The sequence below is a fragment of the Eretmochelys imbricata genome, chromosome 10 (assembly GCF_965152235.1).
Source record: "Eretmochelys imbricata isolate rEreImb1 chromosome 10, rEreImb1.hap1, whole genome shotgun sequence".
Lineage (NCBI taxonomy): Eukaryota > Metazoa > Chordata > Testudines > Cheloniidae > Eretmochelys > Eretmochelys imbricata.
In genome coordinates, this window is record NC_135581.1 from 66,691,056 (window position 1) to 66,757,797 (window position 66,742).

A 66,742-nucleotide genomic window follows, 5' to 3' on the forward strand; every position below is an offset into this window, starting at 1 on the left:
AAACAGATTACATAGTTTCTGCTGAAAGGCCTACTACTTGTGTCACAGGGAAAGATGGTAGTATACTAGAGAGGAAGACAGTCAGGTGACAATTCGAGAAGAAACTGAGGCAGTGGGTGAGCCCAGAACCAGAGATGGCTGTGTTTCAACTATGGGCAAACTAATTCTAAGATGCTGTGAAAGTGGAAGTGACTATGTATTTCATGATTCTTGATTGAGCATAATTTCTCAATGTTACATTAACGTAATTCTCTATGACACACTCGTTCACAATGCATAGCATGAAAATCTCTCTGTTTCCTAAACTGAGTATCGTTTGTGCTATCTGTGCTATATGTTTGTGCTATAGTGACTGTACCATGGAACTGCAGGTGCTTGCATTATCTTTAGGGTGGCCAAATGTCCCATTTTTAAAGGGACAGCCCTGTATTTAAGCACTCCTGCAAGTGTCCCAACTTTTTCTTAAAATCAGGCAAATTGTCCCATATTTTCTCTGTACCTCCTCACCCCCCCAATCAGTACTGGCAGGTCCTGCTGCTGGCCGGATCCCTGCTTGCCAGTTGCCCGCCCAACAGTGGTGAGTGGGGGGTCCAGTGGCTGACAATGGGGGTGGGTGTGCAAGGCTGGTGGCAGGGCAAAGCTGCAGCACGTGGGACCAGCTGCTCCCCCTGCTGGTCCACCAGCGCAGCCCCCACTGTGTGCCGGCTCTCAGCCAGCAGGGTCCCGCCCAGTGGTGAGCTGGAGCCGGTTCGCTGGAACAAGTTCGCTGGAACCGGTTGTTAAATTTAGAAGCCCTTTCAGAACCGGTTGTTCCTTGAGGGACAACTGGTTCTAAAAGGGCTTCTAAATTTAACTGGCCAAAAGTGGCGCCTTAGGCGCCAACTCCATGGGTGCTCCAGGAAAATTTGGGAAATTTTGGTGGGTGCAGAGCACCCACCGGCAGCTCCCCGGCCCCAGCTCACCTCCACTCCGCCTCCTCCCCTGAACGCGCCACCCCGCTCTGCTTCTCCACCCCCTCAGGCTTCCTGCGAATCAGCTGTTCGCGCGGGAAGCCAGGACAGGCTGAGAAGCAAGCGGCAGCTTCGCACTCAGGCCCAGGGAGGCGGAGGTGAGATGAGGCAGGGGGCGCGAGGAGGGCCGCCCACGCCGCAGCAGGTAACCCGGGGGGGGCGGGGACCGCGCAGGAGAATCGCTCCCCACCCCAGCTCACCTCATGGAGTCGGCGCCTAAGGCGCCACTTTTAATGTGATCAGTGAGGGGAGCGTCTGCTCCCCCGCTAGCTACGCTCTCCCACCCCTAGGAGCCAGAGGGACCTGCCGGATGCTTCCTGGGAGCTGCCCCAGGTAAGCACCGCCGGGACTCCCCACCTCGCCCCCCAGCAGGTCCCTCTGGCTCTTAGGGTTGGGGTGGGCACCCACTACGGTGGTCCATGAGCCCCTCCTGCCCTGTTCTGGGGCCAGTCAGGGGACAGGGGAGGGGGGTGGATGGGGCTGGGGTCCAGGGGGGGCATCAAGGAATGCGGGGAGTTGGATGGGGCAGAAGTCTGGGGACGGGGGTGGGCAACGACCCCCTTGTGGGGTGAGGAGGGAACCGGTTGTTAAGATTTTGGCATCTCATCACTGGCACCGCCCCCATCCCGTTTCTGGCCAGCACTGGCTGCTGCCCACCCATCGACCCTTTATGTGCTCCCTCTCTAGCTGTCCTCTCCCGGCTTTGCCCCTTTGTCCCCCCGCCCCCATCCCTGCTGTTCCTCTATATCGCCCCCTCCCCCTCCCCGGCATGGTGCATCCTGCTCCCAGCGCTCATCAACAGGCTGGCCGGCAGGCTCCTTCCTTCCCTCATTGCCTCTGGCTGGGCTGGCACCCTGGGAAAGCCCAAGACCCTCTGTCCCGAGGCACTGGCCAGGAGGAGCCAAGTCCAGCATGTGCCAAAGTCCCGCACAGTGCTGGGATGGGGAAGCCTCTCCAGCCCTCAGCTAAGCTCTGGAGTGTCAGGGGAGGGGGGGATTTCCAGCCTGTTCACACCCCACACCTGCAAGCTCCACAGCAGTCCCCCCAGGCAGGGGCTTATTACCCTGTTCCCCCACCCCCCCCCGCCCACTCCCTGGGTCCTGCCCCCAGGGAGCCCGGGGCTGCTCCATCCCCTAGGCACCATCCCCTGCTGAGCCACCCCTCTGGCCAGGTTTGCTGAAGCCCCTGCAGTCAGGTTCCTTGGGCCTTGGTGCACAATGCATTCTTAGGGCTTAACCCCTTCCTGCCCATGCTGTAGCCAGGGGACAGGAGGTGGCTGGGTTGTGTCAGTGGCCAGCAGCAGCCTGGAGGTGTTAGCTACCTTTCCACACTGTGTGGGCAGGAAGAGACAAGCTGCTTCCAGTCACAAGGGTTGGGGAGAGAAGAGATGAGCTCTGCAAAGACATGGGCGAGGTCATCCCTTCCCTCCATCTCCCCTGCAGCCTGGAAGCAGCTCCTGTCCCTTCCCTCCTGCATAGTGCCGAAAGGCTGCTGCTGGCCACATTCTGGTGTGAACCCTGGCAGAAATCTGGGTGGGGGCATGTGACCCTATGTGCCCACACACACACGTTGCCCTGAGAAGACGTGGCGCCAGGTACCAGCAGAGGCAGGTCTAGGGTGACCAGATGTCCCAATTTTGTAGGGACAGTCCCAATATTTGGGACTTTTTCTTAGAGAGGCTCCTATTACCCCCCCACCCCCTGTACCGATTTTTCACACTTGCTATGTGGTCAGCCTAAGCAGGTCTGTCCCAGGGGCCCAGCCAGGTATGGAGAACGGAGAGCGCCAGGCAGGGAGGGTCGAGTTGGTCTGTCACTCCCCCTGCGTGAGGGAGGAGTACGGGAGTGTTTGCGTGTAACCGCTCCCTGTGTGTGTGAGGTGTACAGGTGTGTGTGTGTCACCCCTCCTCTTTTGAACCCTAAAGCCTTACAGATAAGAAGGTAAATAAAAAGAATCCAATTACACAGTATTTCTTTTTGGCAGGGGCTCAGTCAACTTGATGTTAATTTGAACGTTTCTACTGCATAGTTCTGATTGATTCCCATTGAACTCACTTGAATACCAGTAATTTTACCTGGTGTCCCACATTTAGCATAGGGAAATATGGTCACCCTAATTATTCATATCAACTGCAATTTTGATTCTGGTTTAAATCAGGGAATGTGAACTACATTTAAGAGGGAGGAGTGTGTGCAGGCCTGCGTGTTTATTTTTTTTTTTCAAGTGGGACCAATTATCCCAGCCTCGCAGCCCCTCCTTTTAAAGGGCACAGGCTGACTACGCCTCCCAGGAGCATCTCCTTTTTCAATGGGCTCCACTTCCTAGGGCAACTCTTTGGCTCCTCCCCCAGGCCAAGAAACCAATCAAAAGCAGCGGCTCCGGTGACGTCTATCCCTCCCGCATACTTCTCCCCCCTCCCCGCGCTGCCCTTTAAGAAATGTCACTTTCTGTTTCGCTCCGGGTGATACAAAGTAGCGGGGGGCGGAACGTTGGGGCCCGCTGGCGGGGGCAGCGAGAGGAGCCCGCGGGCGGCGGTTCTGGCAGCCTGGCCGGGCTCTGAGCCGCCTGCCCCGGGCTGGGCCATGGCGGCCGAGCCGCAGCCCGACAGCCTGGAGGGCTGGGTGGCCATCCGGGAGAACGCGTTCGCCGAGCCCGAGCCGCACAAGCTGCGCTTCCTCGTGGGCTGGAACGAGGTCGAGAGCAAGTTTGCGGTGACCTGCCACAACCGCACCCTGCAGGAGCAGCAGCGCGGGGCGGCCGGCCGGGCAGCCGGGGAAGGGGGCGAGGAGACGCCGGCTCGCGAGCAGCAGCAGAGCTGGGCCGGCCTGTTCTCGGCGCAGGCCCTGCTGGGCGTGCACCAGCAGCTGGCGGCGCTGAGCGAGCGGCTGGAGCCCTGCTTCCCCCAGCTGCCCCCAGTGCTGCCCGGCCAGAGCAGCGGCAGCCTGTGGACGCTGCTCTTCCCCAGCGGGCCGGAGCTGGAGGAGGCCGAGCTGGAGGCGCTGTGCCGCGGGCTGGAGCGCTACCTGGGGTGGGCGCTGGAGCTGTGCGGCCGCAGGGTGGTGCTGGACTCGCTCTTCGCCCAGGACCAGCAGCAGGAGGCCGAGTACTTCGAGAACCTGCACGAGTTCCGCAGGAAGGCCCTGAAGGGGCACCTGCTTGGGGCCAAGGAGGCCCTGCGGAGGGTACAGGCTCCTGGGCTGGGTGTGTGGGGGTGGGGGTGATGGGACCCTGAGTGGCTGGCACTGGGACCCCCAGGGTGGGTGCCCAAGCAGGCCTGGGGATTTCTCAATGCCATTGGTATGGCACGTGCCTTCGGGGCTGTGGCACTTTCCCAGCTCCGAAGTTACCATTGGTAACCTGGTCACAGGCGCGTGGGTGAAGCCTGAACACATGGGCAACCCAGACTCTCCAGCAGGCCCCCCATGGTACGGCCTTTGGGCTGGAGGGACTAGGGGCCACACCACACGTGGTGGTTTTGGTAGGGTTAGTACAAGCCACTTGCACTCAGGGCTAGATGGACCTTTGGTCTGACGTTCATTTTCGTTTGGATTTCAGGCTAAAACTGACCAATAGCCAGAACTGCCATTTTGGTTGGTTTTTGGGTGGGGAACATGTGAAATTCAATGGCTTTTGCTTGGTCACTATCCGAAGCCATGAAACACAACCATGTGGCCTGAAAGGGACTGAGTGACTTCAGCAGTGCCTGGCGGGCTTAGCCTGATTTTGAACATAATTTTACACCTCTCTAGACCAATATCCTAATGCACTACATGGCTCTGAGCTCTACTTCTTTTTACATAGCACTTTTCAGCCCCAAAGTGCCTTTACAAGTTGATATACAGACTATACAGATGGGTCACTTATACCTCATGTCATGGTGGTTTCACTGGAGACTAAAATGCAGTAGCTGTCTGCATGAGGCAAGGATCAGTAATACCACTGGTGGAACCTGTTCATGTGCCCTTTTGGGCTCCTAAGAGAATGTTATATGTCTGCTTGAATGTGTGATGTCACTATAAGAGCAGCCACTGAAGGAGATTCATGTATTTTTGATTAGTTAGTTAACATGTCCATGAAAGACCCACACTGTTCAGTTCTTTTGGGGTGCTTCAGTTGGATCCCAACCCTTCAAATTTGGACATAGTGTAAATTTACTCCTATCCCGTAGCACTATTGATTCAATCACACCCTCCTGAAGATGCCATTTTCCTAGGCTGTGCTTCGTCAGTCAATATATATGTTGTTTTAGTAGATCTTTTCAATTATGATGACTTCCTCATTGAATCAGTAATGCATCCTCTTCCATACTGTCATCTAGTCTGATGCTAGAACGAAGTTTTAGAGTATGCAAATATGTGGATGTGACAGTGTGGAATATTGGACCAGCGTTAAGCTTTGAGTTTACATGAGTAAACACTTCTATATCCAGAAATAGCTAAGCCACCAAGCTCAGGTATTCTGAATATTTGTCAGTCATTCCAAAGGCCATATCTATAAGAATATGGAATGAAAATGAGTTTCAAGTGTCCTATAATAAGTATTGTGCAAGATGCTCAAAGTTTTATATTTTTAAAATATGCCTCAGCTAAGAAAATCCGCCACCTGTGCCTATAGAACATACAATAATGTCTACCAAAAATAAGAGCACAAAATAATGTTGTGAACTAATTGCCCCATAATCTTAAAACTATGTCCTCACCAAAAAGTCTGTGAACATCTAATTTATGTATAATACCAACTGGTACATGCATGCAACTGAAGATTTTACAGTTTGTATCTAAGTGGCCTTGTGCCTGTGACAAATACCTGATTTATGGATGCCTAAGTGAGAGATTTTGGGCTAGTTGGTGCACAAACTAATGGTGATACAAGTTCTTACTTCCTATACGTATAAAAGCACCTTCTGAAAAACTGCCAACTATGATTCATGAACAGACAACTAAAACAAAAAAAAAGATACTTATTTACTTCAAAGCAATATTATTGAAACTCTGTTCCTTATTATGTTAGGGTCATGTTTATATTTTCAGCAGTGTTAAGAAATCACTTTTTAAAAAATGGTTCCTAGTAACCTAGATGCAGATGGGGTATAACTCTTAAAATAGCCTTTAAAAATAATTTTCAAGACTAATTATGCTGCATCCACACAACCATGTTTGCAGTAACTAAATTCCACTTCCTAACAGCAATAACATACGGGGGTTTTAGGACAATTACTATACTTTTTAGATGGTTAAAACAATGAGCTTTTGGCCTCATTTTTCACACAGCCTAGTGCATCATTGTTTACACAATAATTAGATTTTTCCAGAATGACAAAGAATGTTTGTGCATTCTCCTCACAGGAGATGCTGTTTACATTTTAATAAGTAAAAAGGACTGTAACTGGATCACCAGAATCAACCTATCTGCCTCCTGACCCAATTAAAGCACAGTTGAGTCTTTCTGTTAAGTTGGAGCAAACACTGTATAAATCTGTTTCTGAACCATGCAACAGCCTTGGACTTTGGCAGGCCTTTAGCATGCTTTGGGAACATGATGAAACCATGGCTCAGTTGCACCTATACTGCAATCTGAGACAATAATTTAGCCATGTCAGGGAATGCCTTAAACAGCACTCAGGTTTGAGAGTAACAGCCGTGTTAGTCTGTATTCGCAAAAAGAAAAGGAGTACTTGTGGCACCTTAGAGACTAACCAATTTATTTGAGCATGAGCTTTTGTGAGCTACAGCTCACTTCATCAGATGCATACCGTGGAAACTGCAGCAGACTTTATATATACACAGAGAATATGAAACAATTACCTCCTCCCACCCCACTGTCCTGCTGGTAATAGCTTATCTAAAGTAATCGTCAGGTTAGGCCATTTCCAGCACAAATCCAGGTTTTCTCACCCTCCACCCCCCCACACAAATTCACTCTCCTGCTGGTGATAGCCCATCCAAAGTGACAACTCTTTACACAATGTGCATGATAATGAAGTTAGGCCATTTCCTGCACAAATCCAGGTTCTCTCACTCCCTCACCCCCCTCCAAAAACCCACCCCCATACACACACAGACTCACTCTCCTGCTGGTAATAGCTCGTCCAAACTGACCACTCTCCAAGTTTAAATCCAAGTTAAACCAGAACATCTGGGGGGGAGGGGTAGGAAAAAACAAGAGGAAATAGGCTACCTTGCATAATGACTTAGCCACTCCCAGTCTCTATTTAAGCCTAAATTAATAGTATCCAATTTGCAAATGAATTCCAATTCAGCAGTTTCTCGCTGGAGTCTGGATTTGAAGTTTTTTTGTTTTAAGATAGCGACCTTCATGTCTGTGATTGCGTGACCAGAGAGATTGAAGTGTTCTCCGACTGGTTTATGAATGTTATAATTCTTGACATCTGATTTGTGTCCATTTATTCTTTTACGTAGAGACTGTCCAGTTTGACCAATGTACATGGCAGAGGGGCATTGCTGGCACATGATGGCATAAATCACATTGGTGGATGTGCAGGTGAACGAGCCTCTGATAGTGTGGCTGATGTTATTAGGCCCTGTGATGGTGTCCCCTGAATAGATATGTGGGCACAATTGGCAACGGGCTTTGTTGCAAGGATAAGTTCCTGGGTTAGTGGTTCTGTTGTGTGGTATGTGGTTGTTGGTGAGTATTTGCTTCAGGTTGCGGGGCTGTCTGTAGGCAAGGACTGGCCTGTCTCCCAAGATTTGTGAGAGTGTTGGGTCATCCTTTAGGATAGGTTGTAGATCCTTAATAATGCGTTGGAGGGGTTTTAGTTGGGGGCTGAAGGTGACGGCTAGTGGCGTTCTGTTATTTTCTTTGTTAGGCCTGTCCTGTAGTAGGTAACTTCTGGGAACTCTTCTGGCTCTATCAATCTGTTTCTTTACTTCCGCAGGTGGGTATTGTAGTTGTAAGAAAGCTTGACAGAGATCTTGTAGGTGTTTGTCTCTGTCTGAGGGGTTGGAGCAAATGCGGTTGTATCGCAGAGCTTGGCTGTAGACGATGGATCGTGTGGTGTGGTCAGGGTGAAAGCTGGAGGCATGCAGGTAGGAATAGCGGTCAGTAGGTTTCCGGTATAGGGTGGTGTTTATGTGACCATTGTTTATTAGCACTGTAGTGTCCAGGAAGTGGATCTCTTGTGTGGACTGGACCAGGCTGAGGTTGATGGTGGGATGGAAATTGTTGAAATCATGGTGGAATTCCTCAAGGGCTTCTTTTCCATGGGTCCAGATGATGAAGATGTCATCAATATAGCGCAAGTAGAGTAGGGGCTTTAGGGGACGAGAGCTGAGGAAGCGTTGTTCTAAATCAGCCATAAAAATGTTGGCATACTGTGGGGCCATGCGGGTACCCATAGCAGTGCCGCTGATCTGAAGGTATACATTGTCCCCAAATGTGAAATAGTTATGGGTAAGGACAAAGTCACAAAGTTCAGCCACCAGGTTAGCCGTGACATTATCGGGGATAGTGTTCCTGACGGCTTGTAGTCCATCTTTGTGTGGAATGTTGGTGTAGAGGGCTTCTACATCCATAGTGGCCAGGATGGTGTTATCAGGAAGATCACCGATGGATTGAAGTTTCCTCAGGAAGTCAGTGGTGTCTCGAAGATAGCTGGGAGTGCTGGTAGCGTAGGGCCTGAGGAGGGAGTCTACATAGCCAGACAATCCTGCTGTCAGGGTGCCAATGCAACTGTGGGATGGGTTGTTTATACGCATTTTAGAGGGAAGGAAATTGAGGTTCTGTTATTTTCCCCCAGGTAACAGCGGACCCCTGGAGCAGAGCCGTCAGTAAAACTGTCTTCTCCTGGCTTGTCTTAAATGCAAGAGCATCCTTCTCGTGTTATAGCCAAGTCTTCCCATTAATGGTGGTAGTTCTAGTGTAGGTGGAACTAGAAGCAAGAGTAAATATATCCTGCTTCTGTCTGCTGCGCCAGTCGGAGCTGTAATACCTTCCTTTCCCCTGTACAATGGGCCCAGCAAAGACACATGGAAATATATAGAAACTTCATCTATTTTTGTTCCAAAGTGGAGTTCCTGCAATTGTAGCAATGCCAACTGAACCGTTATAGCTAACAGTCAGCCAGACTCTATTAAAAGAAAATTAGGTCTTATAACTGGAGGGTTTTACAAAACTTAAGATGAATTAAAATGTTCTCATGAGTAGTCTTTAATATTCACTGATTATTTCCTCCCAATTATAAATGTTCACCATCAGCGACATGAAACTCCATCTCCCCCATGTTGTACGTGAGAATCAGAAATGAAGGTAACCACTGTGCTTTCATTCCAACTTTGTTGTACACTTGGCTAGGACAACGGAAAAAACAGATCATTAAATTGCCAAAAGTCACTTGTGGGGAATCTGTCTTAGTTACAGCGGCCTCGTGGGGTAGCCCTATGATCTCCAACACTGTCTGGAATCTCAGCGGTACTGTGTGGCCTTGCCCCTAACATGCCCCTCCTGTGTCAGGACATGTGAGGTGCGCATTGGGGCAATTATTTCCTGTCTGAAACTGGGGCTTTTAGGGCCCTTTGAAGCCTCTCCACCCCTTTTACCCAGAATAAAGTAGCCAGAACAGAGTGAGGATTTTCACCTTTTTCAATAGTAACGTGATCAGGTCCACATTTTCCATTTATTTTTCCTCCCTGCATAGAAGACTTCATTTCCCTGTCACATTCCTGAGTATCTCCTCTTTTTTCCTCCTTTCCACACTTTGAGGCTTGGTATCGCAACCAGCATCCTTCTAGGTAAGGATGATGGTTCCCTGTGGAGCTGGTCTTAGTTTAATTGGCACACAGACTGGGCTGTTGTCAGGTTCTCTCTCGCAACACGCACAACTGTCAAAAACTTCGGTGGTCTTTTGCCCAAACATCCTGAAATAAGAAAAATAAATGGGGGTTACATTGTGTCATGCAAATATCATGATTTTGTTTCTATTTTGTGAATAGTGACTAATATGCAGTGATCTATTGGCATTCTATTAAATTTTCAGTAGCACTTAAAGGCCTTAAATGAGACTGGGCTGCACATTACAGACATGTAGGAGGAGGAAGTCCCTCCCTAAAAGAATTAAAAATCAAAATACATATTATTGGCATAGTTAAGATTAAGTTAAAGGTTCATACATGCCATTCTGATACTGCAGCTTTAGGAATATAACTATAATATGCTCCAGAAGTTATCAGGAATAAAAGCCTGTATTTTTAAATGAAAGTTTGTATCTTTGTGTCTGGAGTCAGATCTCTGGATACAAAATCCACTTCTTGTTAGTAGGAGTTTAGTAGTCTTGAGGGAGGAGGGGAAGATATCCCTTATTTGTCCTTTGTGTACATGGTGTCTCATCTACTTACTGTGCAAGCCATCCATATTTATAATAGGCAATGACAAAATCATCTGTGAAAATTTAGAATTTTTTTACAATAAAAAGTAAAATGTCCTAGGCACCATTGTATAGTTATTCTTCTAATGTAACGTTCAGCAATTAGTGCCCTTACGAGTTTGTCCTTGGTGATATTTCCTGCTGGATGTAATTGCTGAATGCCTTGAGTACATCTCTTGTAAGTGGAATTTTTGACTATTTCATCTAATGATAAGTGACACATTCTTTCCACTCGTGTGTCAATGGTGACAATACACACACACAGACAGACAAAATGCAGGCTCTGAGGTATAGCAGTGGTGCTCCTTCTGTCCATTCTCCCGATAAATGTGCATGTACTGTGGCTAATGCTAACTTTTTATCCATTAGGTTCTACAGAAGCATAAAAATGCTGACACAATGGTGGCTTTAATGAAGGTTTATGAAGAAGAAGATGAAGCTTTTCAGGAATTAGTTACCATGGCAACACAATTCTACCAATATTTACTGCAGCCATTTAGAGATATGCGAGAACTGGCAACATTATACAGACTGGAAATCCTGGTAGGTTTTCCTTTAAGAGATCAAACTTCCTGGCATGTGATATACTCCATCTGCCCCAGTGCAATTTAGGCTATGAATTACTCAAGTATGTCCAAGATTTATATTCATTGGCTTTATTCCCAAGTTCATCAACTTGTGAGTAATGTGATAAAAACCTGAAAAATTCAAAGTTAAAGTTGACTTGTTGTTGTCAGTAGCCTGTATAAGATCCATGTGCTAAAGGCTTGAATAGCATCTCATCCACTGGCTTCCGCCAGCTTTAACTTAATGCTCTGTTTAGTTTCCTCCACTGTGGGTGTGGTGGCGGGGGTTTTTTTGTTTGTTTGTTTTTTTTTTAAAGCAAAAAAACCTTCAGCTCTGTGGCATTTTTCCTGGTATTCTGAGTTTACAGGGACTTCAGCGACAAAAGAACACCAGTTGTATTAATTTTCAGAAGGACTTGTGCTCTTTATTCACTTTTGAAAATTCCAACTAATGTTAGTGTTTTGTGTTTTTGTATCAGATGTGTCCTGAAATTGTATTATACTTTGAAGGAAGGCAATCGTGCATTGCTTTGATTTTGCATTTTAATACACTGTTAAAGAAATGTTAAAATAATGTCTTAGGTGGAACTAACAGGAGCAAAGTAATGCTGAGTTAAGGCTATAACATCATGATTAATTCATCATATTGGGCCTGCAAATTGAAAGTCTAAGATCAATGCACAAGGTGTTGCAGTTTCCAATGTGCTGCTTTATTTATGGTGAGATAAGTGAAGACTGCAGTTCACGGACCAAACTCTGGAAGAAAAAATTTGTTCTGTTTATGTTAAAATCTTAAATGGAATATTAGACAAGATTTCAATTGTTTTTAAAGTATTTTCAGGTTCTACACTCACACTTTTCCCCTGCCAATTTTTATGGATTTTACAAATGCACTTTCCTGCTTCTTAAATCTTTCTGTGTACCCTGTTGCTGTGTGAAAGATCCTCACAAACAGATAAGAGTGCAAAGCGCTGTCAAATGCATGAAGTAAACACGTGAGGAGAAAATAGAAAATATCACTGTAACTGAAATAGAACAGAATATATTTGAGTTATTCTTGGTCACAGATAAACATTTTCAGACAGGAGTAACTTTTTTTTAAGATGAAGGTGAACATTAAGAAATAAATGAATCCAATGTTTTTCTAACTAGCAATGCACAAGCCATTGTTATAGAACAAAGGTGGCTCTTTGGCAATGAGAACAAAAAATAGGGTAGCTTCGATTAATGAGTAGTGACTCACTTCACTACAGTAGACGTAGAGGTCATGACAACCGTCATGGCCTGCCTTTGCACAATTTCCACTGTATTGTACAGGCTGAGTTACAACACTGTCATGATTGACATTTGGCTGAAGAATAACCTCTCTTTGTAGAAATCCTTACAGATTGATAGGCTGGGCCCTAAAAGAATAGAAGCCTTGCAAAAAGAAGCTGAAGACTGGACCGAGCAAGCTGAAGAAGCGGTGTGTTCCATTCAGGACATCACTGTGAGCTACTTCAAAGAAACTGTAATGGCACTGGCAGGTAATGAGGGAGAACTTACTGAAGAGTTGTCTTTAAGGCACATATGCCCTACTGTGACTGAGCTGTGTTCAGTACAAGACAGCAGATAGGAAGAGAACACCCTTGAGCCACTTTGCAGTCCCTCCCAGCTGCACATCTTGGAGCCAGCAAGAGCCAGTCTCCAGCATAAGTAATAAAAGTGTCTGCATGATAACTTGCACCAGTTTGACTAAATTGGTTTAAACCTCACCACTGGTTAAAGCAGTGCAAGTTTGTTTGTAGGCCGGGCCTGAGATTTACAGCTGACAAGCTTCTCAACAAACAACACCTCTTACAAATATTTACTCTAATTTTTTTCGGTGCAGAGTATTAAGGATTTCATCCTGTTAATTAAATCAGAGGTTTTTTTAATGCTGTATTTAATCATGTGCATGGTGGAACTTGTGACCAAAACGTTAGACCTTTATTTATAATACAATGATTTCAGCTTTTCTAGTCCTATAAATTCAAAACAGCACAGTCAATTCATAAGTAATTCCCTCAAAATATTGAATACCATGCAGAGTTCATGCGCTCCACTGAAGACCTGAAGAAAGTTATTAGTGCCACAGCATTTATGATGCTTTGTTGCAACCCTTTAATCTGGCAGCAATGCACAAACAGATGGAACAAGATCAGAAGAGATTTGGCCAAGCCACCTGGGCGTCTGCTTCTCCAAGACTAGAACACCTGAAGTATATGTTAGCAAAAGAGACTCTTCAGCACATGAGAGCGAGAGAACTGTGCCTGAATCACAAGAGAGCTGACATCCGGAAAAATGTAAGACCCTAGCAAAGAGTGACTTGAATTCTTTTCTGTTACTCCAATGTAAGGACCTCATCCAAAGCCCATTGTAATCAGTGGCAGATGTTTAGGGTCAAAAGGCCAATTTCCGCAGAGTGGTGAAGTGCCGTGCTGAATGGTAGAACTGTTTAAAAATACCAAACCAACCATTGTTGCCTCAAACAATTTTGTGTGGGGAACCTCCCCCTTCCTCTCCCCCCAACTTATTTGACAAATTTTTAGTCGTTGTTGTTGTTTTAAATTGAAACAAAAAAGGCTCACCTCCCCCTTTTTTTATTTTCAAAACTTCTTGTTTTGAAATTGTGGACAAATGCACACTTCCTCCTGGTTTTTTTTTTTGTTTTTTGTTTTAATTACTACTCCCCCACCAAGTGTGCATGGGATGGGGGAAGAGGCGTGCTTAGAAGAAAATTACAAATTAAAGTGTTGTTTTTACCTTTTTAAAAGAACTTTCACTTTTCAATGTTAAGATTGAGAAGTGAGGTATTTTCAGAGAGGAATAACTTATAATAATTCACGATATATTAATAGCACTGCATCAGAAATGGAAAATTTTGTGCCTTTACTAATATAAAAATTCAAAATGACATTGTCTCTAACTACTACAGTTCTCCGACTTTTTTTTATTTTCCAAGTGTAATATACTACACTGTCTCCAGTTGTTCTTAAGACCAATGCATTTGTGTTTTATAAAAGGTCCTTTATAATAGATTTCTGCATAGTGGAGAACTGTTGTTAGCCTTATTAGAGAGGGGGGGAAATTATGAATGGCACAATATTCTATTAATTTAAAAAAATATTTGTGATGCAGAGTCATGCATACCGGGTGGTATTTTTATTGAGCAGAGCTTTTCATCAGTAAAATCCACAATAGACCACTGGAAATAATTAACTACTATTGTATTATCTCTGATCAGTGTGTGGAGCACTGATTCACAGCACTTGTTTGGCCATTTTTGTTGTATTTCGTTTTGAAATAACACAGGCTTTGGGTTTCAGTCCTTGATCTTGATTCTGTCTTGTAAAATCAAATGCTGCACATGCATGTCCAAGCAAGCAATGTGATACAGGCCCTTGTGACTGGAGGTCATGTACAGACCTTTAAAATTCAAAGCTTTGCTTTTTAAGGACCCGATCAAAAGACTCACCTTGACTTTGATACGTTTTGCATGAGGCCCTAAGAGATTTTTTTCTTTAAATGAATGGTTAACAGGAACTCCTGGTTAATGAGATTCTATTTTACCTCTTTCAGTTTCTGCTTCAGAAAACCAACCATCTCTGTCTAAAGCATTTGTTGTGCCCATCGCTCTGGTAGCTAAGCACATGTCATTGTGGTCAGAATTTTTGCACGTGACTGTGCCCAGTCATGTCCCTTAGATCTACACACAAAGCAGCTGTGTTTAGTAGGCATTGGAGTTAAAGAAGTGTTAACAAAAACAAAACATATACAAAAAGTGATGAACAGTCCAACTAAACATACCTTAATTGCTCATCATTCAGTCTCTTGGAACTTGTGATGTCATCATTTCTCTAGCTCTCCAGTTGCCATAGAGAGTTGTCCTGGGAAGATTTTAATTACTAAAGGAGAAAAAACAAGCTGGAAAAAAACCTGTTTAGGTTGGTGGGGTTTTTTTATCTATATAATAAGATTCCAGGATTGTCACTGTGTCTCTCTGAAACCTAAAATGTCTGTTGAGTCAGTCAGTGAGAAGCAATGAAACAGCTACAAGCATGGCTGAGAGTTCTTTTAGTTCAGAGTATACCAGATTTAATCACCACTGGGATTTGTGGTTTGTTACTGTCCAATTTTTAAGTTTTCAGCCATTTTCAACTCTTTTTTACACACGACTTGACAAATTCCACCCATGCAACAGCACAGGCTTTCAGCTATAGTTTATTTATACATTGCACACAGTTCTTTCAGTTGGTCTTCATTCATTCATAAATAAGTGACAAAAAAAGGGCCCAGAGCTATGTCTCATGTCTCCCTTTTGCTGGCCACCTTTAGAATCAACCATCTGTTCTCAGTTGAAATGACTAAGTAGTCAGTCTGTTGTTTTTACTCCTGCTGTTTTCATCTGCATGTTAGCGTATAAAGCTAACCTTGGAGTGTGTCTGTGTGTATTCTCTCCCTGATTCTTTGTTTTTTTTCTCTTGTTCGGAAACATACAGATGGAAAACCTTGATGAACAAGAGGAGAATATAGCTCTAGTAGAGAAGCTGGAAATAGAGTATTATGAAACCCAACTGGAATTGTATGATGTACAATTTGAGATACTTAAACATGAAGAAATGCTGCTTATTACACAGCTGGACACTTTAAGGAGACAGATAAAAGGTAAGAAAGAAAATCATGGTTTAAAGAAAAGCAGAAAGCCAAACGTTCTAACACAGAGGTGCACACATCCTATTAAAAAATAACAGATCACCCTTACTTGGCTCTTGATTCCAAGGGAGCATTACTGGATTTTCTTGGTGCTGAAGCAACTTTTGATTTGTTGCCTTAATAAGCAAATTTGGTAACACTTTTTGATAAATAGACATTAAGGGCCCACATTGACAACTTACCGTCTTAACTGCCTCTGTGTTGTGTGTGCGCATCTGTTTTGCATGTATAAAACAAGTAACTGTATGTGCATGTGTGTCTCTGGTCCTACAATTACCTGTTTTGTGCATATAGACTGACAAAATTAAGGAAACCCATTAACAATTGGGTCCTAATATTGAAAGTGTCGAACTGCAGCTGAATTACAGTAAATCTGCAAAACACAAAATATTAAAACCAAAAAGAAGTGATAATACTTCTCAAGTACTGATGCATTCTTGTTGTTTTTGTAAACTACTGTATATGTTTGACACACCGTGTTAGACATTTCTCATGTTCATACCAATCCATGTTAAGTATTCTCCATTATTCGTAAGTACAGCATCAGGTGAAATAATGTTGTCCATTGTTGTTTAGTAGTAGAATCAACTGCTTAATGTTTTGTCTCATGACACTTGTTAGTTTGCCACGAGACTCCAATCAGTGAATGAAAAGTTTTACACGTTATCCTAAAAAAGAAGACATTTTAAATAGGAAACCAAGTGATGGCAAGAGTGGGAGCATAAGCTTGATCCTGCAAACACGAGTAGCTTTACTCATGGGAGTCAAGTGACATGTGTGCATTAAGTGTTTGCAGGATCAAGCTGAATATATGTAAGAGTACTCCGCTTTGTTTAAAATTGTTCTGTCTAACAAATTACTTCTTGTCTTTTACAATGGCTTTTAAGGTGTCATTAGCTCTCGAAGTATTTAAACATTTAAGGAACTCTGGAGTTCTCTTTTCTTTTTTTAAATGCTGACTGCCTTTCTAGAGAAACAGGATGAAGTTGTTTACTATGATACCTGTGAAAATCCTGAGGAGCTCCAGGTCATTGAGCAGACAGTGGGACAACATTGTGCTTGCTCATCAGAAATCTCTAAGCTGAGGCTGAAGACTCAGCGGCTGGAGGCTAAACGTGGGACTATCTGTGCGAGACGAGCCTACCTCAGGAACAAAAAAGTAAATGTGCTCCTGGAGCTGTGCAGTTTCTTTAGTTCATGCCACAAGTCCTGCTTGCTGAGGAATAGATGGAAAACAATGAGGGAAGCTTTGGGAGGAGGAGTATACAGGACAGTATGTGACTAGGTACTGGGTCTCATCAGGAGGCAGGGGTTTGAGACCGCTTCATGCTCCACTGATCCTGGGTCAGCTCTGGGACAGTCTCCCATGATACGTTAGAGTTGCTCTAACTTACACTGGCTGCTGATGACCCCAAGGGGTTGATAGACACCTGAAGTTACTAGAGTGCAGTGAAGTCCCGGCCAGATCCCTTGCCAGACGATGGAAGGAGTATGGGCTAAGAGCAGTAACACTGTCTCTGTGTCACCAGAGGATCCACCTACATGGGGGAGAATCCTCCCTTGGCTGGCTATGCCAGGTTTAGGCTGCTTGTTCCCTGGCAGTATGGCAGAAAGCAGCCAAAGGGCAGGAGAGAATCTGGCCCAGACTGTCAAGACTGCAGGTACAAACAACAAATGCAGTGCCGTGGTTCCTTCTTTAGCTTTGAGGGCAATGGTCATTCGGAAGGGAGTTGCTGCTGCAAATCTGTCCAGCCTTTTCATTTCAGTGGGTTTTTTGTTCACTCACTGTTTCGTATTTGTGTTAGTTGCAGTGAGAGCAGCACAGTGGAAAGACAATGAGATCACAATTGGCCTTCACAGCCCTCAAAGCTTGCTGGGATGCATTTGGTTCGTTTACACCCATGTAACCACACTGAACTAAATTCAGAAAACAGAGTTTGCCCTATCTGTCCAGCTTCCTATCCCCCTCTAGACTGAGCCATAAGAATGGCCATACTGGGTCAGACCAAAGGTCCATCCAGCCCAGTATCCTGTCTGCCGACAGTGGCTAGTGCCAGGTGCCCCAGAGGGAGCGAACCTAACAGGTAATGATCAAGTGATCTCTCTCCTGCCATCCATCTCCACTCTCTGACAAACAGAGGCTAGGGACACCATTCCTTACCCATCCTGGCTAATAGTCATTAATGGACTTAACCTCCATGAATTTATCTAGTTCTCTTTTAAAGAAGAGCTAGAAGAATCTCATTAGAGATACGTCTGGAAAACAGCATCTCTTGTGACCACTTCCTTGGCAAAGAACATATTTTGCTTCTGTTTTCATTCACTTAATTGCTCTCTTTCTGTTGTTTAACATTGAGGCCAAACCCCAGCTGATTTGTGAATGCCTAACCGACCGCATGGATAAAATCCTCCATGTGGACAGTGACAAATAAATGACTGGTGAATCGGGCAGAATATAATGAGCCTGTGTCTTCTCTGACCTGTTCCTGTTGAAGAGTATTGTACTGTTAAACGTTCCCCGTGCTATATGTGCATGATTCATCTGTAATTTTATATATAAGAAATGTTGCGAGGCGGGGTGTAAAGTGGAGGGAAATAGAGGGAGTTTCCATGTAACTTATAATCCCGATTCCTTCCGTGTGTCTCCTCCCTCACATCTCCGCCATCCCTCTGGCTGAGGCCAGGTGGATACAGTTTCTTCAGCGCTCATCAGTGCTGTTTTTGAATGGATTGCAGGGGAGAGAAGCAATGTAAGATGCCCCCCTCCCATGAAAGGCTGAACATGCTTCCTCTGTAGCATTCCTTAGCCCAGTCTGCCAGCTCAGGGCAGTGAAAGACTAAGACCCTGATCCAAACTCCACTGAAGTCAGTGCAAAGATTCCTACAGACTTCCATTCTTAGGGCCTGATGCATTATCTGCTGAACTTGGGACTCCTACATGGCAGGACAAGGCAAGGCCCTATGTAATGGACCTTTCAACTCCTCTGGTAGCACAGATTTCACACACGCACTTCTTAAGTGAACTAACTAAGGTTTGCCTGCGTTATGCTGTTCCACCAGGATCAGTGCGAAGAGAGCCACCGGTTTAGACTACAGCAGGCACAAGAAAACACAAAACGCTTCCATCAGCATCACAGCATCCAGCTAGTGAGTACAAAAAAAGGAACATTTCTTGCAGAGACTGTGTGGCTGCACATTTGCATGCATACCTGTTTACTTGCTTGTCTTTAAATGCAGAAAAGAGACAAGATGAAAGAGGAAGAGAAAAAGAAAAAAGCTTGGATAAGCCAGGAACGCCAGAAAACACTGGAGAGGCTAAAAACATTCAAAGAGGCAAGTACCGTAAATAACGTACTAACATGTTAAAAAGAGATGTATGACTATGAAGACGCCATGTAAGTTAATGTGAGTGGACAGGGGAGGGAAAGAGTCCTTCCTCTTAAATATAGTTTAGTCACTAGTCCTTTACAACATTCTTTAAATATCATTGAGCCGCTTTTGGAACACTATTGTGGACTCTCGTACTTTACCCCGGAGAGGGTAAAAGAATAGTATTGCAGTGGCTTTTGCTCACTATGAACAGAATTTAAGGCAACAGCTTTTCCTTTCTTCCTCCTACACCCCTAAGAAAACTTCCACAATCACTTATCTGCATCTTTGCTTAAGAAATAGCCTTATAGGGAGGGTTAAGCTGCTCTCAGGAGGCATGTGTCATTCCCATACATGCCAATGGGCACTTGGTAGATGGAGTGGAGACCTGACCCTTAGAGTAGACAGTAAAGTTGATACAGTTGTGGAGAATTCAGGTGTTAAGAAGAAATGTGGCACATGTATCTCAATATTTGGTTTTCATGTTCTGGTGCACACATAAGCCTGATTTGTGTGTATGCACTGGGCACACAAAAGTGGGCATGTGAGTTTGAAAATCTGGACTAAAATGTCTTGCGTATCTTGTGATGGTAACCACAATTGACATAGGACACGTCTGAAGCTATAAATGTTTGCTATTACCTATACCTCTATTCTGTTCAGTGACTACTATGCAGAAGTACAGTAAACCGTTTACTGAGTTGTAAGTTAAGGACTTCTAAACCCCTGGCTTTCAGTGTTTAAATGGACAATCTGAGAGAGGAACATGTCTGTAGGATAGTAGTGGATGGTCTTTAGCATTTCTGACCATTGAATACTGAGTGAAATCATTAAGAATTAATCCATCATGATCCATTTGCAGAGTTAGGTGAAGAATAAAACATATACATATATATGTATGCACACACATTCTTGCAGTTAAGTGTGAATTAAGGTACATCTCACTTTATTGAGTTTTTTGTTTTGTTTTTACTTAAGAAAGCTAATCATTAGAGTTTTCCTTTCTTGTAAGAACCTGAAATCTCATCTTCTCACCCTCCAGATGGAACCATCTCACATTGTTACCCTTTTAAGTAGTTTGCCTATGGTTATGTAAAACCTAGCAAAGAGAAGATAGTCTTCCCCATTTTGTTTAATTAGAATACATGGAACATACTCCTTTCCCCCACTTGTGGGAGGCTAGGCTGGAAATCAGGCTCGGTATCTAATTTAAATCTCACTCCTTTTAAAACTGTAAACACGTCTGCTTATTTTTACAGGAAAGACAAAACCTCTTGTTTGTGACACCCACATTAGTTTCCATAGCAAGGATTTTTGCTATCAAAGTGGTTATTTTAGTCCACTTGTATAAGTTAGCACCAGGTTGAGAGAGGAGGGCCAGAGAACCTGTGACAAGCACTAGTGTTATAAAGCAGTGGCTCTCAACCTCTCCAGACTGCTGTGCCCCTTTCAGGAGTCTGATTTGTCTTGCGTACCCCCAAGATACACCTCACTTAAAAACTACTTGTTTACGCAATCAGATATAAAAATACAAAGGTGTGTCAGCACGCTATTACTGAAAAATTGCTGACCGTCTCATTTTTACCATACAATTATAAAATAAATTAATTGGAATGTAAATATTGTACTTACATTTCAGTGTATAGGTTTCAGAGTAGCAGCCATGTTAGTCTGTATCCGCAAAAAGAAAGGGAGTACTTGTGGCACCTTAGAGACTAACTTCACGAAACCTTATGCTCAAATAAATTTGTTAGTCTCTAAGGTGCCACAAGTACTCCTTTTCTTATTTCAGTGTATCGTATATAGAGCAGTATAAACAAGTCATTGTATGACATTTTAATTTATACTGAGTTTGCTAGTTCTTTTATGTAGCCTGTTGTAAAACTAGGTAAATATCTAGATGAGTTGAGTACTCCCTGGAAGACCTCTGCGTACCCCCAGAGGTACATGTACCTCTGGTTGAGAACCTCAGTTGTAAAGGGATGCAACATTATTAAGTCAAGAGAGCAGACCCACCCTGACTGTGGTCCCATCTCCCAAGGCTTCCCATCTCAATTGCAACAATGTTTGTTCTTTAGTCACCTCCCTGCTTTATCCCAAAGTGTGACAAATCAAAAAAACAAGGTTTTTCTCTTGCATGGCTTGTGTGTCTGGTATTGGCTCCTGCATGCAGTCTTTTCCTCGGCATACATTGTTTTTACCAATACGATGGGGATGTTAACTCCTGACTTCTCATTTTCTTTGCAGAAGTGTCCAGCTGAGTTTGTGCTAAAAACATCTCTGTCGCAGCCTCACATCCCCAAGCAGCCGCAAGGTATTTCCCGTCCGACTCCAGCGCTGTCCCCTCAGCCTGTATCAATAACTCGCCCATCCCCAAAGCAGCTGAAAAGCACTCGGCCAGCACAAGCCAGAGGTTTAAAAGCAGCATGTGGGAATATCCCAGCAGACATCCCTGTCCAGATTTTTGTTCCTGCCGGTGACCCAAAGCAACAAAAGCAGAATGAGGGGCTGATTCTGCCACCACCTCCACCACTGCCGCCTCCTCCTCCTCCTCCACTTCCGGTCTGCCAGCCTCTGCCCTTAAAGACACCAGTGACAACCAGAGACCAGCTGCTTCCCCTCAACAGGGAGGGCTCTATGGAGAGTGCCGCAGCACGGAGACTAGATGACTCATCCAAAAGATCTGTAAATAATTGTACAGGTAACTACACTAATGCTGGCTGATCTTTTCCTCCTCCTTTGGCATTCTGACCTCTCGCCCAGCCTCTTGAAGTAAGGAGTATTGTTGCAGGAAGCAGAGGTTCTCCACAACTACTGTCTCTGCTGTGGGCTAGGAAAATCTTCAATAACTCTGCTCCCAGAGACAAGGGCCATTACCATGGACCTCTCAATGAACCAGCTGTCTATATATGTGTTTCTCCTGCACTTGTCTACCCACGCCAAGATTTTCAGCAGTGACTAGTGATTTTGAGGCATCTCAAAGGGACCTGACTTTCAGAGGATGGGTGCTCAGTGCTTTTTGGAAATCACTGTCAAAAGTTGGGCTCCCAAGATCACTGGTTACTTGAAAATGATGTTGGCTTCAGTCTCTGCTAAAATGACAGTTCCGCTCTTGCTTCCCATGCCAGAAGTGTAACTATTAACAGCTTCTTTTAAAAATTAATATAAACAATTCTTATTGCCAGTTCTGCAGTTCAGATATAATGATCCAAATTCACCACCTGCTCTTCCTTTCATATGAACCCAAACTCCCATTGACTTCTGGGGAGTGGTTCTGGATCTACAGTGGCACTTTTAGCATCGTACGTTGGGCAGAACCCTTTTCTCCCAAACAAGCTCTTGCCATAATCTTAGGAGAAGGCATGTGTGTGTTAAGATTCGTGACACACTCAGGCAGACTGCAGCATTGGGCAGTATTCCCAGTAATCCTGCACTTTAATGCTGACTGTTTATGCAATATGAATGTTTACTGTACTCTGATGTTACCCAAACTCTGAGCTTATGGGGTTCCATGTTTGTGTGACCAGTTGAGATTTGCTTGGCTTCCAAGTAAGAGTTACTGTAAGTGGTTCTGTACAAACTCCACCCAGGGTCTGAAAGTCAAGTTGTCTGTTTTTCTAGATCATTCATTGGTCACAGGAAAAGTTCCTGCAATCAAGTTCTGCTCTGTCTGACACCATTGTCCTCCTTGATGGGGTTGCACAGGTGTAACCAAAGGCTGACTTTTGCTGTTGGAACTTAATTAACAGTTCTGACCAATGTCTGAGAACATAACTCAGCAAACCCCCATAACTGTGTTGGACACTTTTTGCGAACAGGCTTATTTTTGTAACTAAAGTAAGTAGATACGATATTTTGAGTACTCCCAGGGAACAGATGTAAGTAGGAAGACAGCAGTTCTACAATGACGCTTTACAGAGCTGCACTGCACTTCCAGTGAAGCAATTCCTTAAATGTGGTGCACACCTTTCCTTTTTCAAAATATTCACAATACATCTGTCCAACCATTGTAATCACTCAGTTCACCACAGGCAGGACTGCCTGTTCAGTGTCTTCAGTTCTTCCAAGGTGCTGTGAAAAGTTGTCTTAGCTGCAGGTCCATAGACCAGTAGGGTAAGACTTCAGTCAGTAATGTCATGGGATAAATGCTGCCCATAGATGCATGCATGTGGCTGTTATTGGCATCAAGAATTGCATGCAAGAGAAGAATTTTGATCTTTTTCTATAGGAACTGCTTTGCTAAAATCATTCACAGCTAATAATGCTCTATTTTTGCATAAACAAAGCCTTGGGTTTTCCAGCTTTAACTACTCAAACTATACATTTTTGATACGTTCAAAAATTAAAATTCAGAAAAGTTGTAGCTTAGAAGTTGTTTAATCTTACATTTCTTTAAAGAAAAAAGCCAGCATTTTAATTGCTGTAATAGTATCCAAATGAACACTGGGGCATTCTGATAAGGTCGCACTAGCAACTTGTTTATGAAGCTCCACTTAGCTATTCAAAACCTTTGCATGTAAAATATGCCTGCATAGATTCTTAATATGGAAGGCTTTCATACAATTTAATTCAGATTTTTGGAAGAGTACAGTATTTAGATAGATTTGTATGCAGCACATATGATATTTGGACTCTCACAAATTAGCTCTAAAGTATTAGCATACTTTCCTTTTAAAATGCTAACAGTAAAATGAGCACCTGTCTTAACATTATCAATCTAAAAGGCCTTTTTAATCAGGCAGTGTGTCTTCATCAGCAGACTTAGTTTAAATTTGACTTAGAAGGGTGTGTATGAAGTAAAATTAGTTTTTGCTGAGTCCTTACCTGGCATCTGCAGTTCAGTGTCCCAAAGGACTGCACAGAGTTCAGTACTGTATTACATTCTCAGTACAGTGTGTGAAGAATTAGTCACACAGCCTTCATTGTAGTGCACATGAAGAAGTACTCCCGACTGTGAGCAGCTCAGCAGAGGGCTTGGGCCTATTGATGTACGGAGACTGCCTCTCTTGAGTGCTAGAAAAGGAGACCTCCCCCTTGCTGACTGAGTCTGAGGTCATCAACAAAAAGTCCAACAAAAGAAGAGAAACACGAGCTGATGCCAGAGTACTAAGAAAATAAGAGAGAAGCATGTAGCCAGAAACTTGCACAATGTGATCCTTAAGTTCAGAAACTAACACTCAGCATTTAAACTATGTTTTCACTCAGATCTGAGTTATTTTCAAAATTAACACACAAAAGATCCCCCTGCTTGCTTAGAACCTGATCCAGCTCCCACTGGGGTCAATGGCAGTACTCCCATGACCTTCACAAGTGCAGGAGGATCGAGCCCTTATGCTGTAACCTTCATCTGTTTTTTTATCTTCCTTGAGGAAAAACACAATTGGCAGTTACAGCAGGCATCAAAGCAAGCAGGGGGAAACTAGATTGGTTCTCGTACAGAATAGCTTTTTTGTGTTCAGCAATATTATTTTTAAAACATGTAGACGTAAAACTGTAATGAAAAATGTGTCTTCCGTTGTGTATAATTTCTCCTCAGGCACAGCACATGAGCTTGTGTACTGACGAAGGGGGCTAGATTCTCAACTCAAGAGCTTTAGCTGCCCAATTCCAAATATTGTCAGTGACATGGTTGAAGCCCAGGACAATCTATGCCAGAACTGACAGTACATTTCCCTTAAATCTCTGCTAGAGAAAAAAGAAAATAACGTAAACAGTCTTACAGGGTTTCATATCCCCCACGCTAGCTATTTTTGTCCTTCTGAGTATAATAATTTGATTTGATCTGTCATAGGATCCATGGATGAAGTTTTGGCTTCTTTAAAACGTGGTGAAGTTCTTCTTCGTAAAGTGGAACAGCCCAGTTTGTCACCTTCAGATGCCTCTATAAAAGACAGCATCCTCTCTGCTATACGGCAAGGAGTTAAGCTAAGGAAAGTGAATCAAGATTCCAAGAAAGCTATCAGTAAAGGATCCGACAATGAACTGGAGAGAAGCATAAAGGCAGCCATCCAGAGAATTAAAAAAGTGTCTGCTGACTCTGAAGAGGATGAAAATAGTGATCACAATAATGGAGAATGGGACAGTTAACTGATTTAGAGCAAGAGATGTATTGACTGGAATGTTGTCTTCATCAGTTTGCACACTTTAGAAGCTGCATTCTGTCTTTGGAAAAATGAATGCGTACGCATGCACAGGAGAACTAATCCCATGATAGTTCAAAAGCTCCTGTATATTATTTTAAACAGTCCTGTTGATTCTTTGCAGAGGTGAAGTATTTTTTGTTGATACAGGCAAAGCATAGGTTTAAAATATATTCTCATGTCTTAACAAGAGATTCCAGCTCACTCAGGCAGACTGAGAGTTCTTCAGTGTAGCTACAGGGAGCTAAATCCAGGAACACAATCTCCAGATTACTTTGTGGTGCTGACTACTGCATAGTCAATAAAAAAGCGACCGCAAACTTTTTTTAATAATGAAAATTAACAGAAAATCTACTTCAGACTCAAAAAAGAAAAAAAAATCCTGGCATTGAAAAGGCAAAAACAAATCCAGAGAGATCATTTTAAAGCAGTTCGAAATTCTTCACATTGTTATCTCCAGAGCCTGTTTTCCTTGAACTCTGTATTGTCCATAATACAGATTACTCTCAACATTTGTGAATAAGGGCTTTGCTACTCATTAGTAAATAACAATTTACCATGACATTATAAGGCCTGCACTAGGGAAGGACTCATGGTTAAGGCTGCGAGTCTGTCACGGAATCATGGATTCTGTGAATTTCCAGGACCTCTGTGACTTCTGCAGTGGCATGTGCAGCTGGCCTGGGGACCACCTGGGCAGCTCGGCTGGTCCCTGGACCAGCCACACCAGCTGGGGCAGTCTTGGGCCATGGTGCCCCTCCTCCCCCAGCAACAGCAGCAGGAGTTTTTTGGAGGGGGCTCATGGCTGAGGCAGGGGTTTGGGGTGCAGAAGCGGTGAGGGCTCTGGGTGGCGCTTTCTTGGGAGGGGGCTCCTAGGCAGAGGCACGGCCAGGTGGCTCCATGCACTGCCTTCCGCCCGTAGGCGCTGTCCCTGCAGCTCCCATTGGCAGCGGTTCCCGGCCAATGGGAGCTGCAGTGCAGGCGCTCAGGGCAAGGGCAGCGTGCAAAGCTCCCCTGGCCGCGCTTCCACCTAGGGGCCACAGGGACATGCCGGCTGCTTCCAGGACCAGAGCCAGCCCCTCTCCCCCAGCACCCAAGTTTTAGTCAGGGATATATAGTACAAGTCATGGACAGGTAACAGGCTGTGAATTTTTGTTTACTGCCAATGACCTGTCCATGACTTTTACTAAAAATACCGTGACTAAAACGTAGCCTTACTCATGGCTGTAAAGAGGAATGTTGGATATTGAAATAAGCACTACTGTATTAAATTACTGAAAGTTTGTTTCAGCAATGAGCTAAGAAAATAATGTGCTTTCAAACGTACATGATTGTGTTTCTTTTTAATGCTTAAAGTGTTTTGAAGCACAATGTTTTTAATACTCCAGCAATCATAGTGAATTGTTGGCATAGGAGAGGATGCCAAAATATTTTATGTACTGCGTTTTCTGGGATCCGGAAGTGTAATACGGTGCTGTTGCACTTCTGTGTGGGGAAAATGAGACTTTTTATATCTGTGCTTATAATTTTATAGTAGTTGATACAGCCTTATAATAAGTGGCAAGTATTTACATTATGCCTGGAACCCAACTATTAAAAAAATACAACTAAACTATATTTATAGACCTTATTTTATCTTGGGTTGATGATGATACGTACAAATGAATCAAGTTTTGTTCTTGGGGCTTCTACTGGACTTTGATTAAAAGCAAAACCTTACACTACAGATGGGATATCGTTTATCCTCATTTTTAAAACTACCGATAGTTTTGTGTAAGTTACTGATTCCTTATTTCCTTCAATGCAAAGCTTTAAGCCTGGTGCCTCAAAATTTTTGACAGCTGCCTTTTTTGTAGTAAGTGGCAACCTCACAATGATTGTGCTCTGCCACAATAAGGGCAGCTAAATGCCCTTGCTTTCTCAAAGATTTTTGTATTGTAATTTGGTGGCAAATGCGGAAGGATGGTAGCCTTAACTCCTTGTTCTTCTGCCATGGAGACTGGTGATGTAGCTCTGAACAAGAGCCACAGGACACCACGTTAATGGAAGCTGTTGACGATTCAGCAAGGCAAAACTACTGCAATTGGGGTGAAGAGGAGGGGAGTGGGATCTTCAATAAGGATGTTGAGGGGGGAGAAAGCTAAAGAAGTTTGACTTTTCACAAATCTCTTGCATTTTTCAAAAAGTTCTTAGAGTCTAGGTGGCTTTTGAAAAACAGCTTATAAAATTCTTTCTCCTTTTTTTTATAAAGTTAAAAGCATTTGAGTTATATCCCATTATGCCCTAGAAGGTTCTAAATCTGGGTTGAGGCACCATGCGATTGCAAGAGATGCTGGCTTTGTGAAATCTAGGCCTGTATATACTAAGCAGCAAACAGCTTGGTGGAGGGGGAACTACTAAAGGCAACTGGTAATGACTCCAGCTGATGAAAATACTGGCATGCCACATCTATGCAGATGAGTTGATTTGTTTTTCAGTATTATTATGGCGGACAAAAAGGTACCAGCTTCAGCTTAATTTGTTGTTTTTAAACAAAGAATATCAGAGGCATTGTTAGGAGCAACAGAATCTCCCACTCTGGAAAGGTTCTTTTATCAAAACAAGTCACTTACACACTTTGGATCATAGATGTAGCTGGTGTGAATGGATGTAACCCCACTTGATTTCAGTGCAGCTATCTGATTTGCAGGTAGCTGGGGATCTGGTCCTTTGCTTTTCTTATTAATCTAACAACTGTGAAAGTTACTCCAGTCAATGTTTAATAGTCATATCCTCTTGTCATACCTTCTCCCTTTCACTTTGTTATAGCAAGCACAAACTTACATAAAGGGAGGTGCCTCACTTAAGCTTGTGTCCTACTCTAGGGTCTGGCGTTGCTTTAGAACTTGCATCTGTAATATTGCACTGTCCTTTATTTTGAGTGTAGTTCTTCACGGAAAACAGAGGAAGATATACCTGTATTATTACTTTTATACTGATATAACTGCATCCACACTAGTGGGATTTAGCAGTATAACTATACTGGTACAACGTGTGTGTGTGTGTAGACATGACCTAAGTATTATTGAAACTCAATGGGGTTTAGGCGCCAAAGTCAATTTTAGGCACTTTTGAAAGTTTTTCCCCTTGAATCACAAAGATGGACTTTATTAACTAATTGCAGTTAACAGTAGTACCAGCTCTTCCATTCTGAAGTCATAGAATGTAGTACCCAAAACTCATTCAAAGCATCCACTGCCCACTTGGGGTTATGTTTCTATTTAGTGGACAGTCCAATCTGGGAGTGAGAGAAAACACAGTTACTTTTTTACAGTGGGCACAGCTGGAAGACCATAGCTGACGTTTATAGTAATGCTCCATTGTTTGTTTGTGAAGTTTGTGGGCATGTGAGGATGTTTGTGTCTAAAATAAAAATGTGTCATGTTCAAAAGCCCAGCGTTTAAGTTTTACAGGCCAAATCCTGATCTGAGTTATGCAAGTGTAAATCATGAATAATTCCACTGACATCAAAGACAAAAGCAGCCGTAGAATTGGCAACAGAACTCTAATGGAACATTAGATGGGTCAGTGGAGTTGCTGCTGATTTAGGCTGCTACCATGATAGCTAAGTACTGTTCAAATTTATGAAGTGCGCACGTAAGATATTTCTCTTTCTCCCATCCAGTAAGCAGATGGTATCTGTGGTGTGTGTTACGAAAAGGCTAGAGTGAAGAAATGGGCTTAGCAATTTTGTCTAAAAGTGCTGAGGTTCTTGATCTCTTCCAGGAGTGAGATCCAGCTTCACTAGCATGTACAGAGAGAGCTAGTGGCTGCTGACACAAGTTTTACTCTTGAGGTTGGTTGGTAGCTCTGTTAGTCTGTGGAACACAGCTAGCCTGGAAGGCCATAATCACAGAGTCAGGCAGGCCCTTGCACCTTCCTGATGTACAAGATGAGGATCAAGGTGTTCTGAACCATTTATCACCACCAGCTGCGTTGGAAACACCATTTATATACACCTTTATCTGACACCAGTAATGCAATATTAGAGCTGGGCCAAGTTTTCCAGTCACAGTTTATTTGCCGAAACATGCACCAAAACAAAATTTTGGGGGAAACTTAGCTCGAAGTTTTGTAAATGGTGCCTCACTGGTTAACGCTCTCACTCAGGATGTCAAGTCCCTCCTCCTGATCATCTGTAAAAGGGAGGGGAACTTGTCCCACAGTCCAGGAGACGACCCTAGCCACTGTCCTATGGGATATCGTCATGTCGGGGAGGGGTGTCTCTCCTGTTGAAGCTGTTCCCCTCTGTATAATAATCACTGAAGCACAGACTTGGACTTAGATCTCCCACGCCCATGGTGAGTGTTCTAATCACCAGGCTATCGCATGATTCTCAGAATCTTTCCTGGCACAATGACTGTTCATTGTCATTCATAATGGTCATTCATTCATTCTTTCGAGCAGTCACCTCTTATACAATTCTCTCACTGTCGGACCGGGCCTTACATTGCAGTCCCCTGTGTATCAACTGTGGCTTATGTCCAGACCCTGCAATTCCATTCTTTCTGGTGGCAATAACAGTAGTAATCAAACAGCTCCTTAAAACAGATTGTGAATGCTTTGCAATCTACTGCTGAAAAGTATTATATAAGACCTAGGTATTATTTCAGTGAAAAGAGATTGTAAATAATAAAACAGACTGTATCTAGCTTTTTCCTATGGCTTACCAGTCCCTGGATCTGGGAAAGCCCTACTGCTTAGAGTCCTTTTGCAGTCTCTCTGAGTCAGCCCTTCTCTCTACTAAGGGTCTCTCCTGGGAATGGCTTTTAACGCATTCATGTTCTTTTGAGCGCTAACCTCTCCATCTTTAGCAACATAAACTTGCACCCTATCGGCGACCAAAGACAGGGGTCATGGTACTAACAGCATGACACATTGTCTTTCAAGTGCAGGCTGGCGTATTGTGTTGTTTCCTGTTACCATGATCTGCTTCAGTTGGGTGCTGTAGGAAGACCAATCAGACAGGAAATTCTAATAACCCAATAGCAAAAGCTTCCCCTTGCTGGCCAGGTCACACTCAATGGTTACACCTCAGTATTGATAACTATTATATAGGGTCTGTCACACCAAGGACCATCACAAACCTCTCCACACCTGCTCCACGTGCATTTCTTAGACTGCCTTTGCTAACAAACACATGCATAGCAAGTGTCAATGAAAACGAAACAAAACATGCACCGTTCTCCTGCCAGGGAGTGGATGATGGAGCAAGTGGCGTACAGTTAGCAGATGTTAGTCACATTGTTTAATGCACTGCAGGACGGTGTGCTGATACTCCAGCAATGGCATAAGAACCTGTATAAAACAGCTTTTGAGGCTTGGTGGTTTCGTGGTTATATGGCACATAAACTGAATGGTTCGGTTCGGTTCAATTACAGCACGGTCTTCTGACATCCCCCCCCCCCCCCAGGCATGTGTTGAAGACCTTATTTCTGACATGCTTAATCAGCTCCTCCTATCCCATTATTATAAAAAATATTGCCATTAGAATAAATGGGTTTTAACCGCTTCTTTGTGCAACATCCTAGGTACAGCTGGGCCAAGCACTCTGCTAGTGTGACTGGCTAGCACCAATATGTGGTTCCCAATGCAGCTAACCAGCTGTTCCACAGCCAGCTGCTGCAGGGGCTTGTGCAGCCTGGCAGCAATAAAAGTTAATATTCTGTCACCCTGCTGCGTGGCCTGTTATCGCACATTCTACTAGGGGCAAAGTGAACTCAATGTTAATCCAAAGACCTATGAAGTGCCAGTAGAAATTTAAGTATAATCGCTTGCATGTCGCCACTTAACTGCTGGCACCACTTGCTGTGCAGAGCCAGAAAATGCTATGGCTCAATTTAATCCTGCTTTTTCATTATTTCATTGGGTAAAAACAAAAGCGCTCATCCACCCGTCCCGAGGTGGCAGCAGTACCTCTGGGTTTATGCAACTCTGCTAGTAACAGCTTTAAGTTGATTCCTCTTAAAGTAGGGCTATAGTTGGCCATTGGTGTTTGTCAACAGTAGAGCTAGGTCGCCTAACCTTTGCCTGCCTAATTACATACACGCGCTCTCCCTGTCCTCCCACCCCCCCACACACACCTTTTCCCCCTTTCAATGCTTCCCTCCTCGTTTGATTTTTGTCTGGTTCTAGGGTTTCCATGCCCTACTCCTCCCCTTGCTGCCTGTGGTCCCACCCGTGCTGGGCGAGTTCTGTGCCTGAAAACACTCCCCAGCAGCACTTTGCCCGTGCCCTGGCCAGTACATGGTGTCTCACGATGTTGTAAGTTAAGTAGCGTGGCCGAGTGGGTGCAGCATGAAGCAAACCATGTGGGTGGGGTGCTTGTGTATGAGTTTGCCCCATCTTTAGAGTCTTTGGACGTAATGTGCACATTCAAACTCAGAGGGTCTGCTATGCCTGTTTGCTGTAGGATCTGTCACACTGTTGCTTTAAATAACTGCTCTTTTAAAAGGCATCCTGTGCCAGGGGTTAATTCCAGAACAATGTCAGAGTCTTGCATGCTTGTGTTACCAAGAGAGACTCCCTCAGCTGTAATGGTGGGAAATAACGCTGCTATTTAAAATGCAGATGGGGCAGCCTGACTGCAGTTCCCCCCTACAGCCAAACCCTTTGCAGGTTGAACGTCAGCAATTGTACCCAGTAACAGCAGCCAGAGTAAGAAAGATATCAGTCAATTACTGTGTAATCCTGAGCATTCTTTGGCAATCTTTTCTAATGCTCAGGGTCTGATAGAAAATGCTATTGCAAAACATCATCAACCTAACTGTGGTGGCAGCAGATATTAAAAACAAATATTTTTTGTTAAAACCTGCTCAGCGAACTTGATTATATTCCAAAGCTCATCTCTCATTTTCATTTGCTGGGCACCTGTTGGCAAGAGGATTCCCATATGAAACACTAATTTGCTGTTAAGACTGATACTAGCTTTTGGAAAAGGCTATCAAACAGCCTTATCAACTGATTCGTGTGTTAAAGCCCAAAGCCTGCAATAGGAACTGCAGGTGGGCAATGTGCCCTTAGGAATTTCAGGTGAGCACCCAAAAATGGATTCACCCTACACTTCAAAAAAAGCAGGGTGAAATTTCCCAAGGTGTCTGACCCATTAAACACCTGCTCAACAATGGAGTCAACAGATGCTCAGTGGCATGATTCTTCGCTCTCTGTGTATTGCAAGGCTAATGCACACGCTGCAAAAGAGTGGATGGCTGCATTGCTGATGAACAGTTCTGTTGGAGCAGGTTAATATTAATTTCCATATCTTCTGTGTGACAGTATTTTGCAATTTAACACCTAGCTATGTATCACAACCAGGGCTAGTAAATGAACCTGTTTGCATGAACTGTGCATTTGCATTAAATTTTTCTTTAACACCAGGAAAACCCAACCACACAGCACTACAGCGTTAATACTGTCCACAAAGATATCTGGTTTACTAGGTAATGAGGTTAAAAAGGCCAATTTATGTTTCAGCAGCTGCCCTGGGTGCTTGCAATCCCTCTAATTAGGAGTGGGCAGTACAGTGCTTAGCTGACAATTTGGGGCGGGGGAGTAGCTTAAAGTTAATATATTCAAAGACTGTTTCGTTTGACTAAGATAATGTCACTTTGAAAGCTGAATGCTTTTCTCGCAGTCAGGGAAGCATCACTAGTTTCACTGAAAAGAAACATGCACTTGTCCAAGTGTCACCACGATGTTCCTCTCCATAGGAAACGAAAACCAAAGCCATCTCTACTCAAATTACAGCCTCTTTCTTTTCCCCAGGTGTTCGCTGCAAGACATTTCAAATAGGATTAGCAGATGTCAGGTTTTCGACTGACACGTCTGGTTGAACAGGGAACCTGGCAGTGTCCGGGCAGCACAGTTGACCGGACACTAAAAGGCCAGTTGGCCGCAGTAACTGGCCTCCGCCATGGGGCGAGGGGAAGCAGCAGCTGGAGCCACGTGGAGGAGTTGCTCTCTGCTCAGCAGCTGACGTCTGACAGTGGCTGGCTTCTGGACTGGGCTCCAAGAGGTAGGCGCTGCCTCTCCAGAATGTGTGTGTGTGGGAATCTTGGCCATCCTCCCTTCTTCCCCATGGAGCCCCAATTCCCCTGGCCCCTTACTGCAGGGACCAACCCCTCTCCACCCCGGTCCCTTGCACTGTGTCCCAAATGGGCAGGCTCCTCCCCGCCTGGCTCTGCCAGCAGCAGGTGAGTCCCAGGATGGGGAAGAGAAAGAGTGGAAAGTGAGCAACAGAGGGAGGGGGAGAGGAGTGAGCGGGGTGGGGGCAGGGCTTTGGGGGAAGTGGTGGGACAAGGGTGTTCAGTTTTCAGCAATTAGTAAATTGGTAACTGTAACGCCCAATTAGAACATTCGGTGATTTGTTTATTTTCATCTCTGGACAACTGATTAAACAGCACAAGAACAACCGATGTAGCAAAGCCTAATTATTATCATCTACCAGTGCTTGCTGGGCATGTGGTATGTGTTACAATATGAACAAAGGCTGCTACTTTTCCACATATTGCCATATACAATGGAGGCAAAACTAAATTTCGGTACTAAAATAGCCATTTGCCTTTTGGCTGGCATTAAACCCAACAGAAACTGCATTAAAATAACCGTAAGGGGCTGACAGAAGTCAAGCTTGCATTTGGTTCTTGTAGCTTGGGTGTCGTGGTAATGTCACACCTCCAACTAAGCTTTGCAAGGAAGGGACTTTTTTTCCAGTGGAAATATGTATATAAATACAAAGGAAAGCAGAGCAGGAACTAGTAGGCGTGGCTTGCAATCTCCTTTAGCAATGGCTGGTGTTTGTGGTTTGCATTAACAATGCTGCACTGTGCACACACGCAACATCTCCCCCATCTGCCTGTCGGTTACTAGCATGCAAATCACCTCATTTGCATGTTTGTCAATGGGAAAGGGAAGCAGGCTAGGTACTGTATTTCCTAACATCACACGGTCAGAAGCCCGCCCCCTCCCTTTCACCTCTCCCCCAAGCGATTATGAAGGAGGTGGGGTTCGAAGGGGTGGAGGTGGGGTAGGAGAACAGAGCTGGTAAGCCAGTAAGGGGCACAAATATGTTTGCTCACCCCAGGTGCTAAAATGCCTAGTTACGACTCTGCTTGTAGGCCTGTTACAGAAGCAGCCTCAGTTCCCACTGAAGCCAACACAGAGACAGCAGTCACCACCTTGATCTATCAGTGCATACCCGACTACAGTAGCTCTCAGGCTCCCTCAGTGAAAGGCTATTTAGAGTTTATTACAGGTGACTGATTAATAGGCCTGGAAGAGCCAGAAGTACCCACAAAACACGTCTAGCATGGACAGTGGCAGTAAAAGGTTCCCCACACTGCCCTGCAGCTACACCTCAACCCTGAGTTGGAGGATACCAGCTGTATGGAAGAGTTATGCTCCGCATTCTTTCAGTTTCTGGCCTCTGTGCTGAGATTACCAGCAAAGCAAGGTCATCAGGTAGAACCGACCCTCATGCCAGCCCCCGTCAATCAGTACTGGACTGAGACCACCAACTTCTTTCAGAGCGGTCACTGACCACCTATGTGAGTTTAAAAGATAAATCAACTTGGCTGAATTTGAAGTGGCGAGCTGGAGGTGAAAGGTTCTGTGTCCCAGATCAATCCCCTATGCCCATCCCTGTTCTGTCTTGTGTCCACTTTTGAATTTTCTTCCGTCTAAAAAAAGAAAAATAATGAATTGAGGTGATAAAAACAGTGTGTATGTGTGTTGTATCCTTGAAGAACAGAAACAACAGAGACAAAGATGATCAAAATGAATGTATTCAGTAGAGTGAGAAAAATAAAAAAAGGGATTGTGTTTGTTTTGGGGTTTTGGGTTTTTTTAAGTCCTGCGCTATAAATAGGAGCTCAATAGATAAACACACCCATGTTTGAAAAAAAGGACACGTAAGATTTCGTATTCTCTAGCATGGGGAGCACTTTTTGTTTTTTTAAAACAGAGGGAACAACTGTACACAATATCATGATAATATAGTGTTCAGAAGAAGGCGCTTATTATTTCAGCTAAATCCATAGTTACCAAGAAAGGTGAAGGGTATTGCAGGAATTTTTTTTAAAATAACACTGAAAACATTGGTAGCAAGTACAAATTTACCACAATATGTGAAGACTCCCTAGAGCAAACACGTGAAAGAAGTTTATTCAGCGAGTGGAGAGAGGATGCTCGCTGGTTCCAGGCATTAAAGTAGCCCAGCTGCATGTCTATGAAAGCACATTGCAAATGTTTGGCCATAGCAAACTACAGACTTAGTGATGGAAACTGAAAAAGGTTCAGAAACTATGGATACCCCATGTGGCCACATCATCCTCTGTCCCCATGCAGTTCCCTTCTTCCCAACTGGCCCTGTGCTAGACCATCCTCCAACACCTTACTTGAAGGTATCATCTGCCAGAAAGTCCTGGTGGCCGGTTATCTCTGCTGGCTTCATGGTGGATGAACCACTCCCAATCTGGTGTCTTCAGCATGCTGCTAGGAATGGTTAATAGCCCCCTAAAAACTAAGGCACTTGATAAACAGCCCTCCTGCTCTGTAGCACAATGACATGAAGCCACTTCTTGCTAGTGCTGCCAGGTTGGGGTTTTTTATTTTTTGTGGGTTTTTTTCCTGGCTGGCTCAGAAAGGGCACTTAATGTATGGATATGCAATCTGAGAAAATACATCCAGATGGCTTCTACTAGCCAGCCCAATCAACCTGGGGATAGGCTCAGCCAATCAGGGAACTAGAACCACTACCATGTGACTAGCCACAACTAACCCCACTCAAAATTTGATAAAAGGGCAACTGAAAAAAGAATAAGCAGCAAATTTCAGTCATCCGAGTAAAAACAGAGGGGGGAAAAAAGGATGAATAAAATGTTATGACAACACTTTGTAAATTGGCTCCAATTCTGAACATTTTGTGAGCTCAAAACCAAGGAAATTGCAACGAGAGAACATTTAGCTACGTATATTGCTTCAGCTCTACGTGATGCCTTTGCACTTTGCACAAACGTAATTGTGCCCAGGCTACAAACTAGTGCTGTAGGGTGCAAATAGTTGCCGGACGAAGGTATTCACAGACCCTTTCTTCTCTTCTATTCCAGTGTAAGGTTATTTTTTATGTTGTTAATTAATAGGAGACTGTATACTGATCTGTTGACTCTGCCACAAACAATTTTGCTTTAAGAACAAAAATCACAGGTTTTCCATCATGTTCCCCACTGGAATTAGTTGGGCAAGATAATTAAAACCCACTTCAAACTGGTGAGGCGGGAAAGAAACCAGCCCCGGAAGCTGTATGCCGTAGCTCCATGTGGGTGTAACCATTACAAACGGTTGGATAGGGAAACCAATTTGTTCTGCTCCTAAAAACATAGTGACAGTTTTACAGCTGGAACCCGTGCTAATCAACATTCATTTGGGAATGAGTCACTGCCATTTCCCAGGTCTCTATTCGCTAGGCCAAGGTGGTTGTAGAAAAGGATTGATAAGCTGCTAGCGCCTACATTTGTCTTCACCCGCAAAGAAACCCTTCACCATCTAGTTCCTACAGCGAAAGCTCAGTTAAACGAGCATTAAAAATGGCAAAGGGTGCACACAGAGAAACACTGCAATACAGCAACATTCACAATACAGCAGCCTGGCTGTGTTTAACGAAGAGCTTTGCATGTGTGTTATACACAGTGCATTTGCAGGGAAATGGGCTGTATGATGTGTCAGGTCTTTTCTGTATCTAAAAGGTCATGTTGTTATTTTTGTATTCCTTATGAAAGGTCTTTGACTGAAAGTCAGCAGAAAGCCCAGTCCTTTGTTTATCCACAGAACTGGTACAGCATGGGCAGCAATAGTACAAGCTGCCCTGTGTGACTGCACCAGGGCCCCTCAGTACTGGTTTAGACGGGTGGGGAGCGTTATTCAGCCTTTGTGGCTCATTCAAGCCTTCATCGCTCTGGAGTGACTACCAACGGAAGTGTCAATGTATTGCAATTATGAAATGAAGAGCTGTCTGCTAGGGACTGGCCAGGTTATTTCGCATAAGCCTCCAAAAAGTTGTCAGCTGTCCCTCAGTTTTAGTCACTGGGCACCTGGGCCAGAACTGAACCAGTCGCCTAGAGGCCAAAGGCTCGTGTTCCACATTATGAGTCCCTGAGTTGTCCAGGCCCCATGCTGGCCATTTCTAGTGTAGCAGGTGTACGATGCAGTGTGGATACTGCTTTTCATTTTTATTCAGTTCTGTACAAATGAAACACACACAAAATAGCTGTCTACATAACAAGGCCTTGCACTAGACTTACCTATGAAGACAAACTTAATCTTTCATTTGACTCTTGGTGATTGTCAAGGTTCCTCCCCCACTCTGAACTCTAGGGTACAGATGTGGGGACCTGCATGAAAAACCTCCTAAGCTTATCTTTACCAGCTTAGGTAAAAACTTCCCCAAGGTACAAAATATTCCACCCGTCGTCCTTGGATTGGCCGCTACCACCACCAAACTAATACTGGTTACTGGGGAAGAGCTGTTTGGACGCATCTTTCCCCCCAAAATACTTCCCAAAACCTTGCACCCCACTTCCTGGACAAGGTTTGGTAAAAAGCCTCACGAATTTGCCTAGGTGACTACAGACCCAGACCCTTGGATCTTAAGAACAATGAACAATCCTCCCAACACTTGCACCCCCCCTTTCCTGGGAAATGTTGGATAAAAAGCCTCACCAATTTGCATAGGTGACCACAGACCCAAACCCTTGGATCTGAGAACAATGAAAAAGCATTCAGTTTCTTACAAGAAGACTTTTAATAAAAATAGAAGTAAATAGAAATAAAGAAATCTCCCCTGTAAAATCAGGATGGTAGATATCTTACAGGGTAATTAGATTCAAAAACATAGAGAACCCCTCTAGGCAAAACCTTAAGTTACAAAAAAGATACACAGACAGAAATAGTTATTCTATTCAGCACAATTCTTTTCTCAGCCATTTAAAGAAATCATAATCTAACACATACCTAGCTAGATTACTTACTAAAAGTTCTAAGACTCCATTCCTGGTCTATCCCCTGCAGAAACCAGCATACAGACAGACACAGACCCTTTGTTTCTCTCCATCCTCCCAGCTTTTGAAAGTATCTTGTCTCCTCATTGGTCATTTTGGTCAGGTGCCAGCGAGGTTACCTTTAGCTTCTTAACCCTTTACAGGTGAGAGGAGCTTTCCCCTGGCCAGGAGGGATTTCAAAGGGGTTTACCCTTCCCTTTATATTTATGACAGTGATATTCAAATTAGATGGTTTTATTATTTATTTTGAGTAGGGGCAGTAATCTACTCTGTCCTCTGGCTGTATTATCTGTTCAGTGGCACACTGGGACTTATCAATGGAAGATGGAGTGGTTGAAAGCCAGCATACATTTTAAAAGTATTTAAATGTTCTTATTGAGTCTAGCAATAACTTGGATACCAAACCACATTCCCCCCCCTCAATAAAAATTCCATCCCCCACTAAGTTCCATTTCTGAGCTACTGTAAAAGGACAGACATGAAACCATGGAGGAGAACACAGTAGTTCACACGTATCCGTTCTGCTAAGGTGACATGCAGTTTAGTTTCATAGGTTGTCAAATACTCTGAATGCTAACATCTTCCTAATGCAAGAGCAGTGTTGTATGAGACATGGAAAGAGCCTTTGAGGAATGTAAATGGAAACTTCAGAAAGTGGACCCAACTCACAGATACAACTGCAGAGCTGATGGAATCCTAGCAACCAGTGTTACCATGGATCCAACAGTGCAGTGATGGTAGCCTACAGTAACATCTCTGCAACACATACCTAATTGTATTATACCAAATCACCCACTCAAAATAAAGACAGCTTGAAATGGTTTGACAGAATTGTGCTTCCAGACAACTCTGAGAATAAGCCAGAAGGCATTCTGTTAGCACATACACTCTTCACACACATCACTAGTCCTCTGTGTGTCTGTGTGCAGATAATATATCATACACATATAAACAAACGTATGTAAGTATGTAAAAGGCTGCACACATTTTTCATGTTCTATTTTAAAGGACAGCAAACTATTTAGGTGTTCTGTAATTCTGCATGCAGAAACTCTTGGGGAGCAAGTTGAGGCCATTCAGCCAATGTAGGCAGTGGGAAATAGCCTCAGGAAAACGATTTAGAGCTTATTAAAAATTAACTGCAATTATTTTTCGGGCTGTCCATTAATCGCAGTTAACTTGCGCAATTAACTAAAAAAATTAATTGCGATTAATCACATGGTTAAACAATAGAATACAATTGAAATATATTAAATATTTTTGGATGTGTTTCTACATTTTCAAATATATTGATTTCAATTACAACATAGAATACAACGTGTACAGTGTTCACTTTATATTATTTTTATTACAAATATTTGCACTGTAAAAATGATAAATGGTATTTTTCAGTTCACCTAATACAAGTACTGTTGTGCAATCTCTTTATCATGAAAGTGTAACTTACAAATGTAGATTTTCTTTTGTTATATAACTGCACTCAAAAACAAAATAACGTAAGCTTTAGCACCCTCAAGTCCACTCAGTCCTACTTCTTGTTCAGCCAATTGCTAAAACAAACAAGTTTTTTTACATTTACAGGAGATAATGCTGCCTGCTTCTTATTTACGTCACCTGAAAGTGAGAACAGGTGTTCGTTCACATGGCACTTTTGTAGCCGGTGTTGCAAGGTATTTACATGCCAGATATGCTAAACATTCATATGTCCCTTCATGCTTCAGCCAGCAATCCAGAGGACATACTTCCATGCTGATAATGCTTGTTAAAACAATAATGCATTAATTAAATTTGTGACTGAACTCCTTGGGGGAGAATTGTATGTCTCCTGTTCTGTTTTACCCACATTTTGACATATATTTCATGTTATAGCAGTCTCAGATGGTGACCCAGCACATGTCTTGTTTTAAGAACACTTTCACAGCAGGTTTGACAAAATGCAAAGAAGGAACCAATGTGAGATTTCTAAATATAGCTACAGCACTTGACCCAAGGTTTAAGAATCTGCAGTGCCTTCCAAGATCTGAGAGGGATGAGGTGTGGAGAATGCTTTCAGAAGTCTTAAAAGAGCAACACTGCAATGTGGAAACTACAGAACCCAAACCACCAAAAGAGAAAATCAACCTTCTGCTGAGGGCATCTGACTCAGATGATGAGGACATGCGATGGTCCACTCTGCTTTGGATCGTTATCAAGCAGAACCTGTCATCAGCACGGACGCATGTCCTCTGGAATGGTGATTGAAGCATGAAGGGACATATGAATCTTTAGTGCATCTGGCACGTTAATATCATGCAACACCAAATACAACAAAGCCTGTTCTCACTTTCAGGTGACATTGTAAACAAGAAGCAGGCAGCATTAGCTCCTGTAACTTCTGGGTGTCAGAGACTGTCTGAACAAGAAGTAGGACTGAGTGGACTTGTAGGCACTAAAGTTTTACATTGTTTTATTTTTGAATGCAGTTATTTTTTGTACATAATTCTACATTTGTAAGTTACACTTTCACAATAAAGAGATTGTACTATAGTACTTATATTAGGTGAATTGAAAATTCCTGTTTATTTTGTTTTTTTACAGTGCAAATATTTGTAATAAAAATAAATATAAAGTGAGCACTATATACTTTGTATTCTGTATTATAATTGAAATCAATATATTTGAAAATGTAGAAAACACGCAAAATATTTAAATAAATGGTATTCTATTGTTGTTTAACAGCATGATTAATCGTGATTAATTTTTTTAATCATTTGAGAGCCCTAATTATTTCTCTTTAATCTCAAACACATTGATATAAGATACCAAAGCAAGAAAAATTATACAGAGCCATTGTTTGAAAATGAAAGGAGAAGTTTTGTCGCCTTCCAGAGAGATTGAGACACTGGAGCTATAGACGACTTTCCTCTGCTACAGTACATCACATCCCAATTACAGAAAACAATGGTTTATAGGACTCAACCCACAGTACAATACCACCTTGTTTCATTCCCTTTGTTTGTGGCACCTGTGGTAATTCTTACTCAGGGCCTGACACTACTCCCAATGAAGAAAGTTTTTTGTTCATTTTTACACAAGTTGGATCGAACCCCCTGTGTAGACAAACCAGGAAGGGGAGAGGTCAGATTTCTCAGGACAAGGAGGTTGTACTTATTTCAAATTTTGTTCACACAGAGCAGTCCACTTCCTTGGGAACCTCACCTCAATGTGGCGGGAAGGCTTGTGTGTTCCATGATGCCAATAGGTATGCTGGCAGGAGTTTTAACTCCTCATAGTGGGTCACCCAAGATGGACAGGTCAAAGGATAGGGAGCAGATGAAGAGCAGTCCACTGGTTCTCCAGGTTAAGGGTTGAGCAATATGTCAGCAACCTATCCCCATAAAACAGTTAAGTGATTAAAAAAACCTGGCAAACAGCATGCCCTAGGAATGGACTCTGTCAGCAGAAATAATGAGTCTGGGTGAAAGCATCAGGAAGCAGAGACTGTAAGAAGTTCTTTACTAAAGGTAAAACAAACTAAGAGTAGGTGTTTAAAACATTAGAACAATGGCTGCAACAACAAAAGCTGTGCAAGTGATGAGAGATATAGACAAAGAGGGGGTTACTCACCTGTGCACTAAATGACGTTCTTCGAGAGGTGTCCCTGCGGGTGCTCCACTCTAAGTGTCAGTGCGCCCCTGCGCTGTTTTTTGGAGATTTTTACAGCAGTTCCCATATTGGTCGCACATGCGCAGAGCCTGTCTCACAGACCAGTCTTGTCTTAATGTTGCGCGTGCGCAGCCGAACTCCTCAGTTCCTTCTCTACAATGGAGGCCGCCCAGCTGCGAAGTAGAGGGGAGGAGGGTGAGGAGTGGAGCACCCACAGGAACACTCATCTCGAAGAACATCAGTTACTGCACAGGTGAGTAACCTCCTCTTCTTCTTTGAAGGGTGTCCCTCTGGGTGCTCCACTGTAGGTGACTGAAAAGCAGTCTCTCTCAAGGAGATAGGGACTTTGGATCTGGGAGGAATGCAGTAGATAGAACAGCTCTGCCCACATGCGTATTGGTGATGGGTCCCTGTGTAAGAGCATAATGTTTTGCAAACATATTTTCAAAAGCCCAAATGCCAGCTCTGGAAATGTCCTTAAAGGGGGATGTTATGTAGAATGGCCACTGAGGCCGCCATGGATCTGGTGGCGTGAGTCCTGATAAAGGTAGGAAGAGTCACGTTCTGTAGTTGATAACAGAGATAATTGCAACTCGAGATCCAGTTGGAAAGCCAGTGGTTAGAGATAAATGAGCCCTTACAGTGTTCTGCAATGGGGACCAATAGCTTGTCGGAACGCCTAAAGGTTTTAGTCCTGTTGAAGTAGAAGGACAAAGCTCTGCGCACGTCCAAAGTGTGCATCGTAGATTCAAAGGAATTTGCATGTGGTTTTGGAAAAGGTAGGGAAATGGATAGGCTCATTGACATGGAAAGATGAGTGCACCTTCAGGGAATTTTGGGGAGTAAGCATAGGGTGACTTTGTCCTTAAAAGTATGGTGCATGGCGGATCTGCCATGAGTGCTGCAATTTCTCCTGTGCGTCTCACACAGGCAATCGCTACCAGAAAAGCAGTTTTCATAGAGAGATGTAGGAGGGAACATGTGGCTAATGGTTCAAATGGTTTTGGTTTAGGCATGTTAAGACTAAGGGGAGGTCCCAAAATGGATTAGGTGGTTTGATGTGTGGGTATAGAGTTTGGGGTCCCTTAAGGAATCACTTAGTAATGGGATGAGCAAAGATAGTCCTATCATTGATGGCATCATAGAACACTGTAATTGCAGCCAAGTGGAGTTTGATGGGACTCAGGGAGAGTCCAGATAATTTAATCTCACATTGATAGTCGAGGATTAGCGGAAGAGGCACAGAAAAAAGGAGCGGTGTTTGTGACAGCCCACCAGGGTGTAAATCTTGTCCAGTTATAAAGGCAGGTGGTGCATGTAGAATTCATTGTGTTATGAAGGAGTACATTTTGAACCTGCTCCGAGCAAGTTTGCTCGGCCTGAGAGAACCATGAAGGAGCCAAACCTTGAGGTGTAACATGGTTAAATTGGGGTCGAGTAGTAGACCCTGTTGTTGGGACAAGAGATTCAGGCGGAGGGTAGTGGGATGGATGCGGAAAGAGACATCGTGGTATGGAAAGGGTATCATGCCTGTCTGGGCCATGTGGGGCTATCATTATGACCCTGACTTGGTATATTTTTATCAACAATTTGTGTATGAGTGGTATCAGGGAAATGCATCCATTAGGTCGGTGTTCCATGGGAACATGAACGCATCCCCCGAGGAGTGTTTGCCTAATCCCGCTCTGGAACAAAATCTCAGGCATTTCTTGTTTGCTGCCATTGCAAAAAGGTCTGTGGTTGGGTATCCCCATGTGTGGAATATGTCTATTACTATCGCCTCGTTGAGTTCCCATTTGTGGTCTATGGGAAATCTTCTGCTGAGGTCGTCGCGGTGGTATTGAGAGAGCCAGGTAAGTATGCAGCTGATATTCAGACATTCTGTCTGAGACACCAATTCCATCGCTTCATCTCTTCTGTACAAAGGGAGTGGGATCACGCCCCTCGCTTCCCTGTTTACATAGAAGATGTAGGCAATGTTGTTGGTCATTATCCTGACATGTTGGTTTTGTATGAAAGGAGAAATTGGAGGCAGGTGTTGCGTACCGTTCAGAGTTCTAGACGTTGATGTGAAGGGACATCTCGGCATGAGACAAAAGACCCTGGGTAGTGTATTGGGCACGTGTACTCCCTATGCCGTAAGAGATGCGTCTGTAGTTAAGACAACCAATGGGATGCCCTGTAGAAAGGGGACCCATAGCAAAGGTTGTGAGGCAATGTCCACCAGTGGAGAGAGTCCTAGACTCTGGGAGGTATGTATAAAAGTTTGTTTAGACCATGGACATTCGGTCTGTAGACAGTGGAATCCAGCTTTGGAAACACCTCATGAAGAGGCGAGTGTTCCTGACTACAAAACTGCAAGAGGCCATGTGGCCTCAGAGTTGTAGGCAAGCTTGTGCAGCCACTTGTGGACTGTTGCACAGCTTGGGAACAAAAAAGGTTGATAGTGTTAAAAAGGTGGAGTGGGAGAGATGCTATTCTTTTGCATGAGTCGAAATGTGCTGCTATGAACTTCAGTTGTTGAGTGGGAGTGAGTGAAGATTTATTTTGTTCATTTTTTTTTTTTTTTTTTTTTTTTTTTTTTTTTCATAGATATTTAGGTCAGAAGGGACCATTATGATCATCTAGTCTGACCTCCTGCACAACGCAGGCCACAGAATTTCACCCACCACTCCTACAAAAAAAACCTCACACCTATATCTGTGCTATTGAAGTCCTCAAATTGTAGTTTAAAGACCTCAAGGAGCAGAGAATCCTCCAGCAAGTGACCCGTGCCCCATGCTACAGAGGAAGGCGAAAAACCTCCAGGGCCTCTTCCAATCTGCCCTGGAGGAAAATTCCTTCCCGACCCCAAATATGGCGATCAGCTAAACCCTGAGCATATGGGCAAGATTCATCAGCCAGATACTACAGAAAATTCTTTCCCAGGTAACTTGGATCTTTGCAGGCCAAGAGCATGGAAACATTGGACTGTCCGTTGTGTGGACTGAATGGCTTCTTGGAGGGTCCTGACTTTGAAAAGGCAGTTGTCGAGGTAAGTAAAAATTATGATTCTCTGCCTTCTAAGATGAGCTGTTAAGATTGCGAGGAGTTTGGAAAAGACACGAGGCGCAGTCAAGAGGCCGAAAGGTAGGACTCTGTACTGGTAGTGTTGTGAGCCCAGAACGAAGCGAATAAAACATCTGTGGGCAGGATGTGTGGTCACAGGAACATAAGCATCCTGCAGGTTGAGGGCTGAAAATCCAATCTCTCTGCTCCAGTGCTGGAATTATGGTTGCAAGAGTCACCATTTTTTTATTATTATTTTTTAAAATTTTATTTAACAAATTTATTGAGGCATCTGAGGTTGAGACTGGGTCGCCATTCCCCAGTTTTCTTTTGTGTTAAAAAATAATGGGAGTAGAACCCTTTTCCTCTGTGTTGGTCAGGCGCTGGTTGTACTGCTCCTAATTGGAGGAGGTGATGCACCTCTTGGTGGAACAGTTGTTCGTGAGAGGGGTCCCTGAAAAAGGGGGAGCGTGGGGGGGAATGGGCACTGAAGTAGGGATGATGTTTTCTATACCATCAGTCACATCTTCAAATTTGCTTATTAGTGGGAAGGGGTTGACATGGAGCCGATGAATTGGTGCGGCAACACTGATATCTTGGTCATGGGCATTGTTGTTCATACGGTCTACGACTTTGTTGAGTGTACATTGGGTAGCATGGATGTTGATAAGGTTGGTATCTATATGGTCTCTTCCTATTTGCAGGGGTTTGGATACCGAGAAACCGTAACGTCACTCTCGAGTCCTTCATGGAGTGAAGCACATCGTTGGTGTTACTGGCAATTAGTTTTTCACCATCAAAAGGGAGATCTTCTATGGTATTCTGAACTTCGCAAAGAAAAGAAGACGATGAAAGCCATGAAGCTTGACGCATCATGACTGCTGTAGCAGTGGACCTTGCAGCTGTGTTAGCAACACATAGTGTGGTACGAGAGATGATTTGCCAGAGACTATGGCTTTAAACTGATGGGTTCCCCCCCCGCCCTGGAATGTCATCAATAAAGTCCATGAGTTTCTCATAATTTCTGTGGTCAGATTTTGCCAGAACGGCTGCATAATTAGATATCCAGAATTGTAATGTGGACAAAGCATACACTGTACAACCAAGCAGGTCCAGCCTTTTACTTTCTTTATCGGTTGGGGTAGACCTGGGAACTGGTGTTTTTTCTTTTGGTTAGCTACCTCCACTACCAATCAGTTTGGCACTGCGTGAGTAAAAAAACTCAGACCCTTTGGAAGGAATAAAATATTACCAGTTAGCTCTCTAACAGGTAGGTCTGCTAGTAGCTGGTGTCTGCCATATGGTTATGGCAGGATCCATAATGGCTGGATTTATAGGCAAGGCAATCTTGGATGTGGAGGAAGGTTGCGGGATGTCAGTCAACTCATGCTGGTTTGCAGAAAACTTCCTCCAGATTAATCCTCAACTCGTTGGTGACTCTTTTGAAGAGGTCTTGAAATTTTAAGAAATCATCCAACAGTGTTGGTGGGGAGGCAGTATAGCCTCATCCTGTAGGCTCCACAAGGGTTGGGGAAGCATGTGTAGCGTGTTCATCGAAGTGTGGAGTAACAGCTTGTTGTTGTGTCTCATTCGTAGCCGTATGCACTGGTGGTGATGAGGTGGCATTGCTCTTATTTTTGTCATCTTGGCAATCATAGTGGAATCGCTTATATGGTGCTCATGGACCCCGTATTGCCACTGACCAGGGAAAGGCATAGGTGGTGCCATCCATGGGTTTGTATACCAGGGAGGGAGGTCTTTGATGAACGAAGACCTAGATTTTCTGTGACCAGTCCTGATTTGGCTCTGTGACCGGAAGAATTGGTATGGTGAAAAGTCTCCCTTCACTATGGCTTCCTCATCACTAGAAAAGTGAGATACAGCCGGAGACAAGTGTCCGGACCGCATGTGAATGTCCGGAGAAAAATAGGTGTCAAGTAGAGGTAACTGTGGGTTAGGTGACACCTGTAGGTCCTGTGAATGAATGGACTGCAGTGCCAGAGAGCCTACGTGAGAGAAACCCTCTGTCAGGAGCACCTGCGGCACTGGAGGGTCGTTCAGCACCGACATTCTCTGCACCATAGCATTCAGTGCATGCGCTGAGGTTGGTGGTGCCGGGAAGGGAAGCGCAGCCTGGGTCTGTTCCGGCAAGGTCCTCTATGAACCATGTCCATTGCGGTGCCAGACGGTGCCATGAGAGAGGCAGGCAACTTGAAGCCTGAAGCCTCGGCACAGGGGGCTTGCGCTGTCACCGCAGCCAGAGGCGGGATTAGCGTGATGCCGGGGGAACCAGCACACCAAAGGTGCTGAGCCGAGAAAACGTCTGCACAGAAGAAATAGACCTGCTCAGCAACCTTTTTGCTTGCAATGTTTCCCTGGGGTGAAGGAGGCAGGCATTTTCTTTTTTGTCCTTTTTGGAGGCGGGAGGGCTGTGGTTCACGGAGGAGCCCATACCTGGGTGAGAAGCAGGTCCGAGTGACTTCTGCCCAAGAATCATTTTCAGGCAGAGTTCTCTATCTTTATGTGCCCTGGATTTTAATTTGGAACAATGGGCACATTTTTGAGGAATGAGGGACTCCCCCAGGCATTTTATACACTGGGCGTGACCATCCAACATAGGGATGGTGTCCCTGTACGTAGTGCACCGCTTAAATCCTGGGGAGCGAGGCATATAAGTGTCGGCTAGAGGCTGAGAGGAACAAGCAGGAAAGACATTTTTTTTCAAAGGGTTGAACTTATCTAGTAACTAGAGTGCTAAAGTAACGAGGGAAAGGATGTAGAATGGGTAAGAGAAAAAGTTTTAACGAGTCTGCTATAGGTCCAACTCTGGTTGGGGTTGGTAGAGAAGGAACTGAGGAGTTCGGCCGAGCATGCACACTATTAAGACAAGATTGGTATGTGAGGCAGGCTCCGCGCATGCGCGACCAATACGGGTACCACTGTAAAAATCTCTGAACAACGGCGCAGGGGTGCACTGACACGTACAGTGGAACACCCACAGGGACACCTCTCAAAGAAGAATATAATCTTGTTGTCTTTTGAGTAAGTGAATGTTGATGCCCAGGAGCTGATAAAAAGTAAAATAAAAATGAAAATAAAGTCATAATATATTCATAGGCAAGATGGCTACCACTCAGATGGTGTAGCATTAATCATTACTTCTAAACCTGAAAAATCACTTATAAACTGGGACCCAATTACTCAAAAGTATAGGTTCCATATGTATTACATGAAAATGAAAATTATACAATGCTATGCACCAACAGACAACTATGATGAGACCACAGATCAATTCTACAGTTGCCTACAAACTGTGATTGGCTATATTTCCAAGCATGACATTTGCTTAGTAATTGGGGACTTGAATACCAAGGTTGGGAATGACAACAATGGAGTAGACAAAGCAATGGGCAAACAGCTTTGGTTCCCAGAATAAGAATGGTGAAAGACACATAGAACTTTTCCAGTGTTAGTGGAACTCTATTCCTGCACAAACGTGTCCATAAAAGTAACTTGGAGTTCTACAGATGGAGTCACCAGGAACCAGACTACGTACTGGAAGGAATCTTCCAGGAGGTCAGAGTATGTCAGAGGAGCTGACATCAGAAGTGACCATAATGTATGGCAAGACTGAAGATTCAAACTTAAGAAAAACAAAACCCCATAAAAGAAAAGTGATACATAGCAAGTCTAAGGGGAAAAACAATAGAAGACAGTTGGCAGTTTTTCAGAGAGACATTATTAAGGACACAAGAGCAAACTATCCCACTGTGTAGGAAAGATAGGAAGTATGGCAAGAGGCTACCCTGGCTTAACCAGGGGATCTTCAGTGATCTAAAAATCAAAAAAGAGTCTTACAAAAAGTGGAAACTAGATCAAATTACAAAGGATGAATATAAACAAATAAAACAAGTATGTAGGGACAAAATTAGAAAGGCCAAGGTACAAAACGAGATCAAACTAGCTAGAGACATGAAGGGTAACAAGAAAATGTTCTACAAATACGTTAGAAGTAAGCAGAAGAACAAGGTCAGGGTAGGCCCATTACCCAATGAGGAGGGAAAAATAATAGCAGAAAATGTGAACATGTTAGAGGTACTTAATGACTTTGTTTCAGTTTTCACCAAGAAGGTTGGTGGTGATTGGATGTCTAACATAGTGAATACGAGTGAAAGTGAGGCAGGATCAGAAGAGGCTAAAATAGGAAAAGAACAAGTTAAAAATTATTTAGACAAATTAGAAGTCTTTAAGTCACCAGGGCTTGATGAAATGCATCTTAGAATACTCAAGGAGCTGACTGAGTATATATCTGAGCCATTATCTTTGAAAAGTCATGGAAGACAGGAGAGATTCTAGAAGACTGGAAAAGGGCAAATATAGTGCCAATCTTTAAAAAGGGAAATAAGGACAACCCGGGGAATTACAGACCAGTCATCTTAACTTCTGTACCCGGAAAGATAATGAAGCAAATAATTAAGCAATCAGTTTGCAAACATCTAGAAGATAATAAGGTGATAAGTAACAGTCAGCATGGATTTGTCAAGAACAAATCACGTCAAACTAACCTGATAGCTTTCTTTGACAGAGTAATAAACCTTGTGGATGGGGGGGGGAAGTGGTAGACGTGGTATATCTTGACTTTAGTAAAGCTTCTGATACCGTTGCACATGATCTTCTCATAAACAATCTAGGGAACTGCAACCTAGATGGAGCTACTATAAGATAGGTGCAAAACTGGTTGGAAAACCATTCCCAGAGAGTAGTTATCAGTGGTTCACAGTCATGGTGGAAGGACATAACGAGTGGGGTCCCTCAGGGATCAGTTCTGGGTTCAGCTCTGTTCAATAACTTCGTCAATAATTCAGATCAGTGGTCTCCAAACTGGGGTGCGTGCACCCCAGGGGGTGCACAAGATGATCCCTGGGGGTGCATGGCAGGAGGAGCGCCACCGGATGGCACTCCACCGTTTTTTTTCTTCGGTGGCAGCTCTGCACGTCCACGGCTGGTGTTCCCCTCTGGCAGCCTGCCTGCAGTAAGTCTTCCATTCTTCTTCTGTCGGCGGCACGTCTGCAGCAGGTCTTCTGGTCTTCACCCTGGGGGTGTGTGAGCCAAAATGTTTGGAGACCACTGATTTAGATAATGGCATAAAGAGTACACTTATAAAGTTTGCAGATGATACCAAGCTGGGAGGAGTTGCAAGTGCTTTGGAGGACAGGATTAAAATTCAAAATGATCTAGACAAACTGAAGAAATGGTCTGAAGTAAATAGGATGAAATTCAATCAGGAGAAATGCAAAGTACTCCATTTAGGAAGGAACAATCAGTTGAACACATACAAAATGGGAAATAACTGCCTAAGAAGGAGTACTGTGGAAAGGGATCTGTGGGTCATAGTGGACCACAAGCTAAATATGAGCCAACAGTGTAACGATGTTGCAAAAATAGCGAACATAATTCTGGGATGTATTAGCAGGAGTGTTGTAAGCAAATCACAAGAAGTAATTCTTCCGCTCTAATCAGGCCTCAACTAGACTACTGTGTCCAGTTCTGGGTGCCACATTTTAGGAAAGATGTGGACACACTGGAGAAGGTCCAGAGAAGAGTAACAAAAATTATTAAAGGTCTAGAAAACAGGACCTATGAGGGAAGATTGAAAAAATTGGGTTTGTTTAGTCTGGAAAAGAGAAGACAGAAGGGGCATGATAACAGTTTTCAAGTACAAAAAAGATTGTTACAAGGAGGAGGGAGAAGAATTTGTTCTTCTTAACCTTTGAGGATAGAAAGTTTTTCCTAATATCCAGCCTAAACCTCCCTTGCTGTAATTTAAGCCCATTGCTTCTTGTCCTAACTGTCCGAGTGGTTAAGCACTGGAATAAATTGCCTAGGGAGGTTGTGGAATCTCCATCATTGGAGATTTTTAAGAGCAAGTAAGACAAACACCTGTCAGGAATGGTCTATATAATACTTAGTCCTGCCATGAGTGCAGGGGACTGGACTAGATGACCTCTTGAAGTCCCTTCCAGTCCTATGATTCTATGAAAAGGGCTAAGAGAGAAACATTACAGCAGCAATTTCAAACTGAACTGAAGGACAGATTTCAGGTGCTACAAGATTTAGATCCACCACAGGAAGTCAAGATTGACATGTCATGGTCCTCTCAGCCTGACAGTATCACAGATGCTGCAATAACTGTAGTTAGTTTCCAGACAAGTAAACCTAAGTTTGAATAAGTGATGTTACATGGAACTGTGTGAAAGAAAGGAAGCAAGTCAAAGCAAACTCTTCCTCAAAAATACCTCCAGAAAAGTAAGCAGCAAAAAACCTGTATAAAACAGAGGACAAAGCAGTAAACAGCAATACAAGAAGAGGAAATACTTCGAAAACATCATGAAACAAGTTAAGGTGTTTTACATTCAGCAGCAGTTTCATCAACTCAATAAGCTTCTAACTGACAAGTTTACACCAGTTTGAGGGCCTGTTAAGGATAAACAAGGAAAGACCTTAACAGCAAAACAAAACAAAGAGAGCTATAGGCAGAGCACTTTCTAGAAGTGCTGAACAGCCCAATACCTATTGACTTTGAATAACAAACACCCAGACTAGATACCCTAATATGTCACATCACAAAGAAGTGAAAGATGCAATAAACAGTTAAAACTTAGAAAGCTTCAGGTGAAGACCAAGTCACTGGGGAAATATTGAAATCTTGTGATAATGAGACCATCGATGAAATTACCAAACTTTTCAACAAAGTATGGGACCAGGAAAAACCTCTAAATGAGAAAAAGGCATGATAGTCAAAATACCAAAAAAAAAGGTGACCTGTTGTGATAATTGGGCCTACACATTTACCTAATTGTGAGCTCAACTGTAAAAAGTGAAAGTTCATAAACTGTCACAATAATCTATAACAACAAATGTTGATGGGAAAAGTTATGAAAGGGAGACAGACTGATATAACTCAAGGAATGTGGTAAGATCATGCCTGGTGAACAAGAGAACTTGAGGACCAAAAATTAATAAACCAAAATTGGTCTGTCAGATATGAGGCCTAATTGGTGGACAAAATAATGAGGGGGATGAGCTTTTGGGGTCCTTAAGAAAGAAACTCTGGGGAGAAAACTGGGGTACTGGAGTGAGCTCACTATTGTGGCTGCCACCCCCACCATCTTCTGAGAGGCTGGGCCTTTATCATGCGAATCCTGAAAGATGTCCTGACCAGATGTGCTAACGAGAGGGAGCCAGATAACATCACCAACTTGACTGGCTCTTGCTGAATCCTGACCACGACCTGGGACGTGAGATTTCGTTCCTCCTCTCATGGGTCCTTTTCTTTCCCCTCCTTACATCTTCTCTTTCAGATCCCTTTCCTTTTCCCTTCTGTCTAATAAGAGAGTTTGACTGGCCAACACTATATATTTTGCAACACCACTGTAAGCCTGTGACCAGAAAGAGGCAGCTAAAAGCAATGACCTAAACAACCTGATGCTTGTATAAGTTTGCCAGGTCTTGGAATAGCTGGTAAGACCATGTGCTGTGCCTGTGTTTCTCCAGCAATGAGGTTGCAAGTGAAAGTCAACACCAGAGACAGAAGCTGCATTTTGTATCTTTGCTATTCTTTTCTCTCCCTTTTTGTGTGTGTTTTCTTGTTTTATCTTCTAGAAAACAGAATATACCTTTAGCACCAATGACAGCTCCAGCCCATTGTGACACTGCTTCCCATATTTTCCATAATAATATTATATGATATGATTGTAACATAATCATAATGCATTTTATGCAAGATAGGCCATGTGAAGTATCATTGGAAAGGTTATGATTTACTAAATATTATCATATTTGTATGCATGTATCATTTTTGTATCTGAAGTTAGGAATAGTGTCTATGCACCTATTACGACTGTTTGCACCTGGGGGATGCCCACTAGACAGAATGTAATCAGTCTAGATGGGTAGCTGGGAACAAGTCAATGGACCATTAGGGAGAACAACAGATCTTAGAAGATGCTAATCTCTCTACAGTGAGCCTTCCTGGTAAGCCTTCCTATGAATGCTGCAAACAGACTTTGAGTTGTGGCTGCAGGGTCATGTGATCATGTCACCTGATACTGGACTCCACAATAAAATTAGTACTTCACTGCATGGGGTGGAGTGGGGCATAGGGTAAGGAGACCCACACTGGAAAACAAAGGGTTCATGCCATATGTAAAACCTATTTAAGGCACAAGAGTGATTTAATCAGTGGTCATTCTTCATTAAATCCCCACCCAGGATGACTGCTGTGAACATCTAAGAAACAAAGACAAAGCAGGGGGAGAAGGAATGAGCCCAGGCTGGAAAGGTGTCTGGACTGTGAAAGAAATGGCTGGAGTTTTAAGCTGCAAGCAAGAGCAGCTCACCTTCAAGAACCTCTACAATCTGCCTAAAACAACATTTAAAATGAGAAATTACTACGTGTAACAATTTCTGTAGTATCTTAAGTTTATATTGCATTTTTGTTTTATTTGCTGGGTAATCTGCTTTGATCTGTTTGCTATCCCTTATAATCTATCTTTTGTAGCTAATAAACTTGTTTTTGTTTTCTCTAAAACCAGTTTGTGGAATTCATAACTGGGAAGGGCAAAAAGCTGTGCATATCTTCCTCCACATTGAGGGAGGGGGTGAATTTCAATGAGCTTACACTGTATAGTTCTCTGTGCAGTGCAAGACTATATGATTTTGGGTTTACACTCCAGAGGGGGTGTGCACTTGAGTGCTGGGCAATACCTTAGCTGAGTCCTCCCATGCAGGGTTGATTTCAGCATCTGTGTCCTTTTGCAGCTGGGTGTGTCCCTATTAGTGTGTGTGCTGGAGGAGGTTTGAGAGCCTGGCTCAGCAGGACAGTGTAAGGGAACCCAGGCTGGTGGAACAGGCAGGCTCAGTGGTACCCCAGTACATCAGGGGGCACTCCGGATGGGGGTTAACCTGTCACACCCATCTTAACTAACTTCTTCTCTTTTCCCCAGGAAGGATAATTGTTGCCATCTTTGATACCATCAAAAAGACTGTGAAACAAGAGGTTTTTTTCCTTCTCAAAATTCTGTCCAGCTAAAGGGAAAGGAAACAAAGGATGCTATTAAAATGAAAGCCTCTCTTAATGCTTTACATTTCAAATCTTTAACTGTTTTTCCTTCTTTTCTGTATCTTTAATAAAAGATTGAAAGTATTTTCCATGGTCCTAAGCAGGCTGAGGTCTCTGAATGCCAACCTCAAACCCTTTTTAAAATTGTTTAATGCTTGACAGTGACTGGATGATATATTCCATTTTAATTAATTCAACAGATTTCAGTGATCATAATAGTAACACTCCTTTTGGGGACAGGGAATGTCTTCTGCAGTATCGTTTTAAGCAGAATAAAGGAAGCAGTTGAGGCAAAGTTAAGGGTGGATTTCAACCCAGAAGATCACGTCAACCAGATTTTCATCCTAAAAATAGTTATCAATGAGAGAATGACAAAAAACATTCATCATCAGATTTTAAGAAAGCATCTGACAGCCTCCATTGTGATTCACCCTGGCACACCTTGAAGTGTTATGATATGCCTATAAAAATTATGAACATGAAAGCTTGCACAGTTAAAGTAAATGCAGACTTGAGTGAATGGTTTAACAAATACTAGTGTCACAGAAGGATGTATTCTGTTACCTCTCCTGTTTGGCATTGCCATTGAGTTCATTATGAGAAAAAGTGTAGACTGATACAGCACAAACATTGCATGGTTTAACAACAGTGTACGAGAAGATCTAGATTTTTCTGATGACATAGCACTTCTAAGTGTCAGTTCAACCAACATGCAAGCAAAGACTGAAAGACTATCCAGCATTTCAAAAAAGATGTGGTTAATAATCAATTATGAAAATAAATCTGATAACCCCAGGAATACAAGAGATGAGTCAATTCACATACCTTGGCAGTAACATGCAAGCCAACAGGGAGATCCAGAAGTAAATAATGTCATGAACTGCTAAGGTGGCAGCTGCGTTTGCCAGCTCAAACAAAATTTGCTCTTCAAAGATATACAACTTAAAGACCAAGCTACAAATCTTCAACTCAAATGGTAGTTCCATCATATTATATGGATGTGAAAGCTGGAAATCCACCAAAGGTAGAGACAGACATTTTAATGCCTTTGAAAGCAAATGCCTCAGAAAGAATGGAATTAATTTATAACAACTTCTGAGATTCATTAGTGAGTTCAACAATGTCTTATCTCCAAAGTTATCCAGAAAAGAAGATGGAATTATCTGGGACATGTGTACGGAATAAAGGCAAACCATCTGCCATGGGCCATGCCAATGGGCAACTGAAGGGGCATATTAAAAGAATTCCTCCATAGAACAGTATTAAGAGAAAATTTATGGGCTTAATTTAGAGGGCATTCAAAGAGCAGCCCAGGACAGACAGGAATGGCTGAGGTTTGTTTGTGTCTTCAACACAGGCTGGCACAGGAAAGATTCAGATAGTGGTGACAATTACATTTTCAAAACCAGACACAGACTGTGTTCCTTTTTTGTAATCTTGTATTCTATTTAAATAAAAAAGAAATCCAGCAAACTTTTGCAGTTCATCTTTAAGCCAGCAAACAATGCTAAAATGAGCTTCTGGGGAAGGGAAGCCTACTACTAATGTTGGCGGTAAGATAAAGGACAAGAGCTTAAAATTGGACATCTTTAAAAAACTGAATATGACAAGGTGCCATAAATAAGGCTACAGTAATTGTGCTATTTGAAATTCCCTGGATGTCCAAAATCCCTTTATAGCATGTATCAAACAAACCCAATCCAGAACATACACAACAAACCAAACCCAATGATAACAACCTGGGAAAATGTGAGTTGTCATTGATTCTTGATCACAATAAAGCACAGTTCAGATTTATTTTTTTCACAGCTTGCCAGTGTTAATCAAAGGTCATAAGGGAAAGAGAAAAAAATTCCAGTAATAGAATTAAAAAGATTTGATTTAATATGTTCCATGTACCATAAGTTGTGCCTGCTTATAAATTTGACTAATTACCTGCACACCAGAATCAGGGAATTTTGTTGAGGACATTTAACTCCTGAGGTGAGGTGCCTGTTGTATACCAATCATATAGAGAGACATAGAACTGAAGAGCTACATGACATTTAACACTGTGAGTTATTAAATACAAAGGTATAGCAAATGTCTACAAGGACCCATGTGTTTATATGCAGAAACACTTTTTGTGTCAACAGAAGAACAAACCATAAAGCTATAGCTTGAACAGGACTGACAGTACAATATATGTAGCTGCTACTGCTATGCTTAAATGCAGCCGCCATGGCCACCTCATCGGCAGTGATGGGGGGGGGGAGGTGGCAAAGCATTCACCCCTTTCCTGCGGCACGAGTAAGGGTTGAGCCCTGCCCCACTCTGGAGCCACAAACACCACCAGAGGAGCAGGCAGCCAGTGTGAGTTTCCCCTTTCCCAAGGGCAGTGGGGCTTGGGCTTCCAGCTTCTGCCCTAGGGCATTGGGTGGCAGGCTCCAGCCATGGGGCTTCAGGCTCCAGCCTCAGGGCTTCGGTCTCTGGCCCCAGGCTCACTCCCCCATCATTGCCCCAGTCCCTGCTGCCTCCCTACCCACCTGTCCAAGAGCTTAATATGTGACCCGGCTTGCCAGGGCTGAGTAAGTCTGCTATGAAAAGCGATAACAAACCTACAAATATCAGTTTTCACAGGTGCAGACTTACTAGCTAGTAAGGCTAAAAAAAACCAAAAAAAATCAGCAACCAAAAAACTAAAAGAAACAACAACAAAAAATGACAGGAACATGGAAAGCACCTTATTTTGTTTCTATTCTGTTTAGGTCCAGCAAAGAATAGACACAACTGCACATTATTTTTATTATTGAGTCTGAAAAAAAAACCCTATATAAATAAATTACAATGACTTGGACATGTATCTGTGCATATTTATTTGTTTTTCCTAAAGTTAATTAAGTATTTTAGAAAAAATTCTCAGAGCAGTCACCAGCAAGAGTTGGTGACTGCAATCTAAGGCCACCAAAAATTTTCTTGTGGGAACCCCAGCTCTAGGGGCCTGATCCAAAGCCCATTGAAGTCAATGGACAGATGTCCAAGCCCTAGACTGGCACAACAGAGAAGCACCAGAAGAAATGGACAGAGAATTTATGCATCTATTTCATCCCATTGCTTTCAGCCCACACAGGTAAGTGAATGGGGGTAATTTGATCTGATACTTCTCCTAAATAGCTATTGAAATCTCTTTAATTTTAAGAAGAATGTGTTCTGCAGAACCTATAAACACAAGCATTAGACATTAAAGCCAGAGGGAAAAAGACAGTAGAACCAACCAAACATAGGATTTCTCACCCAAAAAATCACATGACAAGCTTAAGAGTAGTGCTCCTGAGCCTGTGATGATTTGCAAAGTGTTCCCTGCAATGCATTATGTTATTAACATTATGGGGCTTGTCTTGGAAAGAGATCCAGGCTTTTTGTAATTTACCATAACTAAGATCTTTACTTCCTGAGAAGGCCACACAGCTGTCCTTCTCTGATAAGTGCTAAGTAACAAAATCAAAATGCACCTTTGAGGCAGCTGTATTGGGCTTTGGTAGAGCTGGCATAGGAGTCTTCTAAAGGCAACTTTCGATGTTGCTAATTGAAACTCAATTTGGCTGGGTGGTTTGCTGATGGTTCCGCATAAACCAGGAGGAGGGATAGCTTAGTGGGATAGCTTTGAGCATTAGCCTGCTAAACCCAGGGTTGTGAGTTTAATCCTTTAGGGGGCCATTTAGGGATCAGGGGCAAAAATTGGGGATTGGTCCTGCTTTGAGCAGGGGGTTGGACTTGATGACCTCCTGAGGTTCCTTCCAAGCCTGATATGCTATGGAGTAGTACACATTTTTCCTCTATTAATCCTATATCTGAAATATACCTGATCCACAGCAATGGGCTCTGAATAGGGCCCAAACTGGTTCCTGCCTTTGCTTTCAAAGATCAGATATATGCATCTATGATTTCCATGTTATTTTTTTGCATTTGCTTACGTATTGGTCTAATTTGTGTAGCTGATATGCTCGAAGAGGCTCTAGGTTGTAATGGCTATTATAGGAAGGATATTTCACATTGCTTGTAATTTTTAATATTTATTTACAAGCCCCTAGCATTCAGCAAAGTACTTTTTATCAGTGAAAAAATAGATATGCACACACATTCCTCTACGCGTCATAGATAGGGCCAACCTCAGGCTGTATTGAAGTCAACAGCAAAGCTTCAGTGGACTTCACCAGGATCGATATTTAGGCTAGAAATAATACAGGATCTTTCTTATGACATTTTTATTTCCAAATGAGGAGAGAAAGGGGAATTCATAATTAAGTTCTTGGTTCTCAGATCTCCTAACAAATGAAGATAAAGCTAAGAGATTCACCACTGCATATAATTAAAATATACTTTTTTTTCTCCCATTGTCTTCAGCACAGACATGCCTTTAGATAACAGAACATTAAAAGTGCTTGGAATACGTGAGAATAGAATGATGTTAAACTTTATAAAACAACTGTCACCAGTGATGTGTGTTAAACAGAAAAGGGCACAGTATATACATGCACATCTCTCTCTCTCTCTCTCTCTGAGACACACACTTCAATGGAAAGGGCAACGAATTAGGCTCTAGCTTTTCCTTTTTTAAAATAGAGTATTATAAATTATCCACAGATAAACCACACATATTGTAGGTTCCTTTGGAACTTCTGATTACACTTAAAAATATATTGCAGCTTCCCCCATTTTTAGCCTAAATGGTCACTAGAAATCCTGGAGTGGGGATATTTTATATTGTATACCTGGGTAAAAAATGGACTAATAAAGAGAAAAGTAAGAAACTACAGAAATACAAACCAAGCTTATAATTCCATTGAAGTGTTCTAATAGAAAACCATTAGAATACAAAGATTAAGGTATTAAGAACATGAGTTTCAAGATGAAATTTCCTTGATTATATTGTTCATGGGTTGTTTCTACCAAGTTAGAATGTTTGTTTTTGAATGTGTTTATATCCCACATTCCGAAAAGCTGTTGTATCGATAGCATTTCGCAAGCACCAAATTTACTATCAGTGGTGAAAACAACATTGATATGAATGTGGTTGTCTGCTGGTCAATGGCAGTTTTCACAAGTTATGCATATACAAAATATCAAGCTATGTGTAACCATTGGAATGAGAGAATTTCATCCTCCACTGGAGAGAAATACCATAATGAGTAAACTGTAGTGTGGAAATCCTTGCACCTTTTCTATTTGACATTTCCTATGTTATGGGGTTTGGGTTTCAGTGAATGAGGCTGGTTTAGGCTAATTGTATGATTTTAATTTTGTGATGGGGTCTATTTAGGGGTAATTGTTAGAACCCTGCACTGATACAAAATTTGTGTCCACATCTGATTTGCAAAAATGATCCGCAGATATCTGCATCCATATCTGAGGATGAGGATCTCTGTGGATATAAAGCTGATATCCGCAGACTTGCGGGGATCTAGATACAAAATTTGTATCTGCATCCGATCCAAAATCCGCAAAAATGGTCTGTGGATATCTGCGTGCATGCAGATATCCAAGGCTATAAGGTGGATATCCACAGATTTCCAGGGCTCTAGTAATGGTATGATTTTAAATTTTTGATTATGGGAGCTTAGTAAATTTCTCTAATGTGTCAATAACTTTTGCTAAGAATTCAGAATTACTGAAGAGTGGAAAAGATGTGTTTGTTTCAATTTGCTATCCTATCTATGAATCACTTGTGATTTTGTTGATGGTTTAGAAACTATAATAGAATTTGATTAGTTATGTGTCTGAGATGCAGACAATTTCAAGTGTAGAGGTTTATGTATAGGTCAGAAAAAGACACACAGGACAATTTGAGAGCTTGCAACTTGTAATAAAAAGCCACACTGAACTTTATATATTTAAAAACTCTTCTTATAAACTCATTAATTCTAGCTGGGAAGACTATGTTGGTACAAGAATAATATTTTAAAAGTGAAGCAGTGGTGGTGCAAATGAGATCAAATGTTGAAAGTACCAGTAAGTATGTACTAAAGAGACGTACTACAGAGATATGTTTCTCCAATTGGGCTTATCCTCAAACTTTTATGCATCTGATGAAGTGAGCTGTAGCTCATGAAAGCTTATGCTCAGATAAATTGGTTAGTCTCTAAGGTGCCACAAGTACTCCTTTTCTTTTTGCGAATACAGACTAACACGGCTGCTACTCTGAAACCTCAAACTAATGGTGCTTAGAGTAATTCTAGTAAAGACCCTGTCAGGTGAAACTGACAGATGCAGAAAAGACTATGTCAAAACAAGGGACTATTATTAACAATTGTCATATGTTTACGCAGAATAGTTCTAATTTCAAAATAGAAAGTTATTTTTGAGTCTTTGTCGGCATCTTCAAAGAGAAATTCAGAGCTTCTCTGCCTGCCACCAGGGGATGCTCTATCAGTTGTGAACATTATGCGTAGCTTTTTTTTTGCTAGTGGGAATCCATGGAAAATAAGAACCTGAAGACAGTTCTTAAAAAAGTCTTCCTCTAAAGAAAATCCTTTTCTCACACTGAGCAAAAAGCACAGCTGAAGGTCCCAATCCTGCAAGCACCTACATATGGGTTTAGCTTTAAGCATATTTGTATGTGTCTGTAGGATCAGGGCCTTATAAAAAGATTTCTAGGTGCTGTTTTTCAAGTTTAATGCATACATTTAGGACCCAGTCCTGTGTACACGTAAACACCTGCTTAATTTTACTGATTTCAGTGGGACTAGTTACGGTAGTAAAATTAAGCAAGAATGTAAGAGTTTGCAGAATCAGGGTCTTACACCCTCATCTGCTATAGAGTACTTTTTAGCCATAATTCACCAGTGGTGCAACTCCACTGGAGGTAAGAATGGTAGGAGCTGCAGTGTAGATAGGTATTTTTGCCACCATGTCATCTTATAGAGCAGAAACTTACCACAGTGTAATTCCCTGCAGATACGCACAGATGCATAAATCCAAACCAAGCTCTTATTTTCAATGAAAAACTTCCCTAAATTTAAATTCTTAATGACAAGATTATGCAACTGAGATAAAGGATGCTCATTATTATAAGTTAGACAGATTTTTTTTTAAACTATATATTTTTACATAAAACAAATGTATATGATACAATAAAATCAGATAAAAACAACAAAGCTATAAGTTCATAAAGAAAAATCTATTTTAATATATAAAAAACACCATTGACTGCTCCTAGGAGAGAGTCCAAATGTTCACATTTACCATTTACCTTTGATTTTAAAAAGTACTCGTTCACAGTAGACAGAATGACGAGGTCAGACATATTTTTACAACAAAATGTAGTAAACACTTCAGCTCAATTAATCATAAATTAAATCAGGATAAAAATGCACATTTAAAGCATCGCAGTGTTTTCCCATAGTTGTATATCAATAGAATTGTCAGTCATTCACAAAACCTTACTTGAAACAGTAAAAACAGTTTGTGTGTATAGCTTTATTACTAAAGACTCATCATACTTCTAAATATTTTGGTATAGTAGACCACACTAAAAACACTCCCATAATTGTTAACTACAACTAAGGGATATATTTAAATTTGAGTTAAAAAAATGATGTACTCCATCATATAGATGAGTTTTATAGTAGATTATGCATTTGTGACTATTAGGCAAATAAAATAAAAACATCTAAATGCTGCAAGATACTTTTTTTTATTGAGCATATCTCCACCTTCAGCCCACACCAGATGATCAATGTACTGCACATTTAGCAGAACTGTTCACAATTCTTTTTCAGTATCAGTCTTCTTGGCTGGTATATGGCTAAAATAATTATTGCTGACCAGTGGTAAAAACAGAAAATACAACAGCAGAGATAGATTTTTCTCTTGAGTGCCTAGGTTTTATGTGCCATCAGAATTTGTTAATTAACTAAGTGACTAGAAGGGGAAAAACGATATTTCAAAACATGCATATAAAATTTTTGGATGTATAGGCACTGTCATTTGAAAGTATTTAGTTTAAACAGTTTTTCAAAAACTAGTGCTAACACAAAACATAGCAGAAGGTCAAATTGTTTAGACATCTCAAAAAATCCCAATTACATAAGCAAATATTTCTTAGTCTAGCAGCATCAGTCCTATTCCTCAGCCTGCAAAAGAACAAAGCGTTTTCGGGGAAACACATTCTTAAAATTCTGCAATATGTTCCTTTCGGTATATTTCACTCAAGGTATGTTGTTACTGAATACAGAGTACGATATTTAAGACATGCAAACTTTTCACATAAAACTGTTGAGTTTATATCCTAAAAGGAATACAAAATATGGACACAAGCCTCAAGTTGCAAGACTCTGCGAATGTGCAATTCATTTCTGTATCAGTTAATGGTGGTTCTCTCCATTTTAGGGTGGATCTGGATCAATAGCTTGTGACTTGCTATTGCTGTGATTGATGCTTTAGTTGATTGTTTAACACAATTCAAAAAGAGAAAGTTACTTTGCGGTAGTTGTGTGTGTTACAGCCTCTACATCATGCCTATAATAAGATTCTATAACAGCCCCACCTACTAGGAAGCAGAGGCAAAAATAATTGCAAACATAAGTAGTATAAGCAAAGCCTAGTGTTCTTCCCTGGTAAGCTGGACCTAAATTACACTGCATTATTTCTGTTGTAGCAGACTACAAATTTAGTAGCAGCTTCATTTACATTTTTGTATCTGCAGCTTTTTACTAAATGTGAAAATGTACTATTCAATCTGTACAGTAACCTCCGTGTTATTTTTGTGTGGATAATAAATTCAATTTATTTTACTCAGTGCTCACATTCAGTTTTTTGATATGCCAAAGATTTTTGTATTTATAACTCATAACTGCATCACAGAAACAGGGACAAAGTTGGAGGTTTTGGCAGTTGAGTAGGGGATAACTGGGACTTTGGACCCATCAGTAGGTATGCAAGACTTGTCTGGGATTGCGGGAAGATCACGTTAGTTGACATTTCTGCTGAAACAGTCAGCAATGGAACAGTTAAATGTTAACATTTAAATTGTCATCTTTAGAATTCAGTAATAACAACTCACTGAGACGAATTGGGCAGTTCAGCCCCTGGAAAGCTTTTGTTTCAGGCTGTCTGCAGACTCAGGAAGACAATATGGCATTAGTTTACAAATCATTCATGGTTTCGAGACTTTTGCAACCATAAGGGCTAGAAACACGTTAAAGAAAAAAAAAAAGAGCTTGAATTCTGAAGCACAATCCTGTACCCAAGGGAAAAAATCCACACCTGTGAATCATGGAACACACAGGACTCTGAGCATAAACAGACGGGTTCCACCAATTTCCCCGGATAGCGAAGACAGTAAACAGTCATGAGGGCAAAAAGCCAGAAAAGCAGGATGGATGCAGAGAATGAAAAGAATGACTAGTAAACAATTTTACATTGTTGTGCAGTCCTGCTTCCATCCAGTAAGATTCCATAAATGCAACTTGTAAAGCAGTGTGAAAAGGCAGACACGGGCTTACCTTGACTAGCAGCCAAGAGTGTTGGGACCAAAGGCATATTTAGGCGTGACAGAAGCCTGCTGTGGATTTTAAGAACCTGTTCTGATAACATTTAAAGGTGTAAGCGTAAATAGAACTGTGTATGTGTAAGAAATTGCAGAATAATCATATTTAGTGCTGTGCATATGTAAGAAACTGCAGAGCAATCATGTTTGTGAGAATAAGAAAAGATAAAGTAACTAAAAAGCTAAAAAATACTGGTGTGAACTAACACTAAGCCTGTACTGATGGGGGTGGAGAGATCTTATGGAATGATGAGATTGTCCTCATGGGCTTCCCACTCATAACTGATCACTACTCAGTGTTTTGCCTTAATAAATATTTGTTAGATCAGTCTGCTGAGTGAGTGAACCTCAATCCAACAAAGAGAATGCTGACCAAGATCATCTTTGGTATCAGCTGGTATTGAGCAATAAAGGAACGAGTGTAGGGGCAAACAGCTGCCACAATACAGTACAGTAGTTAATGCTTAGGTCCGCTCTCTTCATAAATAATAGCAATATTTCACAGACAGACAGCAGTGAAGAACTGTAGAAACTCTTCATATTGCCTTTAATCCACTGAGCAATAGTGGCTTTAGAAGCTTCATTCTAAATTTTAGACATGGAATCAAAAATATATATATTTTTAAAAACACAATCAAAAGGCGTTATCTAGCCTACATAAAACACGGCAACCCACTATCTGTTTTCTGGGCATAGGAGTAGCTGGAGTAAGAGGATTAAGAAAAATAGGAAATTTTGAATGATAATAAACTGAAAGTGAGAGATGAAATTTGAAATCCTTACAGACAATGCAGCTCTATTCCAGTGAACTCACTGATTCATCACTTGGCAAAGGAGATACCAATTAAAAAGGCTACTACGGCAGAAAACAAAAGAAAGACTCTTTCCCCAGGTCTCAAAGGAGGCCGATATAGCATCTTTAAACAGAGGGCCATTCCTGATGATGAAATAGAATTCTGAAAGTCAAGTCTACAAATCAAATGCTCCATAAAGAAAACCTAACAGGAAAGGGGTCTGATGCAAAGGTACTATCTACAGGACCTCAGGAAGTGGAAATGACAGCCATTCATGCTCAGAGCGCTGAGCACAAGACGATATTAACAAGACACTCCAAATACAAGATCAAGTGATTGATTAGCCACTTTAGCTGAGAAACCTAAATCCACAAAGACAGGTTCCAGAGTAGCCACCCTGTTAGTCTGTATCCGCAAAAAAGAACAGGAGTACTTGTGGCACCTTAGAGACTAACCAATTTATTAGAACACACTTTCATGGGCTACAGCCCACTTCATCGGATGCACAGAATGGAACATATAGTAAGAAGATATATATATATACACATACAGAGAAGTTGGAAGTTTCCATACAAACTGTAAGAGGCTAATTAGTTAAGATGAGCTATTATCAGCATGAGAAAAAAAACTTTTGTAGTGATAATCAAGATGGCCCATTTATACAGGTTTCAGAATAGCAGCCGTGTTAGTCTGTATTCGCAAAAAGAAAAGGAGTACTTGTGGCACCTTAGAGACGAACAAATTTATTTGAGCATAAGCTTTCGGGAGCTACAGCTCACTTCATCGGATGCATCACAAAAGCTTATGCTCAAATTTGTTAGTCTCTAAGGTGCCACAAGTACTCCTTTTCTTTTTGCCCATTTAGACAGTTGACAAGAAGTTGACACCTTCTTGTCAACTGTCTAAATGGGCCATCTTGATTATCAGTACAAAAGTTTTTTTCTCCTGCTGATAATAGCTCATCTTAACTAATTAGCCTCTCACAGTTTGTATGGCAACTTCCACTTTCTCTGTATGTGTGTGTATATATCTTCTTACTATATGTTCCATTCTATGCATCCGATGAAGTGGGCTGTAGCCCACGAAAGCTTATGCTCCAGTAAATTTGTTAGTCTCTAAGATGCCACAAGTACTCCTGTTCTTTCTACATCCACAAACTGAACCTTTACATCTTCCAAGCTTAGAGTCAGTACTTGCTTGCATGGGGAAATCCATGTGTGTCTCCAACGTAGACGTAATGCAAAGTGAAAACTAACCAACATCAGAGGGGTGCTGAAAATTCATGTTTGTAAATCATTACTAATAAGCAAAAACATCTGCAGACTGAGGTACGGGGGCTGAAATTAGTGCTTTCAGGACTGTTTGGACTCAGATCCCTCTTTGGTCACCTTGGGATTTTCCTGGAACAAATCAGAGCCCTGGAGGGGCAGGGGTACAAACATTAATTCAGTTTGAGCAGGATTAACCCCTTGAGTCAAACATGTTTGACCTTCCATGGCTATCCCCATATACAGCTCAGCAATCAAAAAGTGCATCACTGAGATAGACAGTAACTTTGCTATTTATGGAGGGGCCTGAGCTCTGCAGATATCAAAATCAGGAGAGATGGGCCAGCACTAATGGCACAGCCTTGGTAAAAAAAAAAAAAATAATAATAATAAAAAAAAATGCAGCATTAAGTAGCACTTTCCTATAAACAGCATAAAGAGGAGAAGTCATGGAATCAACAGAGATCACTATCTTAGAGACCTCACATATTTCCACTGCAACTTTATATAATACACAATACTTAGTGGGCGTAATTGAGATATGACTAAGCCTCTGTCAAACAGACCCCATTCCCAAGATGCAAATGTCTTGAAAAAAAAACATGAGGGAAGGGTGCATTGTTGTGATCAGGGAGTCTCTCCAAAATATCCACCTTGTACCCTGACAGTGGAAATATTTTCCAGCAGAGGGCAGCCTTCAGATTTAGGGGGCTCTGAATAAGAATCACCAGTCAGATTCCCCCTGCAGGAAGTCACCCTCACATATCATGAAGTTTTCATTCTGCAGGAGCAGTGTCACAGAATCATCCCTCCCCAAAACAAACTTGAGCCTGTGGCCAAAGGACTGGAAGGGTGTCTGTGTGTGTAAAAGGAAGCCAGAATGCAAGACTGATTGGGCAATGTATTCCTGTCTGAGGGAGGCAGGCATTGAAAGGACACCAGATAATGGATTAAGGACCACATACAGGTCTCTTATGGTGACCAAACAGGCTTAATAGCTAAGGAGGGATCTTTATGGCAGGAAGCCTACTGAAAGCTCTCCAGGTTG

General features: G+C 42.6%; 1 protein-coding gene across 2 annotated transcripts; it reads left to right on the plus strand.

Moving 5' to 3' along the window:
- Positions 1 to 3,449: 3,449 nt before the first annotated feature.
- WHAMM (WASP homolog associated with actin, golgi membranes and microtubules) lies at positions 3,450 to 26,818 on the plus strand. 2 transcript variants are annotated; one of them, XM_077827580.1, is made up of 10 exons: positions 3,450 to 4,192; positions 10,762 to 10,935; positions 12,334 to 12,484; positions 13,113 to 13,282; positions 15,479 to 15,644; positions 16,664 to 16,851; positions 18,753 to 18,839; positions 18,930 to 19,025; positions 21,309 to 21,762; positions 24,853 to 26,818. In XM_077827580.1, the coding sequence occupies exons 1-10, from the start codon at positions 3,593 to 3,595 to the stop codon at positions 25,146 to 25,148; spliced, it is 2,382 nt and encodes a 793-aa protein (XP_077683706.1). In that variant the 5' UTR covers positions 3,450 to 3,592; the 3' UTR covers positions 25,149 to 26,818. The 2 variants fall into 2 exon arrangements, with proteins under 2 accessions (XP_077683706.1, XP_077683707.1); XM_077827581.1 differs by lacking the exon at positions 18,753 to 18,839.
- The last annotated feature ends 39,924 nt before the right edge of the window (positions 26,819 to 66,742 follow it).

Coding starts and splice junctions, on each gene's coding strand:
- WHAMM (XM_077827580.1), top strand. CDS start 3,593: ATGGCGGCCGAGCCGCAGCCCGACAGCCTGGAGGGCTGGGTGGCCATC. Junction 15,645..16,663: donor TTTAAGGAGACAGATAAAAG/GTAAGAAAGAAA, acceptor CTGCCTTTCTAG/AGAAACAGGATGAAGTTGTT. Junction 21,763..24,852: donor ATCTGTAAATAATTGTACAG/GTAACTACACTA, acceptor GATCTGTCATAG/GATCCATGGATGAAGTTTTG.